This window comes from Apodemus sylvaticus, chromosome 18 (assembly GCF_947179515.1).
Source record: "Apodemus sylvaticus chromosome 18, mApoSyl1.1, whole genome shotgun sequence".
Lineage (NCBI taxonomy): Eukaryota > Metazoa > Chordata > Mammalia > Rodentia > Muridae > Apodemus > Apodemus sylvaticus.
The window spans coordinates 9022149-9091612 of NC_067489.1; the positions used below are offsets into that span (position 1 = coordinate 9022149).

Here is a 69464-nt window from a genome sequence, read left to right on the forward strand (position 1 = left end):
AACTAGGGGTGCCCAGTAATAATATGTTGCATATTACCGAGTGAGGCCTTTGGTCTGTGCTCCTCAAAGGTCTTCACAGATGTTCATTAGCCCAGCACTTGGTTCAGCTCTGCCCTCTATATGACTCATCAGCTGGCCGGGGTTATTCTGCTTGATCGAGGTCCACATAATCGGGCTTTGTCCAGGGGTAGCCATCCCAGGCCTTACATGCTCAGAGTTTATGGGATGGACTGGAAGATGCAGATGCTTAGAGAGCCAAGGGCCTACTGCTCCAGGCTTTAGAAGCCAGAGCCTTACAGCTCTAGATACTGGAGTTGGAGGCTTAGATTACTCTGGGTCTTCGGCAGCCACAACACTTGGCAGCTCCTGGGACCCTAGCTTCCATCGGCTGCAATAGGCCGTGTCTGCTGGTTCTGTGGCTCTGTATGGGTACGGGTGACCGGAACTTCTGTGACTGTAGCTTCAGCTCTCGATCCTAGAGTAAGACCTGATAAGGCTCGCCAGCTCCCTGGACCCCTTCCAGTGACTGGTACCCACGCAATCTTCTGTGCCTCCTCATAGCCTTCTTCAGTCCCGGCGCTTTATCTTTTCTGAACATCCTCCTGCTCTCTGTCGGCCCACCACCCCTGTGTGCTGCTGTGCTTGCCCTGCTCACTCCCTGGAACCCTTCAGAGTCCCCCTGTCGCTGCCACCACTCCGCTGATGCTCTGTCCTTTATTTCTTCACATTACCAGTCTGGCTTGTAAAAATAAAAAAAATGTGTAACATCACTTGAGAGAAGTTTCTACTGAACAAAAGACTCTCTCAACTTACTGAAACAGTGAGCCAGAAGGCTTGTGTATAGAGTCAGAAATGAGGATGTGTGCACCAGTCACAGTCTTTCTGCTCGGCCATTAGAGATGCTCCCCCCACCCCCTGTGTCCAGGGTGAAAATGGCTACTAGAGCTTACCAAGGCTTGCGATGGCAAGTCTGGCGCAAGCTATTGAAATACTCACGCCTTGGGCATTGCCTTCTGCTTTAGCAATAAGCAGCTGTGGTTGCAGGGTCGCTTCCTCAAAGCTGCGGAGGAGTGTTCAAAACAGGACAGCAGCCTGGGACAGTTCAGTCAGATGCTAAAGAAGGGCTGATTGGCTAGGTCATGTGACCGAGGCAGCGTGGTAACAGAGAAAGATCTGTCAGTTTGGGAGTCAAATTGGCCTTTCCCCCAGACTAAAATTCGGTCACTCACACTAACAGTTTTCTGATAGTACTTAACAGGGCTCTGCTCTTCAGTCCCATATTCTTGGGAAAAGTTTGGTCATTTTACCTAACCTTTTGGACTGATTTGAGAGCCCCAGCTACTGTCCTCCCTGGCTCTCCAGCGTTAGTCTTAAAGAAGGTAGTGAGTCTCTAAGATGGACTGAGTCTTCAGGCTCGGTCTACCAGAGCCCTTTGGGATGAAGCAGATGGCTGGTTTCTGAAAGGAGCAAACGCGCACACACACCTGTCCTTCAGGCTGCTTCCTGCCCAGAATCACTGACAGCCATGTGGCTGCGGCGGAGGTCAGTAGTTGAACAGAGGTGGGGTCCTTGTCTCTACATTGTCCAGTATGCATCCTAAAAGTCTTTACTCTGCTCTGTGTAAATGTACAAGATTCCTCTCCCTGTGGTGCACACGCAGGCACTTTAAATCACTCTCAGAACCGACCTCTTTTTCCTTGTGTGTACACACACGCCTGTTCTTTTCAGCGTGCAAGCATTAAACACAGGCATCCATCTGTATTTGTACGCACAGAGGGTCCTCTTTATTTATGTTCAGGTGTGCACACACGACTCATACTCCACGAATACACACGTGTATACAGCCAGACTGAGCATATACACAGGTGTGCACACACATGATCCTTTCCCTATGTGTACATGCAGGTATGGCACACACCACATACTTTTCACCGTTGGCGCGAGTGGCACACACACACACACACACACACACACACAGAGGCAGACACGTGGCCCTCTACTCCCTGCGCATGCACACAGACATGCATACAGTTGGCCCTTGGTGTACACACACACAGAGGCGCGCGCACACACACGTGGCCTCTCTCCAAGCGCACATGGAGGCACGCGCAGCGCTTTTCAGCATCGGCGGTCTCCAGCCGCGTCCCGCCGCACGCGCACGCGCGCACAGGCCCCTCCCCTATCCCAGGGCGGGTAGCACCGGCGAGAGGCGCGGGAGATGAGCGGCGGGAGGAGGAGGAGGAGGAGGGCGCCGAAGGCGCGAAAAGGCGCGCAGGCGCGCTGCGCGGAGCGGGCTCGCCGCCGCCCACGTCACCGCGCCGCGCGCACGTCACGCCGGCCCGACGCTCGGCCCAGGGTGAGCCCGCGTCCCGGCGCCGCTGGCTCAGGGCAGGGACCGCCAGGGCCGGACCTCCGGGCCGGCGCCCCCGCGCCCCCGTCGTCCGCCCCGCGCGCCCCGCCGGCCAGCCAGGTGTGGCGGGGGCACCGGCCGGTCGCGGCGGGAGGGCGCGGGCTGGGCGCGCGGCCCCGTTCCCGCCCCAGCCCGGTTCCCGCGTCCGGTCGCATCCCGCCCGCCGCCCAGCCTCAGCCCGGAGTCGGCCTCGACGCGGCGTGGCGTGGGCGGCGGGCAGGGGTCCTGGCCACCCTCCGGCTCTGTCCGCGCCAGGGCGCGGGGCTGGTGGCCGGGCCTAGTGACAGGTGGGGCGGGCGGGCGGGCGGGAGCCCACCTGTCAGAGTGGTCGGCAGCAGCTCGGGGTCTTGGGCAGCCCGGGGCCCTGCTGCGGCCCGGGCGGAGCCACGCAGGGTCGTGTGCCCAAGTGGGGGGCCTTGTGCCTCGGCGGGGCCTGTGGTCAGGCGGGGCCCGCGTGCCCAGGTGGGTTGAGCCTGCCGGCTGCGCCTCGCTCCACCAAGGGGCCGGGGTCTGGCCCCACAGCCGGTGGGAGCTGCTGGTGCCCGCAGGGAGCATTTCCATTCGGAGAGGTGACTTAAAAATCCCCGTGTGGGACCTGCTTGCCTAGCTCTCCTGCCGGGATTGTGCAAGAAAGGCCCCTGCTGCCTGGAGGCCTGCCTCGTGCTGGTGGGGAGATGTTTCCTTTGAAATGCGATGTGCGTTAAACTTCGTTTTTCATTCTCATTCATTACTCATCCCCTTCCTTCTTTCTTTACCAGATAAGTCCGGTTTCTTCTGTGGAGGGTACACCGCGAAAAAGCCTTGATTTCCTGGATCTGGTAACATGGCAAAAGATGTAAGTATGATTGCTGCGTGCTGCAGACATGTTAGCACAGCTCGTTGCAGCTTTCTCCCTTTATTTGAGAGTGGCCGTACGTGCGTGGCAGTGGTTCGCTGAGACATTTTACAGGCAGGAACTGGGATGGAGGTGAGGGGTGGCGAGTCAGTAGGTGGGTGCCTCCCCTCTGCACAAATGTTCTTTGTCACCTAAAGCTTGACACTTTTTTTTGTGGTTTGATGATGATGTCTTCATTTTTCCTTTATCTAAACTGCTTAAATAAAAAATTTTTTAATACATCTCTGTTATAATGAATGTGTGTGGGGGTGTTGTTTGTTAGTGGGTTTTCACACAGATGAGCTGTCAACATGGAACTTACACTGTACTTGTTTTATGTAGTATGTAAGATCATAATTCAGCTCTGATGGATTGAATCCCAACTACTTGTTTGGCCACATTTTTCTTAGAAAGATGACATTTGGTGATTAACGAAACACTGTGGAAATGCTGGTTGGTTTAGCTTCATATTTACTCTGAAGCTACGGAGCGTTTTGAAGTTTTTTTTTTTTTTTTTTTTTTAAACAGGTATGGACAGTTAGTTAGGCTTTTAGGCTGCACAATACAGTCTGTATTGTTGGTCACATACATACATTTTTGCAATATTACTTTAACTCCCTCCAACACTGTGTCTATGCCAGTGTTTCTCAGTAGTCACTGTTCTATGACTATTAGATGGATGCCTTTTTTGTGCAGCCCTGGAAATGCAGGCCGACAAACTGCATCAGCTAGAGTTGTGCCCAGGTGTAGTGAAACTGAGGTACAGGTGCTGAGGCTTGACCTGACTAGAGGCCCAAGGATTCAGCCATGCTTAATGGCCCACCTGGGTCACCTGGTGCCCGTCTTCTAGTCATCAAGACCGGGACCTGCCTTTGGGAGTCATGTCTCACCCCGAGAGACCTTGTGTAGGTCACCTGAAGTCACAACTATGTATGGTGTTGGCTTGATCTTGTTGTGTTTGTTGTTTATGTTCATGCATGTCCTGCCTCTTCCCCCATGTGCACCCTAATGAGAGACATGCCACTCGGAGCGTGCCCACGAAGGAGCTAGATTTGGTAAATGGTGTGTAAATGGGGTACTGGCTCCCACACATTTGTGAGACCACACGACGTGGTGTGGTTACAGGGAACATTGTGTTTTCAGTGGGTCAGCACACTCCAAGTCCTGTCATCTTAGTTTTGCATTCTACACTCCTGGGGGGGTGGGCAGTGCACTGGCATGGCAAGTGGTCAGGATCTCCTGTCCAGCTGAGAGTGTGAGGCCTGCCAGTTTGGGGTTAGCCACTGTGGTGTGACTAGGCCAGTGCTGTGACTGGGTATCAGTGCTACCCCTTAGGGTCCCCACGAGTGCGCACAGACATAGGCAGAGGTAAAGTGGCTCTTCCTGTTCTCTGGCTGAAGTGGAGACTGCAGATGGTCAAGGGCTGACCCTTCTCAGTGGCCAACTGCGTGTTTAGATAGGGTGTGATATTTGGGTTCAGGAAGGGACTTTGCAACCTGTGCTGAAGGAAAAGAAAGAGGCACCATTGAAGTTTTCTAAGCACTTGATGCTTAAGGTGAAATCTGGCTGTAAAGCGTCCTGTAGACAGGGCTCTGAAGGCCATGATGCTGGTGAGAGAGACAAAAGTTACACTCTAGGTCACAGAAGATAGCTTAGGGGTTTTCTGCCCCTGCTGGTACCTAGGCCGACCAGCAGGTAAGTCGGCCTCACTGTGAACTGCAGGGCTGTGGAGCCAGCCAGGCAGTTGTCAGTGAACAGGATGGGGATGGCAGGAGCTGGCAGAGGAGCCATGGTGGCGGGGTGGTGTGCGCCTGCAGGGCTTCCCTGTGGTTCTGTTGACTGTCCTTGTGGAAGGCATGTGTGCAGGATGAGCCATGATCACCCTGCTGTGGAAGGAGGCGAGAGAGGCCTGGTTTGGGTGGGGTGTTGTCTCCCAAGCTGGGTGCTGAGGTGCTGACTGGGGCTGTGCTGTCTTACTAGGAAGACCATATTCTTCAATTTGTCAGTCATCAGAAAAGTTTATCCCCATAGATGTGCCTAGAGGAGTGTTTTCTTGGCGAATATAAACTCCCTCACGTATTGACAATGAGGATTAACTATCAAGTCCATCCCTTGTCAACCCGACAACAAACCTCACTTTGAATCTTAACATTCCACCCTTGTCCTCAGAGGTTCGTCTCCTAAGGCAAAATACTTTTAGTCCATTGGTACAAGCCTCCAAATCTTAACGTTTCTAACATTGTTCAAAAACCATAAATCCAGGGCTGTTGAGACAGTACACTTGCCAGACCTCAGTACTTGAGTTTGATCCCCGTGACTTACATGGTAGAAGGAGAGAACTGACTCCTGTAAGTTTTCCTCTGATCTCTGTGTATGCTCTATGCATGAGTGTATACTCACACACACATACACACACACACACACACACACATACACACACGTCAGTATAATGGGAAAAAGTTAAGGGTCTGGAGAGATAGCTCAGGGGTTAAGATACAGATTGTTCCTTCAGAGGATGCAATTCCCAGAATCTTCATCAAGTGGCTCCTAATTGTCCTGAGTTCCAGCTCCTGGGGGCTCTGACACCTCTGGCCTCTATGGGTACCTGCACTCATATAGATACATGTGCACATGCGTACACAGATAAAAATAAATCTTTTTTTGTTTTCGTTTTCGAGACAGGGTTTCTCTGTGTAGCTCTGGCTGTCCTGGAACTCATTCTGTAGACCAGGCTGGCCTCGAACTCAGAAATCCCTCTGCCTCAAAAGTGCTGGGATTAAAAACGTACACCACCACCACTCGGCAAAATAAATCTTTTTTAAAACATTTTTTTGAAGGCAGATTCATTCTTTTTCAAGACTCAGTCGCAAAGACTGGACCAATGCAGATCCAAAATTCAGTAGGGCAAACACCTCCTGGCAACTCCCGTGCCTGTTGCCTTGGGCCTGTGAGGGAGCCCTCTGGGCTGTCACAGACTTGAGTAGGTAGCCTTGCCTTCCTAGTGCCACTGCCTGGAGCACTGGAGGCCGCCTCTTGCCAGCTCTGTTGTGTGCTTGCAGCTTTCTTTGGCAAATGTTCCTTGGTCTGGGCCTGAGATTTTCTGTATCTTGAGGTCTCCATTTCAACTGAGGCCTTACCTTCCTGGCTTCATGCAGGGGCTTCAGCCTCTTCACACAGACTCTACCCTGCGCCCCTTTATATTTTGAGTGCCTTTAAAAGCCATCCTGAGGACAGTGCGGAGTATTGTTGCCAGCTTGAGCTAGATGGCCCCTTCCCACAGCTCTAGTGGTCTTGTGTATCTCCTCAGCTGGACTTGGAAAATACTTCCCCACGTGGTTGTTTTCTCTTGATGGCATTCTCAGTTCAAGCTCTTTCTCTCAAATGAGGTTTTACTTAAAGGGTGTGCGCTCTCACGCGAACACATAGGACAACTTTGTGGAGTTGTTTCTCTCCTTGTCTGGTGTGGGTTCTGGGGACTGAAGTCAGGTTGCTAGACTTGCTTTTACCTTCTCAGCCATCTTACCATCTGGAGTTGGCGTTTGTTGTCAGCTGGACCTTTCTGTGAGTGACTCTTGCCCTGAGCATGCTGGTCTTTCTCTTTTCTTTGTTTTTTTGGTTTTTCCAGACAGGGCTTCTCTGTGTAGCCCTGGCTGCCCTGGAACTCACTCTGTAGACCAGACTGGCCTCGAACTCAGACCTTGCCTGCCTTCCAGGTGCTGGGAGTCTTAAAGGCCTGTGGCACCTAGCCTTAAGGATGCTTTTCCTGCCTCGGTGCAGTGCAGTGTGAGGTTTCCCTGTCGTGATAGAGGCTTCGTCTGTATGTTCCTCGTGTGCTGCTTTAGAGCCACCGTGCTCCTTTATCTGAATGTTCCATTTTACCATCCAAGAGCAGAGAGCAGGAACCGTGTCACAGCCTGGATGCTGTGCTGTCTTAATCTCCACCAAATAACTTAGCCCGTTACTTTTAAATTTAGTCTCACTTAGATTTTAAGGGCATGGGCAGAATACGGCCAGATTGCTTGCTGGAAGGTAGCACAAGTGGCCTGTAGCCCCGTTCACTCCAGCAGAACCCTTCTTCCCCCTGAGGCTTTACGAGCCTGGCCTTCAGTGTGCACATTTCCATTGACACGGGTGCTTGGCAGGATGGCTCAGAATCCTTGGAGCCTCCAGGATTCCTTTACACCGCAGGCCTGCAGGTCACGGATCACGCTCTCTGCTGTAGTGCCCCGTGCATCACTGAAGAGCGAGCGACATTAGGGACAGTGAAGGTGTGCTGGAGGTAACTGGTGGCTGGTCACGACATGCACACGGTCAGAAAGCAGAGATGACGGGGTGTCAGCTGGCTGCCTTCTCTGTTCCTCTGTATTCAGTGTGAGGCCCCAGTCCACGGGATGGATGCCGCTGCTGCTCACATTCAGGGCCAGTCCTCCCAGAAAACACTCCACAGAGCCCAGAGGAGCTCACATGGCATTCCAAATCCAGTCAGCCTCACAGGGAAGATGAGCCTGCACAGTTCAAACAGCCCCTGTACTGTGTGTGCTTTTTGTCTTTAGTGGTTATTTGTTTACTTGACAGTTGCTACTGAACAGGTGAGTTAATACAGGAAATAAACTTTACATAGTGCAGACCAGTGGTACCTGCCACAGCTTTACCTGTGGACGGAAAGCTGCTTTTGGACAGCAAGTCCACTTGCTTCAGCTTCCTGTGTGCACTGTCCCTAGAATATCTATTCTGATGTTGAGGATGGATAGAGAACAGAAAGACTTGGACACTGCAGTCTGCTAGGCTTCAAGTACTCCAGGCTCTTCATAGTGAGGGGAGCAGTGTTGGGCTGATAGGGCCAATCTCAGCAGCTCATGCTCAGTGCAGTTTGCTCGCGGGCCTGTTGATGTTAGTATTCTGGGAAGAGGCCGGACTCTCGCTGTGAACATTGCTGGGGATTCTGTGGCTTTCGGGATTGGTTTTCTCACTCAGATGGCTATAAAGCCATTGTGACCCTAAAGATGATTCCTAGGAGCGGTGATTGTGATGTGTGTGTACACTTGTATGTGTGTGTGCATTCCTGTACATAGGTCCTGTCTTTGAGATGTCAGATTTGTTCTAGAAAGATGGTGCCGGGTCCCCATGCGTGTGCTATCAGGTAGTTGGAAAGTACCCGTTTAACTTTCCCCCTTCAGGAACAGATGTTCTAGGGCTTTAAAAGTCACGAAACTTGCTTAACCCAATATGTGATATGATAAATTGCATTTTATACATGAGGAGTTCCAGGTCAGTTAGAGCTACATAGAGGGACTGTCGTCGGAGGCTGTCTGCCTCTGCTAGGTTCTGTCAGTGAGCTACATTGCCAGCCCTCTTTGTGCTTTTTTTGCTTGAGACAGTCTGAGTGAGTTGTCCTTCCTGTACTTGAGTTTACTCTGTATTCTATCTGGCCTTGAGTGACCCTTATGTTTCCCCTTTGAGTACTGGGATCACAGGCATTTGTCACTCTTGATGCCTGGCTGTTCTTCTGTATCATGACCATCGTGATTTTCTGAGGGTGGAGCTGGAGCGATGGCTCTGTGGTTAAGAGCACAGGCTGCTCTTGCAGAGGACGCAGATTTGAGTCTCAGCACCCACAGAGTGGTTCACAACCATCTGTAACTCCAGTTCCAGGGATCTGGCACCCTCTCCTGACCTCCAAGGGCACCGGTCATGCATGTGGTGTGCATATATACAGTTAGCACAACACTCGTATACATAAAAATAATTTTTCTAAGGTTCTCTAAGGCCCAGGTTTATGCTAGTGACTGCATTGATACAGGATGGTTGTGTATTAAATCATTTCAGCTGCTCAGTCCCTAGAAGTCTTATTTATAGACTCTTGTTTGTTTTGCCTTTTAGAAAAAGGGGAGGTTTGAAGCCCTGGACTCAGCTCCCAGTGTAGGGTGTGCATGTTGTGGTGGTGGTAGGGGTGGGGGTGGTTGATTTGTTTTGTTGGTATTGGGTATTGAAACCAGTGCCTTATGTGCACTGAGTATATGCTCGAACTTTAAGCAACTGTCTCTCAGCCCCTGAGATTTAAATTAAGACATCTTAGGCTGTCTTTGTTGCTTTAACCCAACAGTACTATGTGTGGGAGAAGCTGGGGGTTAGTCTTAGCCTCTTCATGTGTCTTGGTGGCTGAGTTTGGGGTCATCTTTGACATCACACCAGTCTCTGGCCTGGTATGCTTTTGGGTCAGTCCAATTATTGAAAAGGATTCTTGCTTTAGAACATCTTCCACTTGTGTGGCCTAGAAGACAGACCTCTCCTCAACATCGATCGCGTAGGTAGCCTGAGTGCTGCTGCTTACAGCTGGATTGACTCCATCTGTGGTACTTGGTGTGATCCTCCACACACAGTCACAGCCTGCATAGGAAGGCAGGTGCAGGACTAGACTCCGGGGTTCTGCGTGGATAGGAAACCGAGGTCAGTGCTGTTAAGTTTGTTTGGCAGGTGCTGCTTTCAGAGTGCTGTGCATGCCTGGTTTAGGAAAGTGGCAGGGACCAAGGCAGCTGTTGTAGTTGGACAAGAAAGTGAAGTTGTGTGCTGTAGGGTAGCCACTTCCTACCCAGTGAAGCTGCCCCTGCCCTGGCTATTCCTGTGGTAGTGCCTTCTGTGCCCTAGCCATCCACTGCTAGACTTCATTTTCCCTTCCCAAAGCTGCCTTGTGACATCAGGACGTGGGACTTAGAAAACCTGGATAGTTAGCTACCTGGTAGCTCTCCCAGGGAGCTGTGCATTTGGGTCTGTTGCGTAATGAGAAGTATCATTTGATTGTCTTCTGGCAAGAGTTAGGTGCCTGTAGCAAATTTGTTGGATTTGAGGCTGCAGCAGATCCTGTGTCCTATCTGCTCTTCTAGGAGGGCCAAATCTAGTAATCACCCTGCGTGTACATAGTCTGTGGACAAGGGCTGAGGCTGAGAGCCCAGAACCCAGCTATACATGCAGCAGCAGAACTGAAGGTCATTCAGGGCTTGGTGAGCCTGTGGGAGGAAGGCGCATCAACACTGTTGTTCCTTAGGTGAGTACTTGCAGGGCTGAGGGGGCCGTGTCCTGTTAAAGAGGCTGACCAGGTCTCCTGGTCTGACCTAGGGTTTGTGCCTGGGAGGAGAAGATGGCAGAGACAAGCTTGTGTGGGTGATGTATGGCTGTTCAGCAACCCCTACTCTGTTTTGGTAGTACTGGGAGTTGAGTCTAGGGCCTCACCATGCTGGTCAGAGCTCTGACCACTGAACTGTAGCCCCAGCCCTCAGTTTTCAGAGGCTTTTCCTTGTAACTGCTCATAACTCCTCCTGTCCCTGATCCTGGCTTCTTTTGCATCTTAGCCTTGTTGAGAATTCATGTGGTCTCGGCTCTTGTCATGCTAGCTATCCCTCTCCTCCAGACTCTAGGAAGTCTGCATCTTATTAGTATTTGAGTTTATCTCCAGCCATGAGCTGGTCTGTACTTAAAGGTTTTAGATTCTCCCTAAGGACATGGGTTCTTGCTGCCCATTTGGGGTGGAGCTGCCCTGGGCGTTTCCTCGGAGCTGTCAGCCTGGACCATGGCTTTCAGACCTGTCCTACTCACTGGACAAGCTCACTAGCTCTCTCTCAGCCCGTCCCCCATCCTGTAACATTTCTGCCTGCTCTCTAGGAAGTGAGCCTCTGCTTCTGTAGACCTGTGGTAACCTATGGACGGCTTGGCTGCTCCCTCATGTATCCATACCGCACCAGATCTTGATGCTGGGACGAGAAATACCTTAATTGCTTCATCCAGTTATTCAGGATTCAAGTGGTACTGGAGAAATCAGAAAGTCCAGTAGTGCACATCTGGGATCATTCCCGAGGTTGCTATGAGATACGGTGATCTTTGTTGTTTGTTTTGTTTTATGTTTTTCATAAAGATTATAAAAATCTTATAAAGATTATGAAATTTTATGTGTATGAATGTTTTGCCTGCCTGTATATATATAAGCTCACCATTGACATGAGTGGTACTTGTGCGGACCAGAAGAGGGGATTGGATGCCCTTCAACTAAAGTTATAGATAGTTGTGATGTACCATGTGGGTGATAGGAACCAAATAAAGGTCCCTTGGGAGAGCAGTGTTTTTTTTTGTTTGTTTGTTTGTTTGTTTGTTTTTTGTTTGATTGTTTTGAGACAGGGTTTCTCTGTGTAGCCCTGGCTGTCCTGGAACTCACTCTGTAGACCAGGCTGGCCTCGAACTCAGAAATTCGCCTGCCTCTGCCTCCTAGAGTGCTGGGATTACAGGTGTGCGCCACCACTGCCCGGCTGAGAGCAGTGTTTTTAAGCTATCTCTCTGGCCCTTCCACAGGCACGGATGCGACCACCCTCAGGTGTGTTCAGATGTGCCCACACGCGGTCTTACCCCAATGCACTCTTTCTTGCTGTTCTACTCAGCATTTTGCCCTTTCACGGGCAGCAAATAGAAACAGGTGGTTGATGGTCTTTAATTTTGTTTTGTTTTTGTCTTGTTATGTAGGCCTTGAGTTCAGAATTCACCTGTATCAGCCTCCTCAATCTGTACCTGCCAAGATTACCAGTGTGTTCTGTCACCACTGGCTCTGTTGGAGTGTGTGTGTGTGTGTGTGTGTGTGTGTTTACCTGTATAGAGGCCAGATGTCTGCTTCTGTCGCTCTTACCTTCTTTTCCAGACAGAATCTCACTATGCAGCCTTGGAACTTGCTATGTAAACTAGGCTAGCCTTGAACTCAGAGATCAAACCTGTCTCTGACTTTTTTTTTTTTTAGGATTTATTTATTTAATGTATGTATGTATGTATGTAAGTAAGTAAGTAAGTACAATGTCTGTCTTCAGACACAGAAGAGGACAATTACAGATGGTTGTGAGACACCATGTAGTTGCTGGGAATTGAGCTCAGGACTCTGGAAGAGCAGTCAGTGCTCTTAACATCTGAGCTGTCTCTCCAGCTCCCCGTCTCTGACTCTTGAGTGCTGGGGTTAAAGGCATGTATGACTGACTGACTGTACCTGGCTTGCCACCTTATGAGATCGTCTTTCTGTCTTTGCCTGTCAGTGCTAAGAATACAGGTATGTACTTTCATGCCTGGCTTTGTGTGGGGTCTGGGAATTCAGACTCAGTCTATGAGGCTTGCATGGCAAATGTTGTGGAAACTTGTGGAAGCGATTTAGTCACCTGAACGTGTCATTGTTTAGCTGTTCACTCTCTTACTGTGGGTGTAATATAAATGACTTTTTTTTCAGTGTCTTAATTAAACACAGGTGTCTGCTTTTTGGATATTTACTTTGGGTGGGCCATGACACAGATGGCCACTCATGCTGTCGTCTAGTTTCTGGTCAGGTATATTCACATTGTTGGGTCTCTGTCAGTTTTCCCCTGGTTTTCTTGGTGACTGCGGTGTGAGCACCGTCCTTTGCTGGAGGTCTTTGGGCTGACCTCTGGTAGGTGCCAAGCCACATGCCCTTTCCATGGAGGAGTCGGAGTACTTAATGTCTGACGTAGAGTAGAGCCCTCTTTCTTCATTCCCTTGTTGAGATCTTTCAGGTTGCCCATGCTGGCCTTGAACCCCTGGCCTCAAATCATTCTATCACTTCTGGCATAGCTAGGATTTAGGTGTGTGCCACTGCCTGGTTTCTGTGGTTTTTTGAATGGTTCTTTTTGTGATTCTGGGGATTGAATGCGTGGGTTTGCATGAGTTGGGCAAGCATTTACATATGTGACCAATTTTCTGCCATTTTCAGTTGTTTCTGCCTTCACCCCTTAGTCCAGATTGCCTATTGTTAGGTCTTCGCAGAGCACACGGCCTCACACTCCCAGACTAGCCTTGGTCACAGTCCTGATAGCAGACCCTTTTGTCCTGGGGTCTTTGCCCTCTCACACACTTTTCAGGTGTCTGCAAGGTCTAGTCTGGGGAGTCTCGACTCTGGGGGCCTCAGTTCCACTTGAGTTTTTGAGGTGGGGATCCCCTCAGTTCCCTCCCTGTTGATCTTGGCATTTGGACCTGATGCTCTTCCGCAGCAGCCTCTGCCCTCACTCTGCTCTTGCAGATCGGCCTTGCTCAGCCCTGCACGACCCTTGCTGTTTTCTACTGGGAGCATGTGTGTGATGACTGTTAGAGGAGCTTGGAATACGCCCCACATGTGGTGCCTTTGTGCTGTGGCTGGGAGACCCCGATGGCTCTGAGGCTGGGCCCAGTGGTTACCCAGAGTCGCAGCATCCCTTCCGTTGGTTTGGAGCTAGGAGGTTGGTTTGTCTGGAGGAGGATTTTGGCTGGTGTGGGGTGCCTGAGCCTCTAGAAAAATTCATTGTTCTGGTGGGGTTCTGTCCTCTGATTAGAGGGAGGATACCTTTAGCTTCAATGGCATTGGATCAGGCAACTTCTCAGAAAGGAGAACAGCACAGACAGACCGATAGACAAACACATGCATAGGTGCAGTGAACTCAGAACTCTTCTTCTGCTAGATATGTTAGTCAGAAGGCGGTTGGTAGCTCAGCTCCATGCACAGGCACAGATGACCTCCAGAGGTGACAGGGCTCCCAGAAGGCTTAGGCCACCCACACACTTTGTATTTTACATCTACTTGTTCCTTGTCTATTCGTTTGTCTTTTGTGTCCCCAAAGATGGCAAGAGGTCTGTGCCTGCCTGTCTCAGCACATTTCCTGAGGAGATAGCTGTGTTTTCATGGTGGTTGTGAGGGGATTTGATCCTTAACTCTTCTTGTAGATTTTGGCTGATGAAACAAGAAAGTGCTGAGATAATACTTTTCCTAGTGGTTTTATGAGGGCTTGTATTTGTGACCTAATGTCTCTGTACTTACGGTGAACATAAGAGGACACAGGACAAGTGGGAGGCTTAGAAAATGCCAGAACAGGGAAGTCCAGAAGAGATGCTTCAGCCCAGGATTCTAGCAGACAGACTCCCCTGGCAGGTCCTTACCACTCCTCCACGGTTGGGACACTGCCTTGTGCCTTTCAACTTCACAGTCAGCATGGTTCCTGCCTAGAGTCAGTGTTCAGGCTTCCAGACTGTGCCCACCCCCACCACACAGGTGTGGAGCAGAGGAGAGAGATGGGTAGTAGAGAAATAGACCAGTTGTGAATGGGAAGCACTCAGGGAAGAGTGCTGCAGGCAGTCCCTGGACTGTGCTGAGGAGAGGCTGGGGGCAGCGCAGCATAGGGCATCGCTTTCAGTCTGCATCTGCTACGCACAGCGCGGGGCTGTGAATGTGGTAGTTGGTGATGACCACTCTGGGCTGTCACGTTTGTGAAAGCTGGCTATTGGCAAGCACCAGCAAGATTTGTTCTCTGGTGCTTGCTGTTGGTGAGTTGACTGTCCATCATTGTTTTCTGGAAGGGGTGGTTGTGGTCACTGTGGTCATTGTGGTCATTGTCATCTACTGCTGTTAATACTAAGATCTGCTTAGAGCGGGATATACTAAAGAAACCAGCCAGTGTCAGCAGAAAAGTAAATGTTCTCTCCCTAGAAGTTGGCTGGGCTCTCCAGCTTAAAGGTATTACAGGAGAGCAAAGTCTAGTGTAATTACCTCAGTGTCCAATGTACTAATAGAAAGTGGCAGAGGGGTGGAGGTGTTGCTGAGGACCTTGTGAGTCATGTTGCCATTGACGGGCTGTGACTTTATAGCCTTGGGTGTACCTGGTGTGACCCTGGAAACACTGTGACCTCGAGTGTGTGGCTGGTGCTCATTGCTGCCCTTGCCACCTTCCTTCACTGTAGCATCTGGCCTCTGCTCAGCGGTCTGCTGTGGCTCTGTTTAGAGGGGAGGGGCGGGACCTGGGGCAGGTCGTCTCTATGTCCTTCCCCCGGAGTCAGGAGTGACAAGCACAGAAGGGTATGGCTCAATAGCAGCCCTGCCTGCTGTCCTGCCGTGTGGCACTGTCACGGTTCCCCGCATCAGTGACTCTCTCCAGAGCAGGCTAAGGATGGGTTTTGCTCTGGGCTCTTGTTGGCCTTACCATGGGTCAGTCCATCTGGTTCATTCTTCTTTGTAATCACCTCCAGGCAGGGCAGGTGCGGCTCAAGTGTGTGTGCATGGGTATGACTGCATTTTGTCACAATCCCAGAGCTGGGGTGTACAGTGTCCTCCCTCCCTGTGTAAACCCAGACTTGTTCAGGTCCTTTCAGAATATGCTCAGTAGACACTTGACTACTGTTACTCACCTGGTGCAGTGTGACAGACATCCTTTGAACCGAGTGGCTGAAGGTAACAGTGTCCATACATCTACCGTCTTGTGCCTCTGGGGGTTAGGATTGAGTGTTGTGACTAGGAACATCTATCTGTGATTGAGCACTGTACAGATTTGAAGCTGTCTGGAGTCTTGCCTACTTCTATGGCAGGAATCTCCCCTGCCCACCACGCATTCTTGTGATCAGGCTGCCTGCTTCCCAGAGAGAACATGCTGACTGCAAAGGTTATACTAGCATTTCAGTTGCCTGTGCTGTAGAATTCAGTTCAGTCAGGCTAGGAGTCTGGGAGACATCTGTCCCAGCCTATTTGAGCTGCCGTAATAAAGATATGGTGGGATCTCCTTGCAAGCCCAAGATCAAAGGCAGATTTGGAGCTCAGCAATGGCTTATGGCTGCCTTTTCTCCAAGGGAGTAATGTTCTTGTGGTTTCTCTGTGCTGTGTCCCCACATGGTGGAAGGGCAGTGGCTCTCTGGGGGCCTCTTGTAGGGCTCCAATCTTATCATAAAGGCTCTGTCCCTAGCTTCATGATCTCCTAAATGTCTTGTCTCTGTTTGAAGACTGCATTCAACATGTGGGTGTGGGAGGCAGACATTTAGACTAGCAGATTCCTCTAGGAGGTTGTCTTCCACTGCACACTGACCTGTCTGGGGTACTGCCTTAGACCCAGCAAGCTTTCTGGTATGGCCAGGTGTCTACAAGAAGGCTGCTGGCCTCTAGTTTCAGCTAGAGAGAGACTGTTGCTGGTCTTCAGAAGTCTATGAAGAGAGCCCCCGGTGGTTTTGTTTTCTGGTTTCCTTTATGGACGGGGGAGCTTGCGTTTCCTTTTTGATGTTGACACCATGTGTTATGAAAGAGTGGCCTCTGCTTGTGGACAACTGGGCAGGCGGTGGGGCCTTCGCTGGCTCTGTGGAGTTAGGTTTTTTTTTTTTTTTTAATTTTTTTTTTTTTCCAAGACAGGGTTTTTCTGTATAGCCCTGGCTGTCCTGGAACTCACTTTGTAGACCAGGCTAGCCTTGAACTCAGAAATCCGCCTGCCTCTGCCTCCCAGAGTGCTGGGATTACAGGTGGGATTACAGGTGTGCGCCACTACTGCCCTGCGTTTTTTTTTTTTTTTTAAAGAATTATTTTATGTATATGAATACAATGTCGCTGTCTTCAGACACACCAGTAGAGGGCATCAGATCCCATTACAGATGGTTGTGAGCCACTATGTGGTTGCTGGGAATTGAACTAAGGACCTCTGGAAGAGCAGTCAGTGCTTTTAACCACTGAGCCATCTCTCCAGCCCCCTTGGGTCAGATTTTATCTACTGACCCTGGCCCCCTACTTGAAAAGGGGCTGAAGATAGAGCTGTGTATTTACTGCCGCCTCTGGAAAGCAGACCTGTTCGAAGCATTGTCATGAAATCATTCCCAAAAGCCAGTGGTTCCCAACTGAGGGCAGTTTTGTGATTTAGAGATACTTTTGCTTGTGGTGCTGGGAGGTAAAACTGGCAGGTAATGAAACGTAGTCAGGGGTGTTGAACTCACTGGAATGAAGGGTAGCCCCTCTGGGAGCTAGCCAGGGGACCCTGTGGGATACAGGTGTGCCTGGCAGCTGTCTGAGCCCAGTGACAGACAGCAGGGCATCATGGGGCAGGTTACTTTACTCTTGTTTGCAGACATGGCTGGATTGGTGGGGGACAGACTTAAGTTTGGCAGTCCTCTGTGACTTTATGACTTTCCTTTATCTTGGTCCATTGCTTCATGATTTCCTTTGAGCTTGATGGCCCCAAATTGAGGCTTGTGGAGAAAGTCTGCCTGTTGACTACATATCTGACCCTGCCCAGGTCCTGCTGGCTGGTCCTGGCCAGTGAGCTCTATAAGGCTGATGTGGAGGGAGCGACCCCGTTGGGATCAGATGGATGGGTAGGCTGGATGGGTAGGCAGACATGAGTCTCTAGTGGGTCTCCCTGCAGTGAAGCCGCATCCACAGCTGGGATGGGATGGTGAGTTCACAGAGACTGAGTGGGACGGGCGCAGCACAGCTGAGGAGCTTCTGGGTAGCTTGTCCGGCCTGCCTTCGTTTACCTCAGGGAGGTGATCTGTATTGTGGTGGATGTCAGACTGGTTTCCGTGAGTGCTAACGTGCTAAATCCCTGTTCTGGGTTGTCATTAAGCTGCTACCTTCCTGGGCAGTACTCCTGTGTGGTGGACTTGAGGTCCATTGAGGTAGACGCTCTAATGGACAAGCAGAGGTGATTCAGTCCACACTGTCCACTTTGGTCTTTTCTAGTAACAGCAAATGCTGCTGCTCCCCCAGGCCCGCCCCAGGGTGCTCAGCCCTGTGCTGCATGGGTGGGCAGCTAGTGGGTAGGAAGGGCACTTGCAAAGATGGAACGTGCTGACTGTGGACTGCAGCTCTCTGTAGAACGTAAAGGCTGTGTGGGGAAGTTGGGCGTATAGTCAGTAGGTGACAGAACAACATAGCTGAGTAATGCCTTCACCTACTTGTCCAGCATGAGGCTGAGTCTATCCTACTTGTTCAGATCCGGCCAGTTGTGACACATGGAGGCAGAGATAGGAGTAATGGTGTGTGGTGACTGTACCAGGAGCCCCACCCCCTCCTAAGCCCCATAGTGCTGAGGGAGCCTGGGAAATGAACACTGCTTTGAGCTATAATTGCTAAAACTGGGACTCAGGGTCACTAGACCTGTTCCAAATCTCCAGGCTGTATCTTCCTGGCTGACCTGGTATTCAGTATACTTTACTCACTGCCCTGGGGGCTTGGTCTTAGCCCCCTAGCAATTTTCCTCCTCCTGGCCTGGCCCACCTGGTGTTAGCCCCAAGCCTGCCTCTGTTTAGCCTGCCTGATGTGGTTGGCTTTGGCATTCAGCTTCAAAGCTTGTTCTTAGCACAGATTCCCCTGCAGTTTCTTGCTGGGCTGTACTAAGCAGTCTTACCCATCTGTTGGCCTTCTCTGCACAGCCTTATCATCCTGGTTTACCCACCTGGCCTCCCACCTGGCCACCCACCTGACCTGTGACCTCAACCTCTCCGTGGCATTTCCCTGGTTTTACTCACTCACTGTAGTCATCTTAGCCTGCCTGCTGTTCTTTCTTTCCTGGCTCTTGTGTTGTGGACCTGCAGACAAGGCCTCATTCTCCTGCCTTTATGGCCGCAGTTCTCACTCATCCTGCTGTACCTTCACGGCCATGAGTGGGTTTTAACCTCCTGATCTTCCTTCTGCCCTGTGCTGGGGGACCCTACCTGCCTGCTGTGTCTCTAATCCAGATTTACTCTACTGGCCTTCCCAACCTAGTCCTCCCGATTTGGCCCCTTGTACCTAGACTGGTTTTTTAAGCATTTGCTTTTTCATTTGGTAGAGCTGGAGTTGGAGCAGGGACCGTGAACATGGCTGGAAGCATCCCCTCTGACACTGCTGACAACGCAGGCCTGTCACTGTGGCTGTGGACAGCTAGATCCCCATCGGCCTGCATTAGGTTCTTCACCTGGCTAACCTCACACAGTTCTACCCACTGGGCTCATGTGGTCACCAAGTCCCATCCCTGCTCGTTCCTCCTTGAGCCCCGTGACTTTACTAGGCCCCGCCTACCGGCCTTATCCACCCAACTTCAGTATCTTAGGTTTTCCTGGTGTTATCTTAATTCCTAGCTTTAAACTTGGGTTTATATGTCTGGATTGATTGATTGATTGATTGATTGATTGATTTGCTGACCTGCCTTTAAGCTCTTACCCTTCCCTGCCTGGCCTTATAGAACCCAGCGTTCTCCTAGCATCCCGCTGCTCACATCTGTCCCTGTGTTGCCCCGTGACTTTGTTCAGCCTTCCAGCCTGGCCATGCCCACACATGGCCCTGTCACAGTGCCCAGAAGCTCGTGACAGCTCAGTTCTGTAGAAGACTAAGGTCCCTCCTGGGAGGCTTTTCTTGGCCACTGTCCTCTCCCTCACTTCTGTCACCAGCATTTTCTTTTATGGAAGAGTATTCAGATGAGAATGTAGGCTCTATGCTGCTTCTCACCTCTGGAAGTGCGTGGTCATGTACAGTTTACCTCGGTTGCTTCTCCATGGGAGAGGCCTAGCCATGATGTCCTTTTGAGGCTTGGTGGGAATAGATGTTTGCACGGTGTCCTGGAGAGGTGAGAGTGACAGTCTGGTAAGATTCCTTCCTGCTGACTTTATCAGATATGTGTTGTCTCTCAAGTATCACCTGGTGACCACTTCCCTCTGCCATCAGAGTCCTGGCTTTTATGACTGGATTTGCAGGTCATACTGTTCCAGCCATGGTGGCCACTGGGAGCAATGGAGCGAGCGTTGGGGCTCCTGCTGCTGCCAAGCGGTGACTGCTCTGCCCATATGCTTCATTTAGGCCCGGTGTGTTTAACAACTTTGGCTGTGTGGCTCTTGAGATGTCGTATTTACTGTTGTTGTTGTTGTTACTCTCTGCAGGGCAGTCTAATTGAAGCCAACGGAGAACTAAAGGTCTTTATAGACCAGAATCTTAGTCCTGGGAAAGGTAAGGGAGCCTGTTCTGGAAATGTAAGTCTGCCGATGATTGTGTGGTATGTCAATGCCTTGCTAACTGTGAGGCCCACTGCAGCACTTTGAGATGTCAGACAATTCAGGAAAGCGTGAAGAGGGAGCTAGGCGTGTGTGTTCTCTGTGCCGATGATGGCTGCTGCACCACAAGAGCCCGCGGTGCTCCCATGTGAGGTGCTCCCATGTCTTCTCAGGCTTAGGCTTATGCTGCCATGACGCGTTCAAAGTGCTGTTTTCTTAGGGAATCTGGTGCAGTAGGAGTGGTGTGTGCTGGATGGAAGACTGAGCGAGGCCCACATTATCACGATGCTTGGTGTCTACAGGAGACAGCTGCCAGGATCCTGACACTTGGCTTCCTTAGATGCCCCCCCCCCCCCCCCCCGGGTGGTGTGTCTGTCTGTGTGTCTGTTGCTTTGCCACTGTGTCCAATCCCTGTAGCGCCACATCTCCATAGTGCTAAGCTGTGTCTTCAAAGCACTGTGGCTGCACAGTGCTGTGGCACTACTAAACTTGTGGAAGAACTTGTGGAAAGGTCTTGTTGTCCCCAGAAATATTTTTGGTCAGGCCCTGTGAACATACAGCCTATGTAGGACCATGGCATGTCGGGCTGAGCTCTGTTGAATTTTAATTGTGTGCATGTGTAAGCTTAGCTAGTTTCTGTGAGGCCCAGGAAAGCGACTCCTGCCTGCAGGGGAGGCTCTGGGGTCTTGGGAACAGTGATTGTCCTGACGTAGCTTCCTGTATTGCCTTTGGTCTATACTCTGAATGTATTGAAGCCCAGGGGTCATCTGTCTCCAGCCCCCAGTGGTCCACTGCTTTGTCCTCTCTGGTTCTCCCGGTGACTTCCTAACCCTCAGAATGGGCATAGAAGTGAGAGGATTTGCCCTCAGTCTTAACACACCCAGATCCAAGGGCTGCATGGTCCCTGCCCCTCTGTGGGACACAGAGGACCTTCAGTCATGAGGAATGTGCAGGCCTGTGTGTCTACCAAGGCTGGTTCCTTTTTGTTTGTTTAGTAGGGATCGGGCAGTGTCTGGTGCAGGTATGGGGGCTTCTTATTTAAATGGTTGGCACCATTCTCCTGTGCTTGCAAGAAATGAACTTGGATGTCACTCGAGGAACAGTGGGACTTCAGAAGTTTCAGGCACAGAGTTTCTCACCCAAGTGATAGAACTGAAGCAGCAGCCTCTTTTCCCTGGGACTGATGCTCCCTCTGCTGTGGTCTGCCAAGCCCGGTCACCCTTCCCACGCTTTTCATGCACGGGTGATAAGACGGCCTTGAGCTAAAGTTGACCTGTAGGCAGGGTTAGGACGTGAGGCGTGTGCGTCTGCATGGCACAGTCAGCTGTTCACTTCCTTTGACTCCTAGCTTGTCAGCCATGACAGACAGGTTCCGCACCTGCATGGGCTTGGGGCAGGTGGTGCTCACTGCATTAGCTGGCATCCGGCACTCTGCCTGGTCCACAGGGTCATGTCACCTCGGGACCAGCTGCTTGAACCCACTGTCATGGATGCTGTACGCTGACGCTATTGTGGAGTTCTCATGTTTGGGAAATGCACAGTGATGGTCCCCTTTCCTTCAGACCTTCTTCCCTTCTTAGTTTCTGGTGACCATCCTAGAGAATAAGCCTAGATGGCTGTCTGTCTGTCAGTCAAGTCAGATATGCAGTCCTCACTCCTGACAGGTGCCCAGGACAGTGAAAATGGAGGCTTCTGAGAGGCCTGGGGACATACTTGTATAAAGATAGTGCCACGAGGTGAGAAGCCCAGGCACTTCCTAGTACGTATGAATTCTTGGTCCTGGGCTGTCCAGACACTGCCCCTCTTTAGCACATGCAGAGCCTTGTGTTCTGTGCTGCTGGAACAGCAGTAAGCTTTCCAGAGGTGCCATGGGAGTGAGGCTAGAAGAGCTGTCTTCACTAGGAAGTTCCTTTGCCTTTGCTTCTCAGCCTGGGCGTGCAGATGCTAGTGCACAACACTAGGAGTGCAGTGCTGTTCACTGTTTTCTTGGTTGGTGAGGTAAAAAGCCTGGAGTATCGTTTATAGCATTATGTTGGAAACACCCTACTCCACCCCTTGTGTCTCTCCTCTGTTCTTTCTTTCCTCTCTTTTCTTTATTCGCGCGCGTGTGTGTGTGTGTGTGTGTGTGTGTGTGTGTGTGTGTGTGTGCAGTCACTAGGCAGGTGTTCTGCACCGTGCCCTGTCCCGGGATCCCTGGAATAGCCAGCACTGCCTGTACAGTAGAGAGCAGTGAGCAGGAGCTGGCCCGGGGGTGAGGGGAAGCTGGGGTGTGTGAAGGCAGGCTTCTCTCACATCCTTCCTGTGGTTCTCTTATCTGGTCCCTATGGTTGGTTCACAGTCTCCTCAAGGCCTTCAGGGCAGGTACATGAGTACACAGAAGTTCTGTGCATGGGTAACCTGGCAGGCAGTGGTGGGCCTATCTCAGAGAGGGACTCTTCCTTGATGGGAAACCAGTGAGATGTTGTTGCTTTGGTGCTCTTAAGCCCAGGGAAGCTGTAATCTGTTGTTTCCTCATCCAGACCAGCCATTCACACCCTGGTCTCCTAGCACTGTAGAATGAAGGCTCAGGGCCACCGATGTCACCTTGCAAAAGGACATTTTTAGTCCCGCTGTTCCTGTCAACGTCCACCAGGGAATTGGAGATGGGAATCTTCATGTGTGCACATGAAGAGGGGTTTTGGTTGTGGGCTGCATGGAGGTGTGGATGCTAATGTTAGGGAGACCTTTATACAGGAAGCCTCTGGCTTGCTTGTAACGCTGTCACCTGGTTAAATGAGACCTACCAGCATTGTGATTGTCTGTTTTACTTAAAGGTGTAAGTCTCTACAGAGGTTGCTACACTGGCGTGCCAGAGAGTAGTGGGCGAGTTGACTCAGCAGACAGATACGTGAGGCTGGCCTTTACAGTCTTTGTGACTCAGAACCCCTTTCCCCAGAGAAGTACAACAAATCCACAGCACTTGCACTGCCGAGCTCAGTCTGAGCAGTAAGGCAGTGTGGCTGTCCTGGCTGCTTCTGACTGACTGCAGCGCAGCGCTTGGTAGACTCTCATGCCGTGTGTTGCGTGCGCTCACTGCTCCTGGTGGTGGCTTGGTCTTGGAGATGCTGGCCCTGGGTTGGTCACCACACTTCCTGTCTGCCAGTGGGTTCCAGCTGCTCGCGTCCTACCAGCCTGTGGTGGTGTTGGGTTTTCAGATTTCTCTGCTACCATGACTATCCTCTTACCTCTGTGACTCTGAATCGCCCACAGGCTTCTGCCGAGGACCTCACTTTACTGTCAGGGACCCTTCCAGAACTCCGTACCCGTGTCACTGCCACTGAAATTCCTAATATGGTGGATGCTTCTCAGTTCTCGGTTTCCTTCCTTTCCCAGGGCACTAGCACAAGCACATCTTCTCTGGCCTAGCAGCTGGGGGAGTGGGCTTCCTGGAGTACCACCAGCGCTTGCCAGGCTCGGCTCAGCGTGTGTGTGTGTGTGTGTGTGTGTGTGTGTGTGTGTGTGTGTGTGTTGGTGTGTGTGTGTTGGTGTTCCTGGAGACTCAGAAGGAAGAAAGCCATGTTCTAGACTTCGACTTCCATGTACCCACCAGCAGCCCAGCATGTAGGTGCACCCATCAGAGCCTTACAAACCGGCGTCATTCTGTGTCCTTAAAGTGGGTGAAATAGTTTTTGGTAGGCTTTGAAGGAGGCACGGGTGGCCAAGAGGAACATGAGGTTTTGTTAGTGACTGGAACCTCAGAGATGTCCCCAAACCTGGTAGGATTCTCTGGAAAAGGTAAGGGCAGGGCTGGAGATGGCTCCACAGTTAGGATCACTGCTATTGCAGAAGTTCCTGTGCTTTTTAGTACCCACACATCAGCTCCCATCCATCCACAACTCCAGGTCCAGGGACTTGGATGCCCTCTTCTGGCCTTCTCAGGCACTGCACACATGTGGTGCACAGGCATGCAGGCAAAACAGGAAGTGAAAAATGGATCAAACCAGTAAAGGTGCTTGTTAGAGTTCTCTCACAGTGCTAATAATAAGCATGCACGCCGTGCCCTTGTGCATGTTAGGAAGACCAAAAACAGAGCTGCCACAGAATCCATCCTCTCCTCTGGTGGGCTCTTCTCAAGGGAGTGATGGTCATTGTTGTGAAGACACCCACCTACTGCAGTCCTGCTCACAAGGTACAGAAACAACTTGTATCTGTCAATGGCTGAGTGGATAAAAAACTGGGGACTTGAATGTTCTAAAAACGTTGAGATTTGCCACTGTGGAGGTGAGCAGGCGGGATGCTACACTAAGACAGTAATCCAGAAGAAGAAAGGTGCTGTGTGCTCCCACTTATATAGCATTGAAGCAGCAATAGAGTGTAGAGAAAGCACGGCCATTTACCTGGGATTGGGCTAGAGAGAGAGCAAATGGGGGTGTGGGCAGAGCGTGTGGTAGGGGCCTGTCGTCACTCAGTATGAGGTGAGTTTTTGTTTTTGTTTAAGATTACTTATTTATTATATGTAAGCGCACTGTTTTCAGATAGCCCAGAAGAGGGCATCTGGTCTCATTGCAGATGGTTGTGAGCCACCATGGGGCTGCTGGGATTTGAACTCAGGACCTCCAGGAGAGTAGTCGGTGCTCTTAATTGCTGACCACCTCGCCAGCCCCACTGTGAGGTTTCTAAGCACCAAACGGTTTTGTGTAGAATTTCTGCTGAGATGTGTTAGCGCTCTTGTCCCTAAAGCAATAGCCAGCATGGCTGAGAGGCAAAGGGTATGTTGACTTGTGTTACTATGGCAACTTTCTAATATTTGAGCGAGTGTCATGGCATCATGTTTTCTTAAGGCACATGTGATTAAATACACAGTAAGCTGGGTAGTAGACACTTACCTGGTGTGTCCAAGGCCTTGGAATATATTCCCAGCATTAACTTTTAAAACTTTTATATGTATGTGTGTTTGGGTGCATATACATATGTGCAACACTTATGTGCCTGTTGCCTTTAGAGGCCAGAAGAGGCTTTGGATCCCCTGGAGTTCTGTGCGCTAGTTGTGAGTCACCCTGAGGGATGGTATCACATCCAGGCCTCTTTAAGGGCGGCAAGTACTGCCAGCCACCCACTGAGCCGCCTGTCTAGCCTCTAGTCGATGTTGTCTTGTTTTGCCCAAGTGTGAGTGTGTGAGTGAGATCGTGCGTGCGCGCACACAAGTGCACACTGATTTGTGCACACTGACTTCCCATGGTGGCTGTCTGTTGCATTCTCCCAGCAGTGTGTGAGTTTGCTTCCCCTGCAGGCCCCTGCGCTTGCTTGCAGGTTTCTTGGCAGTAGCCATTCCGGCAGCTCAGGTGGGAATAGTGGGATCTCCTTGCTCCGTTATTGATTAGTTTATTTGTTCTTTGTTGTTAAGGATTTTTTGGTTTGTTTGTTTGTTTGTTTTGTAGATGAGTAACCGGCAAAGATTTCCTCTAGTTTTGTAAGCCTTCTCTTCCCTGGTGATTGTCTGCTCTAAAGAAGCTTCTAAGTCACATGTAATCCAATCCCAGAGTGATTTCCCACGCGGTCTGAGTCCTTTTTAGAAAGCCCTTGCCTGCCCCTGTAGCTGTCATCCCGTTTTCATCGTGCATGCTCACAGCTTGAGGCTTGCACTGACCTAAGGTGGTTAGTGCACTTTGAGGGACTTTAGTGCAGAGTGATTCTGCTTCAGTCCTTTGCACACCGAGATGCGGCTTTCATAGCGCTTTTGGGGAGCTGCCTTTTCTATAGTGTAGAGTTTGGTGATTTTTTTTTTTTTGTTGAAAAATAAGTGTCCGTGGCCCCTTGGATTTATCTCTTTGTCTTGTGTTATGATCCACTGGTCTGAGCACCCGCCTGTTACTGTGTGGCTGTGCCTTTAGCTTAGGGCTCCTTCGTCCCTGAGGCCGGGCACCACTGCCTAGGGATTCCTTGCAGGGATTCCTTGCAGCAACTGCATTTCTAGCTCTGGACAGAATGCTGTTGGTGTTTTGGTGGGTCTGCGTTGAACTGAACAGTTTTTTGATAATGGGGCCATTTACTTAAAACTATTGTTATCTTTAGAAGGTGTGCTTGCTTGGCATGTGCAAGGCTCCGGGTTTGAGCCCTAGAGCACACCCCAGAAAGAAAACCAAGCAAAAACCAGGAAGTCTCACTTGTGGATTCTTTGGCTAAGGTCGGGTGAGCCAAATTCCAGGTTTTACAATTTCATAATTTGCTGCCTTAAATCTGCAGAGAGATAAGGCTGTGGTTTACAATGGCAAAAATATGAATGCAATATTTGGTATCTTTCTCTGGATTTTAGCAATTCATACAGCTATATTTAAAAGCATTTTTCTCTGAAAGGTCTTTATAATATGTTTTATATTGAGACACTTTTTAAAGTGAGAGTAGCTTCAGGCCATGGTCTGACTTTTCTCTTATAGCTGAAAAATCAACCTTCCCTGGGGATTCCGCGTGTCAGGCTTTGTGAGGAAAACACATTAGGTGATCTACTTTATTTTGCCACATTAAAGCAAAGAATTGGCCATTTCATCTTGTAGACAGCCACTGGGGAGGTTCAGTGGCTAGTTGGTGCCTACTGTAGAGTGGACCCTGGTCCCCAGGCCTAGGACCTTCCTTAGCCAGTGCCCCAGAGAGGGAACTAGAGGAGGGCTCAGGACCAAGTTTAGGGATGGGACATTTGTGACTGAGCCATAGGTCTATAAATCAAAACTAGGGAAGTTGAGTTCTTGATAGACACACTGTCTTCCTGGAACTGCCCCTTCTAACCTCAGCTCAGAGAAGCAGTTTGACTCTTAACCCGTGTCATTGTGTTCCAGGTGTGGTATCTCTTGTAGCTGTGCACCCATCCACAGTGAACACACTTGGAAAGCAGCTTTTGCCAAAAACCTTCGGACAGTCCAATGTCAATATCACACAGCAAGTGGTAAGTGGTAAAAAGCGTGAGCCTCAGGTCTGAGCACAGATGGGCTGGGTGTGGGCCGGCCAGGCTGCTGTGGGCTGTGCTGGGCACCGTGAGGAGGCTCCTCATAGGCGTGACTTTCCTCTCGGTGTGTTCTGAGTCCTGAAAATGCACAGTGCTTTCTGTTGTGCACACAGCGTTTAGCCTCCCCGTCGTCAGTGTGCTGTCTGTGTCAGGGTATCTGAGGCCCCTGAACACACAGCAGAAACCTGGTGGACGAAGGAGGACATCCCAAGGCCTGAGCAGCTGTCCACTCCATGGCTTCAGTTGCCAGCTCTGTGGCCTTTTCTCTATAGCCCCTGTCTCCTAGCTGTGATGGGTTGGAAGAAGGGTGTGGCTGTGTAGCTGTGACCACAGGAAGGATCCAGCACCGAGCCCCTTTCTTCATCGAATAATGTATTAAAGATGAGTTCCTGTAGAGCCTTGCAGCCTCCCTTAGTGTGACTGCAGTGGGCTTACTTGTCTCTGGAGCTTTAGTCAGTGGTGTCTTAGCACAGCTACCTAGTAGTGGACAGATTTTTGTCTTTCATCCAGTGACTTTGTTCTGGGTTTCCCTCCCCCAACCTCTAGATAGATGTTCTGGCTTCTCCTGGGAAGCCTGAAGCTTAGTGACCTCGGGCCTCCCTGCCCACATGCTGACGTTGCCACGGTGTCTTGCACGCACCTGCCTCATGTCTTGTGAGGATGGCCTGAAGACCCTCAAGTAATCATGGGGCCTTAGGACTCTGTAGCTTAACATTTTTAGAATATACTTTATGTTTTGTTCTGATTTTTATATATTAAGTGAACACTCGTGGAGGTCAGAGGACAGCTTGCAGGAATTCCTTTTCCTCCATCTTGTCTGTTCTGGGGAATGGACTTGGTGGTTAGGCTTCGTGGCAGGTGGCTTTATCACAAACCCCTCTGCTGCCTTTCATAGGTGTCCCCAGATGGCTCTTATCTGCTGTGCTTTTGCCCCTGTTGTTGGGGCATCTCTGCAGTGCAGTCGGGCTCTACAGAGAGAGCGGTCATACCATATCACTAGTGTTCCGATCATCCGGGCACCCGCCTCCATTTCATGTGCAGCATTCACATTCACTGCCTCTTGTCAGTGGAGTCTGGGCACTGCAGTTTTTCATTTAAAATTTCTCTGTCCGAGTGTTGTGCCTGCATTGTACATGTGCACTGCGTGTGTGCTGGGTCCCCATGGAGCTCAGAGGAGGGCATCATATCTCCTGGCACTGGAGTTGTAGGTGCCTGGGAGTCCCCATGTAGGTTATTGAAAATTAAACCTAGGTTCTTGGCAAGCATAGCAAGTGCCCGTAACCAGTGAACCATCTTTCAAGTCCTTCATGATGTTTGTTTGTTTGTTTTACTTGAGATGAGGTGTCATGTACCACTGGCTGGCTTGAAAATCATTTTGTATAAATCAAGCTGGTCTTGAATTCCTGGAGGTTGATTTCTTGCCTCCCCCCTCCTCCTGAGCGTCAGGATTAAGGGTATGTGTCATCATACCTTTGAGCCCTGGAGTTTTAAGTGTCATGGCTGTGGTGAGGGCTCTGGGCTCTAAGGACCCTGCAACCCTGTGGGTGAATTGAGAAGAAACTGTTCTTACTGTTTAAACTTTATTGATCTGAAAGTCAGCATCTGTGGGATTGAACTTGGTTGGAGGGTGTGCTGATTACTGTTTGTGCTTGCTCTGTAGTGGGTCAGGGCTTACGTGCTGCCAGCACTTCCTTGGTTTTTTTTTTTATTTGGTGGTTCTAGGAGTAAACCTAGGACCTCACCTGTCCTCAGCCTGGCATGTGCCAAGGACCCTTAAACTGTTTTATATCTCAGAGGTTTGAGGAGATGGCTGGACTGACTGTAACTGACTGTAACTGGAGATGATAGTTAAATATTGTGTGTATGCGGTGTGTGACCTGGGCAGATGCTGGGTCCCTGGCGCTTGCTCACCAGAGACTCTTGGACTAGGCTGTTAGGAGGGTTGGGTGTGTAGTATTGAAGCTTTGACAGATGTCTCTGTTAAGCACAGAGGTGTCTGCCTTGCTGGTTTGCACTCTTTGGGCTCTGCCTGTGGCTTCATGGTAAAGCCTATCTAGCCTTCCTTTTAGCATTTTCTCTTCCCTGAACCTTTCTAAATTTGTAGTTTGCTTTTGTCATTAAATTTTTTATTTGGTGTAACTAGTAGCATCATGCAGTGTACAAGAATGGTCAGCTTTTATCATTTGAAATTAAGGTGCAAAATGAATCCTTAGGAAGGCTTGAGAGGAGACTTGTTTTGGAAGACCTTTTGTTTGGGTATTGGGTGTTGCTTGTTGACAGAATGCTTGTCTAGCATGTGGGATCCTGTGGGTTCCATCCTTAGCAAGGCAAGGACGGATCAGCAGGACGCCTGGACTTGCTTGAAAGCTGGAGAGGGGCTGGGGTGGTGTGAGCCCTCTGAGATCCCGTGCTGGCTTCACCTGGATCTCCCAGTCTGGTTCAGTCCTCAGCATATGCCACTCAGCGGTCATGTGGCTTGCTGGACCTTGCTGGCACTCTGCGTCTAGAAGACAGGTTTGAACCAGTCTCAGTCCCAGCAGTAGTGACCATAGGAAAAGCTCTGCTTGTGACCTGGCCTCTTTTTCTTCATGTGAATCAGGGATTACCCCGAGGAATAGCAACCAGAGAACCTAGAAGTAGCTATGTGGTGTCTGAAGGGCCAGTGTCCCTGGGAACTTCTGCATGCGCCCTACATGTGTCCCTACGTGTGTGCAGATGGTAGGACATGAGCACACCAAGGGTACTATGGCCCTTTTCCCCAGTGTCGGGTACAGATGGAATGGGACCCACTTCCTGCCAGCGTGGCTATGCTCCCCAGGGCTTTGTCTGTAGCCTCTGTATCTGGCCATGCCATCAGGGAGTTGCTACTTTACAACCTAGTTTTCCTCTGTCTCCTTGAGGCCTGGGCACCCGACTCTCCTCGTGCCTTTTCCTCCTTTCCATCCACGTGCTCATGTTTCCTTGGGTGGTTTCTCATTTTCTTTTCTTGCCTCCGTGGCCTCCCAGTGCTGCAGTTGAACTTTGTTTTTGCTGAGCATGTGCACATGAAGGGCGGCATGTGTAGACAGCCATGGGCACACCGGGCTGAGTGTATGCCAACCATGCGGTGCGTGAAGGGGGAGCCTTAAGTGTATGGCGGCTAGGGCGCAGGGGCCAGGTAGGTAGCTCCTGCATGCACCATTCTCCTCCTGTCTGTTGTCAGTCCACAGAGAAGATGCGTGTGCCTGAGGGTTGGGAGCTCACTGTGTAGTGTGTGTCCTGATGGATGTCAGTCTCAGTGAGGAGCGAGGCTGCCTGTTGGCCACCTGGCCCTTCTGGGCACAGCATATCAACAAGTGCTGTGTGGGAGCAAGTGAGTCTTCAGATCAGTCATTTGGCACCTCTGCGTGGTCAGTGGGTAAAGCCGCCCCAGTGCCCTTGTGTACATGCACAGCTGCAGGATGCAGGCTTGCTGGGCGTCTTCTCAGGGGTGGTGGTTTTGGTGCTTCAGAGTAGACTGAGGTCGCCCATGAGCTCCAGAACCTTTTGTGCAGCCTTCATGCTGGTGTGGGATGTGTGGATGTGACTGGCTGACAAGCAGTACTGGAATGTGAAGCTCTTACTGTCTGTGGGGTGGGGAGGGGCTCCCCATTCCCACCTGAGAGAGTCAGCTAAGATGAACTTCACTTCTTGTGTGGCCTAGTGCTCCCAAAGTGTACCCACACCTTCACTGGGCAGAGGAGGAGGATACTGTGGATCCAGGACCTCAGTTCAGTTCCCCCGGGGATATCCCCATAAGAATTTGATCATTGAAGTACTTTGTAGTTTGGGATTTGCCAGAGGTCTTTTTGATTTAGAGTTATGTATGTAGCAATATTTTTGACATTGAGACATTCATCGTCAGAACAGGACAGTTGTCTGTCTCCAGAAGAACAGGTTTGTGTGTTAACTGAGGGAACCAAAACAGTCGCCCTCTTCCCAAAGGACAGCAAAGACATCGCTATAAGAGCGGTCGCCTCGTCGGCTCTCTCTGCTCTCGTGGAACTGGCTACCTGACCAAGAGCCACCACCTGGTCGGGTGAACTGTTGCTGACTGTGTTCCCAACATAGCCGCCTGTCCCTTTCTTGTCCTGATGATCTTTGGATCCTGGGGTCCCTCATAGACAGTAGAAAAAGGTATTCCTGACAGGACAGTCAAGTACCATTTCCTCTTGGACAGAGGGTGGTGCCACTTGGGAGCTGGAAGAGGTACCTGGTCTGTCGCAGGGTTACATTTGTTCTGTAAGCTTTCTTTTTTGGGGGGGTAACTTTCATACTTTAGAGGGGCAGTTTTAACCTTGTCTGGCTCATTAAGAGGAGGAAACAAATCAGAAATGTGTAAATGTCCTGTTATTAATCCTAGCTATCAATAAGTGCCTGCTTGGTGTACTACTCAGTGTTCTTTGCCATGGGAGGCCTTTGTAGCTCCTGCGCTGTGGCCTGCTCTGTCTTCCCAAGCTTGCCCAGCTGGTTGAAACTTTGGTGTTCTTTTAGGTGTATGGGTGTCTGAGCTGATTGGTAGTGACACTGGCTCTCTGTGTCGCTGCCTTGGGGCGTGTGCTTCCTGCCGGTTTCTCACTGCTGCTGACAAGGCCTCAGTGGCTGCAGAAGGAAGCAGTGGTCCTGTAATGGAGACGTGTCTGATTGTTCTGAATTCTCTTTTGACTGTAGGTGATTGGCACGCCTCAGAGACCCGCAGCATCCAACACTATTGTGGTAGGAAGCCCACACACCCCCAACACTCACTTTGTGTCCCAGAACCAGACGTCTGACTCCTCACCTTGGTCTGCTGGGTGAGCACCCCCGCCCTAGGATGGCAGCTGCTGAGAATGTCCCTTTTCCTCTGGCCATGTGTCACATGGTCTGTATTGGGGTACCTGAGCAGAGAAAGTTCAAAGCTCCCATCTTATCTCTGACTGGGCCACAGAGAGAACAATGGCCGCTAATATGACACAAACACTTAGAAAGTTCCAGAAGATCTGATCTCTACTAGATTTCTACCAGGTCCGATATCAGGGCTCCATTCTGTGCATGGTCTGTCCCTCCAGGGCTGTACTGCCACTGAGATGGTAGCAGATGTAGAAGTGATGTGATTCTCTTTAAAGATCACCAGTGTGTCATACTGTGGTTTAAAAACACACTCTTGTGAAAACATGTATCTCTTGCTTCAGTACCCAAAACTCTCCAGAGAAACTTAGTGACTCTGTTCCAGGTGTGATTAGTGAGGGTGACACATTTGGTGTGCCCCTGACCCCAAGCTTGCACCACGGTTTCCATTTGACACGTCTGTCAGTCTAAGCTTTAGCCTTATGTCATGGGAGCTTGCCAAAATTACCCCTGAACATCCCTAAGTTTACACTAAATGTGCCATGCTCTGATGCCAGCAGACGCCTTTAGAACAGTGGCGCCTAGTGTGTGGTCCGGATCAGACCCATGCTGATTTCTGCCCTTCGGATGTCTGTCCATCTTCCCTGACATTTAAAGGCACAGGTGTGTGAACTGGCCTCATACATGTTCTTTTTCTGACCTGAGAAACACTGATACTTGCCAATGTCCTTGATATATTAGGGCAGAGTCCCTGCTGCCTGAGGTGGGGCTGTGGGAAAAATGGGCCTCTGTGGCCTTAGGCCTTTTCTCTGAAAGCCTTTACATCTTTACGTCTGGCTTCCGTGACTAATAGTGTCTGTTTTTCTGATGTTTGAAAGGAAGCGGAACAGGAAAGGCGAGAAGAATGGCAAGGGCCTGCGGCATTTCTCCATGAAGGTGTGCGAGAAGGTGCAGCGGAAAGGGACAACCTCCTACAATGAGGTGGCTGACGAGCTGGTGGCAGAGTTCAGTGCCGCTGACAACCACATCCTACCAAACGAATCCGTAAGTGTCCTGGCAGTGCATGGGGCTTGAGTTGCAGGACCCGTGTGTCCAGGAACATGCCCTTGGGACATGCTTGCGGTACGATCCTCAGGTGTGAGTTTCCAAGCCATTGGATCACCAGGAAGGCTGTTGCTCTGTCTTCTAGGCTTATGACCAGAAGAACATCCGGCGGCGTGTCTACGATGCCTTAAATGTGCTGATGGCCATGAACATCATCTCCAAGGAGAAGAAGGAGATCAAATGGATCGGCCTGCCCACCAACTCAGCTCAGGAATGCCAGAACTTAGAGGTGCACTGCCTAAGCGGGCTTCCGTTGTCCTGGGTCACTGGAGAGGGTAAACCAGGTGGCTGAGTGGATGTGATGAGGGTCCCTGTGCATTTCGTAGTCCCTGTTACAAGACAGGTTCTACTTCTGGCTCTGTGGGGTGAGGTGGGCTGGGATGGGGTGGGGGAGGATCAGAGCTTTGAACACTGGCCTTCATCGGAGTTCAGCTCTGTCTGGTCTGTCAGTTGCACTATGGCTGTGCTCTTGGTGAAAGTGCCTATGGGCCTGGCAGGATGGCTTTGTCGGTGTATGTGCTGATGAGCGCCCCTCCTCACTGCTCCGTCTGCAGGTAGAGAGGCAGCGGAGACTGGAGAGGATCAAACAGAAGCAGTCACAGCTCCAGGAGCTCATCCTGCAGGTACGGCCTTTCTGAGCACCTTCGCCTTCCCCCTAGAAACAAATCTAGTATGTTGGACGCACAGGCCTTGTGCAAAGAGAGGCTTGACTCTGACATCCAAGGGAATTTTAAGCCTGCACCAGGCAGGTCATGGACTCTGTAGATGTTGGTCTTTACAGTTACTGCCCAGGGAAAGCATGGTGGTTGTCTGTGTTCATGTCAAGTGGCCCTGGGAGTTGAACTTATAGTAAGAGACCTGGGGAGTCAGTGAAGATCGTGTGAACAGGACTCATGGCAGAGCAGACTGAGATGTGCGAGGACCTTGCAGAAGGCATAGGTACTGGGCATGGAGGTGCCTGGCCACCAGCCTGAGATGACCGTAGTATCCAAGGTGCCTAGTGATCAGGGCCGATGGAGGAGGAGGCAGGAGCAGTGCTTGGTGGCGTGTTCTTCCCCCCTGTGTCAGGGCCGATGGAGTAGTGGAGGCAGGAGCAGTGCTTGGTGGCGTGTTCTTCCCCCCTGTGTCAGGGCCAGTGGAGGAGGAGGCAGGAGCAGTGCTTGGTGGCGTGTTCTCCCCTGTGTCAGGGCTGATGGAGGAGGAGGCAGGAGCAGTGCTTGGTGGCGTGTTCTCCCCTGTGTCAGGGCTGATGGAGGAGGAGGCAGGAGCAGTACTTGGTGGCGTGTTCTTCCCCCCCTGTGTCAGGGCTGATGGAGTAGTGGAGGCAGGAGCAGTGCTTGGTGGCGTGTTCTCCCCTGTGTCAGGGCTGATGGAGGAGGAGGCAGGAGCAGTGCTTGGTGGCGTGTTCTTCCCCCCTGTGTCAGGGCCAGTGGAGGAGGAGGCAGGAGCAGTGCTTGGTGGCGTGTTCTTCCCCCCTGTGTGCGCAGCCTAAAGGTGGCATGAGAGAGACAGCTCAGGGACCAAGGTCTGGGTCCGGGGTCCTGGCTCCAAAGGGAAGGGGAGCTGGGAAGCTGGTGGCTCAGCACACTCCCCCTCTCCTGCCCTCACTTGCCCACCACGGGCTGGAGACGAGGGCTCCTACTGTGTAGTTAGTTGCCTGTGTCGTTATGAGCACCTCCGCTGTAGGAGGGAGGAGTGGGGTTGCCAGGGTTAGATCAGAGCCTTGTGTCCATGTAGACTCCAAGACTTCATCACTTCAGAACTGCAGAGAGGTCCTTCGTGCGCTAAGGGATTAACTTGGGACTGAGTGTCCTCCAGCAGGTCATTCGTGTGACTGCTTTGCTGTGCTCCTTGTCCCCCATAGGCTGTGAGCACATCGCAGGCTGCTACAGGGCGATCTCATACCCAGGTTCCTATATCTTCTGGAAGGAAGGGATCGTATTACTAGGGGGGCTGTGTTGGTCTTTTTCAGCAAATCGCCTTCAAGAACTTGGTGCAGAGAAATCGCCAAGCCGAGCAGCAGGCCCGCAGGCCGCCTCCCCCCAACTCTGTCATCCACTTGCCCTTCATCATTGTCAACACCAGCAGGAAGACAGTCATTGACTGCAGCATCTCCAATGACAAGTGGGTCCTCAGTGAGCCCTCTAAATGTGGCTCCTCAGGGGAAGAAATAGATACTTTGTTATCAGGGTTTCTGTCTAGGCTGCTTACTAACAGCAGTTCTCTCTGGTGGTCCTAGAACATGTGCCCTGTGCAGGCAGAGAGGCCACGACCATAGCAGGACAGGCCGTAGAACTATGCAGTGGCATGTCTTTCACTCCCTAGTTTGAACTGCTGTAGAGAAATTGAGTTATAGGGTCTGGGATGGGGGGCTTGGGGGAAAGGCGGATGGATTCCTGGGTCCCACCCACAGGGCTTACTGCCTGCTCTTGGAGGCCATATATCTTCACAGTGCCTTTCCCCAACAGATTTGAGTATCTGTTTAACTTTGACAACACGTTTGAAATCCATGATGACATTGAGGTGCTCAAGCGTATGGGCATGGCGTGCGGGCTGGAGTCGGGCAACTGCTCTGCTGAAGACCTCAAGGTGGCGAGGAGTTTGGTACCAAAAGCTCTAGAACCATACGTGACAGGTCAGTTGTGCCCTGTGGCTGGCCATGCTGTGGCCCAGTCTATCCCTAGTGCCTGGGTGTCTGCTGAGGTTGGGCTGAACATCTGTCCCCTTGCTTGTTGGGCTCCATGAGTAGCATGTGTGGCATGATGAAACTGTCATGGGGTAAGATCTCTACTGAGTGGGGATAGGAGGTGACAGGCCTGGTGCCCTTCCAAGGCCATCACTTGGTCCTTAGAACCCAGCAGTCAGGACAGCATGGGGCAGGCCTGTCAGTTTCCTGGTCTTCTACTTTGGGGACTTTGCTGAGTCATCAGGTTACACTGGCCTTGTGATGAGTCATGAAAGGTCCTGTTCAATGGTCAAAAATGCATGATGTCTGCTTGCTTTTTGAAGCTGTCTCAGATTGCATGAGCATCTGTCCTGTCCTGTGTAAGGCATTGCCTGCACCTTGGCCTTCCTGCAGCAGTTGTAGGCCTGGGACCTGGCCTGGGCTCTGCCTTGAGTCTGCGTGAGTCTGAGGTGGAAGGTGGCACACTGCACATTCATGCTCTTAGTCCCCGGTTCACCCTCTGGTGGTGCTGGCCCTCGGAGCAGCACAGGGAAGCTCCCGAGGGGACCAGCCACCCCCGGTTCTCACACAGCAGGGAGAGCAAGCTGGAGGGTGTCCGCAGAGCTCCCCCAGGAGGAGTCTACTCATGCAGGCTTGTTTCTCATATGCTGGATCTCGGGAGTTTTGTTTGCTCTCTGCCTCTGGCAGGCCCGGAGCTCAGAGGTCTGCCTCACAGGTGATGGGTTATAAGGCAGGCTCCGCCACACCTGACTGCTCGGTTTTATTATTACTGTCTGCTTCTGTCTCTTCCCAGAAATGGCTCAGGGATCCATTGGCGGAGTATTCGTCACGACGGCAGGTTCTACATCCAATGGCACAAGGCTTTCTGCCAGGTGACAGCAGCTGGGGGTGGGGCAGTCAGTAGGGTTTCAGATCGGGTGGACTGAGCGTGGCCCAGAGACCTATCTGCCCAGGCAAGGGCACACACAGTGCGTGTCCCCCATAAAATGATCCCCAGTTAAGCAATTCATGGTTTTCACGTTTGAAAATGCGTTACATAGTAAGGTGGGGGCAGACCTGCCTGTGTTCCACTGTCGTCAGCAGGGAGAGTGACAAGGGTTTGGTTTGGTTTGGTTTTTTGAGACAGGATTTCTCTCTGTAGCCCAGACAGTCCTGGAGCTTGCTTTGTAGACCAGGCTGGCCTCACACTCTGCCTCGCTAGTGCTGGAATTAACGGTGTACAGCACGTGACTGGTTTCATTTTGTTTTTAATGCCTCTTTAATCATTTTCTTAAAATGTATCTCATGATACAGTATGTATACAGTTTTATTTTCTGCTTCTATACACTTCACATTTTTAAAGAAATCTTTTATTTAATGTAACTATTTGTGTGTGATGTATGTGGGCAAGTATGGAGGTCAGAAGAGGCGCGTGCGTGCGTGCGTGCGTGCGTGCGTGCGTGCGTGCATGCAGTTCTCTCCCACCTTTACATGATTCCAAGGAGCAAACTTCAGTCTCTAGGCTTGTGTGGAAAGTGCTTTTGGCCAAGTTTGTACAACTTGTTAGACATGTGATGTGCATGTGGGTGTGCACATGCTGTCTGTGTGTGCGTGGAGTTGAGAGGACGACCTCACTCTGAGTGTGGATCTTTGAGTGGGACTCAGGTCAGGTCATCAGGGCAGCCTAGCAAGTCTTCTTACTTAGCCTGTTTTTATTTTTTAATTAAAACAACCTCACTCCACAGCCAGGCCAGGTCTTCCCATTCCTTTGCCTCAGTCTCCTTTACAGTTTGTTTGTTTGTTTGTTTGTTTGTTTGTTTATTGGATTTGTTTTGTTTTGAGACAGGGTTTCTCTGTGTAGCCCTGGCTGTCCTGGAACTCACTCTGTAGACCAGGCTGGCCTGGAACTCAGAAATCCGCCTGCCTCTGCCACTCAGAGTGCTGGGATTACAGGTGTGTGCCACCACTGCCCGGCTTACAGTTTAGTTTTAAAAGTGTTTTGTTCAATATTCACACACTCATGTAATGTATTGTGACCAAATCCACTCTCATTCCCTCCTTCAACTCCCTGTTCTCACTGTCACTGCTGCTGCCTCCTCCTCCTCCCTCCTCCTCCCTTCTCCTCCCTCCTCCTCTGCTCTCGCTCCCTCTCTGTAAGCCTGTGCAGAGTTGTCTGTGTATGCAGTCAGTGTTGTGTTGTCTATGTGTGCAGGGCATCCGTTGGTCTTGGGTGGCCTCTTTGGGCCTGCGTTCCTGAACAAAGCTGACTTCTCTTCCAGTTGCTTTTAGTTGCCCATAGCTCCTCAACTTGGCTGGTTTTCTGTTTTGCTTTGTTGTTGTTGTGTGGTGGTGGTGGTGGTGGTGGTGGTGGTGGTGGTGGTGGTGGTGGTGGTGGTGGTGGTGGTGTTTGGTGGTGTTTGGTGGTGTTTGGTGGTGGTGGTGGTGGTGGTGGTGTTTGGTGGTGGTGGTGGTGGTGGTGTTTGGTGGTGGTGGTGGTGTTTGGTGGTGGTGGTGGTGTTTGGTGGTGGTGGTAGTGGTGTGTGTGTGTGTGTGTGTGTGTGTGTGTGAGTGAGTGAAACAGTGTTTCTCACTGATTGGCTAAACTGGTTGAGCAGGTTTCCTCTGGCTTTCTGGTTCTAGATAATGGGAAGATACTGCCAACTGTAGCTTTTAAAAATACGTATTTAAATTTGTGCAGTGTAGTGTATTAGTGTTTTGTCTACATGTATGTTTGCATACCACGTGTGTATCAGGTACCTGTGGAAGCCATAGGAGGGTGTTAGGTCGTTGAAACTGGAGTTACAGACTTGTGAGCTGTCATGTCAGTCCTGGGAATTGAACTGTGGTCCTCTGCCAGACAGCCACTGCTCTGAACCTCTGCTCTATTCACCTCTCGCCGTCCCTCCGGCATCAGCAAGCCTGACTTAGATGTGGGTGCTAATGATCTAAGTTCAGATCCCCGTGAGAACAGGGCACTGTAATGACTATGCCCTCTCCTATGCCCTGTGCTTTGTATTTTATTGCATCTTTTTACTTTCTGTGTTATTGGAGGACCTTTATTTACTATTTAAAAACAAAAGCATATCAGTTACCATTTGGCCTATTTCAGAAGATGAGTATCATAGACCTAAGCTGGTCTTTACAATGAGTATGAACGATGAAATAATTGTATTGGCATGTTGATAGATACAGTCTAGTTAAGGTTACTTATTTGTAAGAAAAAAATTTAAATTTTAGAATTAAGTTAATAACTGTAGATGTTGCTGGACCATTTGAGGCTATCGTGTAAATGAACACCGAGGCTCTGATGTGAACACCACGGGGTTGGTGGTGACCGAGTGATCCGTGTGCCCTTGAGGGGCAGACAGCTTGTGAACTTCCCAGCTTTCTCAGAGATCAGCTTTTCTCTTGTTCTGAAGTCTGAGCTGAGTGTGAGTGTGCTTATGGGGTTTGGGGTTGTTTTTTAAAGTAGAGTATTTTTTAAATATTTTCTCCTTGTTTTTAAAGTGTGTGTGTGTGTTTATGCTCGTACACGCACATATTGGGCATATGTAGAGGCCAAAAGACATCTTGTGAAGTTGTTTCTTTCACTTTTGTGTGGGTTCTGAGCATCACAGACGTAGGTTTCCAGGCTTGTGAGGCAAGTGCTTTTGCCCATTGAGCCCCTTGGGTGACCACCACGGTTGGCTCTGTTTATGGAATAAACTTTTCTGGCTGCCCACGTCTCACAGTGAGAAAACGTTGACTCTTATGAGGAGTGATAGCATTGGTGTTGTGTTTAACACACATGTAGCTATGGTTACAGGAACAGCCAAAGAGCAGCTGTAGCCTCGACTGTTCTTGTGTAGTTGCCCCATCTGCGAGCCCAGTACTTGGTAGTGCTATCGCACAGTGCTGATAAGTTCTAGTAAAAACATTAGGCTGAGTAGTTGTGGCTTTACATTAATTGTCAGGTCCTGAATGCTAGGAGGGTGCCAGCAGCCCAGCCTGTGCTAAAGACTTAATGATGCCACCTAGTAGTTCCCGGTCCTGACCCGTGTTGCTATAGAGTGTGTACATGACAGAGACTAGGGATGTGGCGTGTGCAAGTGTGTGTGCTGATTCATAGTGCCCTAGTGCACATGTCCGTGTATGCTGTTTCCCTTTGTATCTCAGGGATCTTTTGTGAGTTCTGGTGACCAGACACTATGCTGTACCAGGTTTTTAAAGAATTGGTCTCAGAGTGAAGCTCATTACAGGTTATGGTTTTAATATTGCAGATGGTGAACTTTTCCCTTTTTATGCTGTAATTTAAAAAAAAAAAAAAAAGAAAACCAAACTACCCCTTAGGGTCCTGTCCTGGTTCTTGGGCTGGACAGAGCAGGCTTCCCCACTGACTGGCCTATCTTTGCAGTGATTTGAGCAATGGTGCAGATGGGATGCTGGCCACGAGCTCCAATGGGTCTCAGTACAGCGGCTCCAGGGTCGAGACCCCAGTGTCCTACGTTGGGGAGGATGATGACGACGATGATGACTTTAATGAGAACGACGAGGAAGATTGATTACTCAACCTGTAGACCCCTCTTCCTCGAATCAGCTTCAGGAAAACGTGTAGAGAAAAGAAAGTGGGCTTTCTGTTCTTCTTGGCCTACTCCTGAGAAGATACCCACGAGTTTGGGAGTTAGATATGCAGCTCCAAGGATGGAGTGTGCCGCAGTGTGAGCCTAGCTGCGCATGTGTGTGAAGCCAGCGTGCTGATGCAGAGCCTGCATCTACCTGTTAGGATTTTATGGCTTCTCTCTCTTCTTTCTTTCTTTTTTCTTTCCTTTCTTTCTTTCCTTTCTTTGAGTTTGAAGCTTATTTGCCCCTCAACAGTTGTTGCTGGGTTTGCTGAGGAAACTGTACTGCGCCCACACCAGTGACAATGCTAAGTGCTGCCCCGCCTCCTGTGTCCAGCACCCAGGTGGTGGACACAGGCTTTAGGATGAATTCTTCCATTGGTTAAATCATGCAGTGTCCAAAGAACCAAACCAATAGCAAAGCTCTGCCTGTTAGACTTTAAGCGCCATACGTCTTATTATGACTATTTTTCCTTAAATTATATTGACTGCCAGAATTCCATCAAGTCTGTACACCTTTTCTCTATTGCAGCAACAAATTGCAAAGTAGATTTTCTTGTTTTGTTTTTGTTTGGAAGAAGTTCACTGCCACGCTGGTGCAGCTATGGAAATCGTCTAGAAAGTTTGCTTATGGTAAATTTGCCTGATTTCTTACAGGCTACGTTTGGAAACTTTTTATTATATAGTTGTTTACATACTTATAAGTCTATCATTTAAAGACGTGTACTGAAACAAATGTTGTATTTGTTTCATAAGCATCTTCCTGTAATCTATTATAAAGTTGAAATTAAACATAGAGAATGTTTTAACAGTTTTTTAACTCAAAATTTGTCAATCATTTTTAATAGTTCTTTTTTTATAAAAAGAAAAAGGAATCTAAGGACAGGCAATAGTCTCTTAAAAATGTATTCACAAGACCCCGTTAACTGCACAGTCACCCTTAGCTGCCTGTTCCAAAATGACGGTCTTTTTATTGAAACACAAATAAACTTTTCTGTAATATTTTATGGAATATAAAGAGACTTTAATTGTTTGACTTGTTTAACTAAGCACTGTTAGTTTTTATTAATAAAACGCGCATGGGCATTTTAAACAAGCTCTGTGTTTCTGTAACTCAGGACTGTACTCCAATTACTCTGGATTGCCCTAAGTGGAAAGGTGGATGCTGGCCCAGGATCAGAGTCCTCGTACGTCTGATAGTCCCTGCACTGCTGGTCATGACTGGGCGGGATGTGGGAAAGGAGGGTGAAGTGGGGAGGATCATAAGTGCCCAAGAACAGAAACCGGTTCTTTGACTTTTTCTCTCTGTCCTGAAAGTTGAGATACACTTTGTAGGTTTAGCTTTCAGGGGAGCTAGAACACTGAGCATTCTGGAAAAATTAGGACTGGATAGACCAGTAGTTAGTCTCTTTGCTCCTTGACAGCTATACTGGTAGAATCTGCCAGACATAACTACTTAGGGACTGTTTGAGATAACTTGTGACACTGGAGCTGCGCCATGGCTTCCATGGCACTAGATTTCCAGGGGTGTGAGGCTCGGCATTTTTTTTTCTACCCCTTCCCTCCATTCTTCTCTTCCCCATTGGGAATCCAGAGGCTGAAAACTCAGACATTAAAAGATGGCTTTCTGTTTGGGAAGGTTACTGGACATGCCCAAGGAAAGGCCCAGAACAGACTTGAAAGGCCCTGTAGGTGCCATTTCAGGCTGATCCACCCAAACGCAGCTAGCATGCAACTATCAGAACAGGAGCAGCAACAAACCTTGGGAAATCGGAGTCACCGTTCTGGCCACTGTGAGCAGATGGACAGGAAGAGAACAAAAAGTGTTCCATTTACAGGAAGAGGTAAACCAGCAGACGCTCCTGAGGGTGATTACATACATCGTGCACCAACACTGTCACTGTCACCTCGGAGATGCTCAGAGAACCGAGGGAAGGCGAGTGCCAGGAAAGTGGTTCACAGACCACGGCGGCGGCGGCAGTAAAGAGGGGGCTTCAGTCGGAAGTCCAGGGCAGCAGTGGACAGAATACACAGATGGTGTCAGACTAACTGCCAGCTATGACAACACAGTTCCCAAGTCTGAGGGACAGGAGACAAAGATCTAAGAGATGTGACCCCAAACGGGTGTGGAAAGAGCAGCTGAAGACTCAGCACGCTCAGGAGAGGCCACCTGACTACGCATCCACACAACAGATTCCGAGTAAAAGAGAGTATGTCCTCGGCACGTTTTCACCAGGCCTCTGAAAGACATGAAACGTCACGTGTGTGCACTTAGCATCCAGAGTCCTCTGTGGGGCCACGAAGCAATAAGCCCAAACCTTCAGAACACCGGAAAGAGTGAAGGGAGCACATGCACCCAGAGTCCTGCTGAGGAAGCTTGAAAACAGATGGGTAGCTCTTCACAGTTGGTGGCTTCTGATGGTGTGGGTAGTGTGGCAGGGGAGAGAGAATGAAGCTTTCTAAACTAGCTACCAGGAATTTGACCATGCTCCAGTGAGTATATGGGCAGCACAAATTGGACTTGGTGTGGTTTATGGGAAGCATGTGTGCTCAGGATGTATCACATGGAATTCCCAAATAAGAATACTATGTTGGGGTGGGGGGTGAGATGCCTCAGACTGCCATGTACTTGCTGCGTGAGCTTGGCGACCTGAGTCCAGTCCCTGGGATCCATGTGGAGAACTGACAGGAATAAACACAAATAAACTTTTCTGTAATATTTTATGGAATATAAAGAGACTTTAATTGTTTAATTGTCCTCTGGCCACGTGTGTTCTCCCCCATTATATCTACATGTCTAATAATAAGTTTTAAAGACTTTAAGAACTGATTTTCAATTTCATATATATACTAGGCTAGGCAGCAGAGTTATAATTCGGACTCTCCTTAAGAGAGAGTCCTTGGGTCATGTCTATAATCCCAGCACTTGGGAGGCAGAAGCAGGCAGATTTCTGAGTTCGAGGCCAGACTGGTCTACATAGTGAATTCCAAGACAACCATGGCTATACAGAGAAAGCCTATCTTGGAAAAACCAAAATTTTTTTAAAGGAGAGAAATGAAATTATCCCCACATCAAAGAGGGGATTCGCCCCCCTGTATCTGGTCTGGTACTCAGTGCTCACGGACAGTCCATCAGGTTAAGGCTGAGCAATAGCCAGAACTAAAATGAAGGACACAGACTAAACACAAGTCTCTAGTATTCCAGCCTTGCTGGCTCCAGTTTGTTTCCTTCATATTTTAAAAGGAGCAGCTCCTGTGCACCTCGTGCGGTAACTCACACCCTGCACCCGATCACCCAATCTGACCATCTCTGAGAAGGAAAACTCTGTGTACAAAATTCAGCACTTTCTGGTAGTCAGCAAATGAGGAATATAAAAACAACCTAACAGGGTCATAAATGAACAGCCACCGAGCGCGAGGCCCTGGGCCGAGAACAGGGTGGCAGGGCACTGATATCTAGTCCACCGAGTGCTAGAAACTCTAGCCAGGAAGTTAGGGAAGAAGAATGAAAAACATCCATGTTTGATAAGTAAAATGATCTCCACTTGCAGATAGGATCTCACATATTAGAAATCCAAAGGGATCCACTAAAATACTTTCAGGAAAAATAAGGGAGCGGGGCACAGCATGCATTGATTACTTCTGTGTAGCTATTAGGGTTCTTGAGAGGAAACAGACCCGTAGAATGAGCATAAAGGACCGACGGGGCAGTCAGTCCCAGCAGAGGCTGCCTAGTTCACAAGGCTGGGGCCCTTCTGGTCCTGGAGGACATATGCATGTGGAAGAAGCTGGATTGATGGAGTGTCACGTCAGCCACACAAAGAGCTAAGGGGGCAGAAAGATGGCTCAGCGGAGAGGAGCACTGACTGCTCTTGCAGAGGACCCAGGTTTGATTCCCAGCACCCACATGGTAACTGCAGTTCCAGGGGACCTCATACCTAATGACTTCCACACAGTACCCAGACACACATGCAAGCAAAACACACATAAAGTAAAATAATAAACAGCAATTAGGGCTAAGATGGATCTAAGAACCATGAAACAAGAAAACAAGGGAAGACCTTATTAGAATTTCATAGTCATTTTTTTAATGACACCAAAGACATGAAATGAAAAAATAACGTAAGTTTTGTGTGTGTGTGTATGTGTGTTACTTATTGTGCATTGAAAGTCACTAGCAACAGAAAGACACTAGCCCATGTGGATTCATGACTTCTCTCATCACTGTGCTAAAACGGAGTAACTTGAAGAAGAAAGAGCCAGGTTTTGCCCGCAGCTTGTGAGAGAACCAGTTCGTCATAGCGGTGCGAGCATGGCCGCGAGCAAGCATGCGGCAGCTGGCCGCCACCCCGCCTTCCATCTGGTCACAGCAGAGATGGCTGCTCGTGCCCAGCTTGCCTCCTCTGACACTGGCCTGGCCACTGGGCCATGGGATGCTCTCTCTCACACTTAAGGGGAATCGTCTGTTCAACCTTTCTGGAAACATCGTTATAGATACCCCGACGTGTATCTGTAGTGATTTCTAAGTTTAGTCATGAAGGAAGTGAGGTCAGTCATCGTGCCATAGAATGAGAGAGACACCTTACAAACTGATTGACAACTAATATGTAGCACGGAGAGAACTTAAAGCCAAACAACAGCAGGCAGCGTGCTTGGAGAGAAGAGGGTAAGGCTGAGATTGGACGCCTCTCCATGAAGGTTGGCAGTGGTTTGAGAGCAAAAGCGTAAGGATCAAGGAATGGACACTAGAACCACAAAGAGATGCCACAGCACTGCCCAGACCACTCGTGAGAGCAGAAGATATAGAATCTGGCAAGCCACCATGGCTTGGATCTGTAATGGGTCCTCCTAGTTCGCCTGGGTTCGTGGTTGTATTTTTTTCAGATAGGATCTCCCATGTGCCAGGTTGGCCTTGAACTTGTTACATCACTGAAGATGAGCACGGACATCTGTTCTTTCTGCCTTTGACTCCCAAGTGCAGGATTATAGGCATGCATCACCGCACCTAGTTTATGTGTGCTGGGGTTCTAACCCAGGGCTTTTGTAAGTGCAGTAGATGCTTCCAACTGAGCCCTGACCCTAGCCCAAGGGCCTTACAGGCTAGTTCTTAGTTTGGCTCTTTGGTAAGTTGTGGAATTTTAAGTGGGAAATCTTTAAGCCAATTGGGGGACCTGCCCTTAAGACGGATCCTAGAATCTTGACTTGTATGTGGGTGTTTTGTTTCTGCTTCCTGACCACGATGTAAGCCAAATTCCGTTCACCATGCCCTACCGCCATATTGTGGCCCTAACAGACACCTGTTAGGCAATGGGTGAGCTCGGTCAGAGTCCACAGTTGTGACTCAAAGTGAACATTTATTCTTTACTGAATGGCTTATCTCAGGCATGTGCTATAGCACTATACAGCTGACTAACACATGCTTGTTAGGATATGAGTAGTCAAATTTCTCCCGGTAGGGATGGGAGATGGAGTCACCTCAGTGGGAAACAGGAGGGCTACTCCTGAAAGAATTAAAAACACAAATTTGGTGCGTGTGTGCAAAGCTGTGAAGACAGGTCTTGAAGACAGAGAGTTGTACGCTCATGATCTAAGCATCATTGGTCACCAATAAAACAAAGGTGAAACAACCCAAGTGCCCACTGATTACATGAAGAACAGTGTAGTCTACATACACAGTAAGACTTGAAGTCGTGGGCTGGAGAGATGGCTCAGTGGTTAAGGGCACTGACTGCTCTACCAGAGGTCCTGAGTTCAATTCCCAGCAACCACATGGTGGCTCACAGCCATCTGTAGTGGGATCTGATGCCCTCTTCTGGTGGGTCTGAAGACAGCGACAGTGTACTCACATATATAAAGATTTGAAGTCTTGACTGAAAAGGGAATTCTGACACAGGATGCGACTCGAGTCTCAGCATCAGTCAGTCAGAAGACAACACTGTGTGGTTCCACTCATCTGAGGCACCCAAAGTCGGATTCGCAGAAACAGAAGGTGCCTGGTGAACACGGTGTCTGTGGGGAGATGGGGACGAGTGTCAGCTGTAAGCGAGCAGATGTCCCCCAGCTGCCTTAAAAAGTCAAGCTGGCAAATTCTGTGTTAGGTGGGAAGGAGAGTCTGCCAGGCATGAAAGATGTGCCGGACAGTTGTGTGTCTTCTTGACAAGTTAGAGTCATCTGAGAGGAGGGGACCCCAATTGAGATTCTCCCTAAGATTCTCTAGGCAAGCTTGTAGGGTATTTTTTTTTAATTGATGTGGGAGGGCCCTGCCCACATGTGGGTGTGGTCCTCGGCTAGTGGGCCTAGGTTCTGTAACAAAGTAGGCTAAGAAAGCCATGAGGAACAAGCCAGTAAGCAGCACCGCTCCGTGGCCTCTGCATCAGCTCCTGCCTCCAGTTCTCCTGGATGAGTTCCTGCCCTGGCTTCCTTTGGTGATGGACTACAATGTGAAAGTCTGAGCCAAACAAACCCTTTTCATCCCAAGTTGCTTTTTGTCATGGTGTTTCATCGCAGCAATAGACACCCTAAAGACAAGTCAGTATCAAGAGTGGGGTTTTGTTGTGACAGACATGACGGTGGTGTTTTGGGGAGGATTATGGAAGAACTTTGGGTAGAAAAGCCATTGAGTGTGGAGAGCTCAGCGAGCTGTTCTCTGGGAGCTTGGAGACTGTGGAGAGCAGTGCCGGTGATGGAGGCCAGGTTCGTGAAGCTTCAGAGGAAGGAAAAACTCCGCCAGGACTTTGGTTACGAATCTGTGGTTCTGGGCAGCTGGGACTGAAGAATTAGCATGATTAACAAGACGCTAGAACCAATAAAGTAAGACCTGTTTTTCCTGGCACAATAGATGCTGGTCAGCTGGAGCTGAGAGAATAGTGGTGACTGAGGAGAGTCGGGGGTGGGTGTGTATATATGCTTTTAATACCAGCACTTGGGAGGCAGAGGCAGGCAGATCCTGCTCTACAGAGTGAGTTCCAGGACAACCAGGGCTACACAGAGAAACCCCATCTTGAAAAACAGAAAGGGAGAGGAGGGAGGGAGGGAGGGAGAGAGAGAGAGAGAGAGAGAGAGAGAGAGAGAGAGAGAGAGAGAGAGAATATGAATGAATCTGGGAATTACTTCAGAGTTCACACATAGAAGCTGTGTTCCAAAGATGACCATCATTGCTGCCTCTGCTGCAGCTGAACTCGGTAGTGTAAGAGTTACCCAGGTGATACTGATTTGAAAGGCATGAAAGGATCAGGAGAAGCAGCTGAGGCTTACACTGTGAGAAGCTAGGATGGGCTATTGGAGAAGGTGTAGCTTCCATAGATAGTAGTTGCAACCCCAGAATCGAAGGGGTCATGCAGAGAAGTTGAGGCTTGGCACCATGAAGAGAGCCCGTGAGAGGCTATTGGTGAAAGTGCAGCCCAGAAGACCCCAGCATTCTGGAGACGTTAGAACTGTGAGACAACCACCAAAAACAGTAGTGGAAGTGGAGTGGGGTCAGAGCCTAGGAGACAAGCTGTGTGAGCTGCAGAGGGCAGAGCGGAAGTGACCCCAGCCCTGTAGAGGAGCCCAGACTCTGTGACTGTGAGCGGATCCGACTTTGGACACTGTTATTCCCACTATTGGAGTTTGGTTTTGCTTTGCTTTGGTTGCAGCTGTGCCCTGATTCTTCCCTCTTGAAGTAAGTAATTATTTAACTTAATTTTGATTTTCTCAAGCGCCTGAGAAGAGATTTTTGAGCTTGTAAAAGAGATTTGGGATCTTCAAAAAGACAGGATATTTTAAAGGGACTGAACTTTTTTTTTATTATTAGATATTTTTATTTACATTTCAAATGTTATCACCTTTCCCCCTCTGAAAACCCCCTATCCCCTCCCGATGCCCCCCCCCCCCCCCCCCCCCCCCCCGGGACTGAATTTTTAAAGTGTTTGAGTTTATAAAGACTTGTGTTTTTTAATGTGAGATCTTGGGAACAATGAGAAAAGAAAGGTTGTGGCTTGCCCATCAGGCTGACAAGAGGCCAGCTGTGCTGGCTAATCTACATGACACAAGCTAGGGTCACAGGACAGGAAGGAGCCTTGGTTGAGGAAATGCCTCCAGAAGATTGAGCTATAGGCAAGCCTCTAGGGTATTTTCTTAATTAATGATTGCTATGGGAGGACCCAGCCCATTGTTGGTGGAGTCGTCCCTGGGCTCTCTATACAGAAGCAGGCTGAGCAAGCCCTGAGACTCGGCACCCTCCATGGCTTCAGCATCAGCTCCTGCCTCCAAGGTCCTGTCCTGTGTGAGTTCCTGTCCTGACTTCCTTCAGAGATGGACAGTGACATGGAAGTGTAAACCTAATAAACCCTTCCCTCCCCCAATTTGGTTAGTGTTTCATCATAGCAAAAATAACCCAGTGATAGAGGGTTAGATGTTGTATTTGGCTTGGTCAAATCAATGGGTTGTTTGCTAGTGGTAGTGAAAATGACCCTTTCCCCCAATTCTTGTGTTACTTTAAAATATTCAACAGGGTGTGGAACATGAAAAGAGTGCACAGGGCAGTCAGTAGATCCATGTGTGGGTCTTATGCCCCAGGAAGCTCTGTACCTGGTTACTGTGTGTGTGTGTATGTGTGTGTGCACGCACGTGCGCGTGCATGTCTGTCCTCCTGAGCTGTGTTCTGTCTCTGCTGGGAAAAGACAAATGCAGACTCTTTTGTTCTGTGACTGCATGGGAAGGAGGAAATTTAAGGAAAGGACCTGAGACCTTGGAGGCTGAGAGACAGAGGTGGCAGCAGGGTCAATCTGTGGGAAAAGTGGCAGGCTGTGTGGGTCCCTCTGATCACCCTGTACTCCATCTCCGAGATGCCTGACCCCAGTGGCTAAGGTGCCAAAGATCCTTATATAATGATTAAAATCACAGAAAGGTTTTAAACAAAGGAGTGTTCAGTTCTTAGTAGAAGTTTCCCCTGGGGTCAAGAAAGACATGGCTTTTTTTCATACAGAATAAGAAGTTTAATATAGTTTGTTTTGATGGCCTAGGAACTGTGCTCTCAGAACCACGAACTGGAGATGTGTCATGCCAGGGTGACTGGTGTTACACTGATGTAGACCTATAGTTCATACTGAAGTGCAGGACAGACAAAAGATCACAGGACAGAAATGTGGACAGATGGGTTGTCCCATAGTGGTAGCTAGACTCCGGGTTCCTGTGTTGACCCCACAGCTACGATAGGATTGCAGACGTGTGAGGTTTAGTAGAAAGCTGGTGATGCTCTGGGATAGCTGGGCAGGAGCACTTCCTGACGGGCAGTGGTGTCAGCTCTGAACCATGTTTGAAGTGGCCATGCACGCTGGCCAACAGAGGCTGTGCAGTCAGGAAGAGTGATCCATCCATGTTCCCCCATCTGAGGGGTGGACACCAGTCCCACTTCTCACTTCTGTATTGTGAGTTTGAACTCCACCTTCCCTTCATAGGGGTCATGGGGATTGTCGAAGGTCACGTGGTCTGCCAGGATCTTGCACACGATGAGGACTTGCGTGTCCTTGGGGACATTGAGGAGTTTTGCTGCCACCAGAGGGTTGCTGTAGTGGGGCTGGGGTGGAGCACAGGGGTGAGATGCCTGACAAAACCCCGACGTCGAGAAAAACAAGGCTAACTGAAGAAGGGAGGAGCTGGGCATAAAGGACTCCTCTGTGGGTCTATCCTGGGGTCAGTCTGTCTGGCCCAAGGGAGCCCTTGGGTCACAGGGTGGTTGGCTTCAGCCCACAGAGTGGCTAGGGGCACTGACTCGGGGCTCCGGAGGGCTAGCAGCATGGAGACAGGACCCACTTTGGAGGGATTCTCAGACACTAGAGGATGCAGGAGACCCTGCATGCTGAGGGAATCCGGCTGACTGATATCCATGGCTTTTGGGGGATGATTTTTAGGTGGATACAAGAAGCGTTCAGGACAGGCTAAGTCATGCCTTTCTTTAGTTCAGTTTCTTTCTTTGTTTCTCGTTTGTTTTTTCCCCAAGATAGACTCTCATGAAACCCCGATTGGCCCTGAACTTGCTACATAGCCAAGATGACCATGAGCGCCGGGCAGTGGTGGCACACTCCTGTAATCCCAGCACTCTGGGAGGCAGAGGCAGGCGGATTTCTGAGTTCGAGGCCAGCCTGGTCTACAGAGTGAGTTCCAGGACAGCCAGGGGTATACAGAGAAACCCTGTCTTGAAAAACCAAATCCAAAAGAAACCAACCCCCCCTCAAAAAAAAACCAACAAAAAAAAAGATGACCATGAGCATTGATGACCCTCCAGCCTCCACCAGCCAAGTGGATCACAGGTGGGCACACTGAACTTTGCTCTGCCTTTTTTTTTTTTTTTTTTTTTTTTTTTGAGACAGGTTTCTCTGTGTAGCCCTGGCTGCCCTGGACCAGGCTGGCCTCAAACTCAGAAATCCACCTGCCTCTGCCTCCCAAGTGCTTACAGGCATATGCCACCACTGCCGGCATGCCTTTCTTTTTTCTTTTTAATAGAAAACGGCCTTCCTGTTGGTAAGTGTGAGATAATTCAGCAAGCGCCCTGGGCACTGAAACGGACCTACCTGCGCTTTCCTGCCGTAGTAGGGGAAGTAGTGGAGGCTGAAGGTGCCATTGGGAGGGTAGTACTCGACCTGCAGGGGCTCGATGTCCTTCCGGGGCTTGTGGGGCTCATCCTGGGGAGAAGAGGCCACAGCTGAGTCTGATAGGCACTGGGGCCCATGTTCAGTTGTGTACAAGTCCACATGTGAGTTGTGTGTGTACTGTGTGGCACATGCTGGTACCGACACCAGTGATCACACAACACGTGTTTGCATGCTAGTGCAATAGGGTTAGCCTCGCATCCAGTCAGCTTCCATAGTCAGGGCTGAGAGCCTAGCAGGAACATAATTCCTCAAAATGCAAGCCTCAAGTACTCACCTGTCCTATCTTAGAGTCCTGGCTGAGCGGTGCAGCTGGGGACCCGTGTGTGCGTGTTAGCACCTGAGAGGGAAGCTCAGACAAGACTGAGACCTTGTCTGCCAAAGGCAGGTTCAGAGTCTCCAAGGTTTCTGGATTAAGTGTAAGCACATGTTCCTACGCAGACCTGCCCAATGAGGAACTTACTCTCAACAAGGAATAATGACCACTCAAATCTCAGGTTAGCTTGTGTGTGGCAAAATAATAATAATAATAATAATAATAATAATAACAACAGTATTAATAGTAAAGTGAAGCCCATGCCTGAAGCCCTCGGGACAGAGCTCTGGGGGACGGATGTCCCTGGATCAGCCGTGGACATGCCTTTGATGTTTCAGCTCAGCACTGAAAGCAAGCCTCGGAAACATTCAGTGAGGGCGAGGCTTAGTATTTGATATTGTACTTAGACATTTTGCAAGAGGTTTCTCTGAGATCCATGCTACCTACGTAGACATGCCAAACCCCATTAAACAACAATGCCGTTGGCGATCTGGAATATTTTTTGTAAATATGAAATGTAGACAATGTAGAAGCTGGACCACCCACACTAATGCCAGGCTTCCTGTGGCTGTAGCATCGTCCCTCTGTGTCGTCACTCCTGGCAACGGCTGAGGAGGTGTCAGTGGGCATGTTCCCAGGATTAGCTTGGATCCCATCTCCTGCCCTGCCCCGCCCGGTCCCTTGCCCCTCCCAGCTGTGCTCACCTGGAAGGCGCAGTCTACTCGGGGAGCCGTGTTGTTGCTGGGTAGGAACTTGACAATCTAGAAGAAAGGGTGCCATGTGCTCCTGAGGTGCAGGTGGACACTTCTCATGCTTCTGAGCCATTACCCCATGGTACCACAGTATAGGAGGCCAGCTGGCAGTGACAGAGCTGGGGTAGAGGGCCCTAGTCATGTCACCTCACCCGTGCCTGCCTTGGTGCCTTCCTGGCTGCAGAACAGGTCTACCTGCTCTCAGTGGGGTCCCCGCATTCTCACATCCCTTCCTAGACTTCTTGAGCCGCAGTTGTGTCTTTTGGGCTCTGCAAGGAGCTGCCTGTGGCAGATGTGTCAAGTGGGACATGGACCTGCGGAGCCCTGATCACAGCCCGCTTGCCAGGCAGCTGTGAGGAGACTTCCGAGTCGCAGGGCTTCATGGTGGGTTCAGTGCGTGCGTGTGTGTGTGTGTGTGTGTGTGTGTGTGTCTCGTGTGCGAGTGACTTTCTAAGGCCCTGTAAAGTGGAAGTAGGCAGGGAGGCCAGTTGGGCTTTCATCTGCCACTTGGTCTCTTCAACAGTGACCCTGAGCTGGGCGGTGGTGGCACACGCCTGTAATCCCAGCACTCTGGGAGGCAGAGGCAGGCGAATTTCTGAGTTTGAGGCCAGCCTGGTCTACAGAGTGAGTTCCAGGACAGCCAGAGCTACACAGAGAAACCCTGTCTCGAAAAAACCAAATCCAAAAAAAAAAAAAAAACCAACAGTGACCCTGAGCCCCTGTCGTCTGAGTGCCACGCAGCTCCACTGCTTACTATGTCTGTGTTCTTAGGACATTGTCAGGACTTCCTGATGCTTGGTTTCTGATACCACCAGGACCTCAGTGGTTCCTATAGGACTGACCCTGGAAGACTCCTGTTTCTGCTGCAGAAGGACATCATGTAAAATGCCTCCAGCTGCTCCGGTCTGAATCGACCACTCAAGGTCCCCGCTGGCTAAGGTCTCTCATTAGCTCTGCGCCTTATTTGCATAATATTTAAAGCTACAGGGATGACAAGATACTGCTGTCTGGGTAGAAAATTCTAGATTTGTATTTAAGAGCGGGACATGATGAGTGTGTGTGGAGTCAGGGTGGGTAGGTGCAGGGCCCAGCCCCCATGGTTGAGTGTGAGGAGGGGTCTCCAGTCTGGACCCTTGTAACTCACCCTGTTCATTTTAATGATGAAGCAGGGCTTTCCCTCCTCGAAGCCAAAGTTGGGGTCCACTAGGCCTGAGCAATTCTGTAGCATGTCTGCGGTGAACTTGCAGGAGAACTTGGTGTGGTTCGGAGCCTCAAAGCTCTCCTGGAAGAAGTACTTTTCCGATGTACAGTTGATGCTGTCCTGCTGGGACGCTGGGGTGTAGCCTGTAGAACACACGCCCTCTCAGCAGCCAGCCCCTCGCCCGCTGTCCATGGAGGAGGTCCCGAGTCCCCAGCAATTCTCTTAGGAGGCTGCGCCACATTTGTGGTCACTCACCTGCTAAGAAGCTGTGGAGGGTATGTGTGAGGCCAGCCCAGGAGCTGTTCTCAGAGACGTTGTAGGAAATCTGCAGCCCTCTTTCCCCGTACACGTCGGGTCTCAAGGTTACCCCTGCATGGAAAGAGTGCCTCCTTGATCAGTTTCGCCAAGTGCTCACTTACACCAAGGAGCCCTTGACTCTGGGGTTGCTTAGACTCACGCAAACACCACAGGCAGCTGCACCTGAGGTGGAGTCCTTGCCCTCCTAGGTGGGAGTATAAACACACCCTCTGTAGCTGGAGAAGCTTGGCAAGAACACTCTAAAGAAGGGCCCAAGGCCTCTGAGGACACGGGCCTGGGGCCCCTGACCTCTGCAGAATTCAGCCCAGTGGCATGGAGGCCTTTCCTGTGCCTGAGACTCTGGGTGCCCAGGCCCTGCAATAGTGGTGCTTGCTCTACATCGGGTGAGGGTCATGAGCAAGAATGGTGTAGTGGATGCTAACCTCTGGGGAGGGTTCCTAGCCTGCAGAATGGTGTAGTGGATGCTAACCTCTGGGGAGGGTTCCTAGCCTGCAGAATGGTGTAGTGGATGCTAACCTCTGGGGAGGGGTTCCTAGCCTGCAGAATGGTGTAGTGGATGCTAACCTCTGGGGAGGGGTTCCTAGCCTGCAGAATGGTGTAGTGGATGCTAACCTCTGGGAAGGGGTTCCTAGCCTGCAGAATGGTGTAGTGGATGCTAACCTCTGGGGAGGGGTTCCTAGCCTGCAGAATGGTGTAGTGGATGCTAAACTCTGGGGAGGGTTTCCTAGCCTGCAGGTGGGTCTCTAGGGAAAAGGCATCTGAACACACATCACACTTTTCACTTGGGAAACACATGTTGTGGCTCACATCTTTAATCCCAGCACTTGGGAGGCAGAGGCAGGTAGATCTTGGTTTGAGGCCAGCCTGATTTATAGAGTTTTGGGATACCCAGGGCTACATAGAGAGATTCTGCCTCAAAGGGAAAAATAAAAGGTTTTTCGTTTGGGGGCTGGGGAAATAGCTTAATGTTTAAGAGCACTGGCTGCTCTTCCAGAGGACCCTGGTTAGATTCCCAGCATCCACATGTCAACTCACAACCATCTGTAACTCAAGTTCCAGGGCATCTGATGTCCTCTCCTGGCCTCTGCAGGGACCAGGCACACATGTGGTGCACAGACAGACATGCAGGCGAAACACCCATGCACATAAAACGAAGAAACAAAAATGTAAAAGCAATTTTTTTCACTTGTGTGGCAAGAGGGCTTGGCAGGTAAAATGAGCTTGCCCCCTAAACCCGACAGTCTGAGCACAGTGCCTAGGACCACACAGTGGGAGGAGACACCCAGCCCTCAAGGGTCTTCTTCTCACTGTCCACACCTACAGACATACATGCGCACACACAGACGAACACTGTAAATAAATACTTTTAAAAACACTTCACTGATTGTTTAAATGCAAAAGCATTTGATGTGTAAAGAGTTATGTGTAAAAAGTGAGGAGAGATGTCAGCGAGTCACTGCAGTCCGCTGTACATCCATGGGTGGGGGTGAGGGTGGCGGTTGGGGGAGAGGGAGGGGGAGGGGGCCTGTCTCAGTTCTCCTAACAGACAGGATGTGAGGCTTGTGAGCTCACAGTTCACTCTGGCACACGAGTGGCAGGAGCCACCCTGGCCCTCCGGCTTCCCCTGGTGCTGGTGTTCACTCCCCTGAGTTCTCTTCACATCACACATTCTCTCCACAAACACCACGTGGCCCTTGGCGCGGAGCAAGCTGTGACCCGCCCATTCTGGACCTTCCTGTTGCTGGCCTGGTGTTTCTAGCCAGGGCTTTGCTGGTTTTATGGGTACTGTGAAAAGAGCAGCTGCACAGTGTGGGGCCTAAAGGGAGAGGACCTGTTTCCACGTTTCTCAGCCTCAGGTGCCTGAGCCTCAGCTCCTCTCGTTTCCATCCCAGGGACTAATGAGCTGGGGGGGGGAGGGCGTTTCCACCCTAGAACCTTCCCCTGAGAGCACCAGGCCTACTCCCTGCCAGAAACCTCTGTACCCTCCCAGATACTCGCCTGTGTGTAAAAGCATATAACATGAAGGCAAAGGCGTCTAGCCTCTGTGACCCTCCCCCGGAAGCCTCTCCTATTACACAAAACTAAAGCCGAAGTCAGACTTTGCAATTTGGGGTCATCATTCCTCTCAGGGATCTGTGGGGACCCCTGTGCCTGCTGTCTGCTGCCCCGAGAGCATTGCCGACCTCCCGGTGCTTACCTGGTGACTTTAACTGGTCCTGGTAGTCTGGGGTGTAGGGGTCAATGGTCTGCATCAGCACGTAGATGCACAAGGCGAAGAGCCCGGTCATGACCACGTAGAAACCCGCGTAGTACAGGCTGATCCACACTGGGAAGAGAGGTTTGGAGGGGCCACCTGAGCCCTGGCAATGCACACGGCGCGGAGCCACCGCTCTCTCCATCTCCAGCCCCGCGCACAGGTGGTGCCATGCAGGGCTCTCATGGTGCTGTGCCATCAGCACCTCTACCGAGTTCCAGAACTTTCTTACCCAAGCAGAATCCCTGGGCTCTTTGGCAGCCCCTTACCCTCATTCCCTAGCCCTGGAACTCACTGTTCCACTCCAGAACTACAGGGCACGTGCGTGGCCTTCCGTGGCTCCTGCCACTGCCTTTGCATGTTAGTGACAACTTGTGTCCTTGGAGCACTGATTGCCATAGCTATAGCCAGCGAGGCTGGATCCCAGAGTCTATCCGTCCGCACCCTGGGGTTCCTACTGTTCCTCCTATTACAGGGAGGCAAAGGCAGCTACTGACTAAGGAGACCCCCAGTCATGATCTGCTTGGGTAGGGCCGTGGCTAAGGATGTATCAGGTTGTGCTCTGAAGACTAGCAGGAGCTTGCCCCGGGTCCTACAGAGAAGAGGGACACTGGGCATGCTGGGCAGGTGCAGCTCCTGCAGCTCCCAACACTGTTGGCTTCAGACAGCAACAGAGGAGCCATGGTTAGCAGCAAGTGTTCCAACCTGGTTGTGAGCCGGGCTCCATGGGCTCCGGACTGAAGACTTCCCAGGTGACATTCCTTTCAAGTCTGATCAGCACTCCTCTGGGGCACAGCCTTGGGCTTGGAATACTGTGAAGTGCCCACCATCATGTTTTGATGATTGTTATCCATGCTAAGAAACATTCTAAGAAATATGCTGGCAGAAAAAGCCTTCTGTGCTGTCCTTTGGCTTCCTGGGGAGATCTCTAAGAACATGGCGCTCCTTCCCAATGCATGACGTGGTGTGGCTTTCTCTCAGCAAGTCATTCCCCCCAAGTTACTAACGAGCAGGCCTAAGTCGGTGGGGATGAGAGGCAGTGGGGAGGTCGCAGGCTAGGGGCCAACTGTGGGACTGACAAGGCCTCCCTGGAGGCCCAGTGCAGCACTGGCTTGTCTCAGAACCGTGGTTCCGTGGAGACCCTAGACTCTTCTTGGGTTTGGCTGTTATAGCGTCCGATTGCCTGGCCCTGGGCTCATAGACCCACTTAGCTTTGTGGTCTACAGGGGTGAATACTCACGCATGTTCAGAAGGCGACATTTCCCACCTGTGGCTCTGGGCCAGCTCATCTACCCTCCTGGGACCTGAGCTCAGATCCTCACAGGAACCTTGGCTTTGTATCCTCCCTCCCAGGCCCCACTTTGCCACCATCAAAATTGATTCCTCATGTGAGCAATGCCGTAGGAACCCTGCAGCCGAGAGTCACTGTTGGCAAGAGTTCCATGTTATACAGAGAAAGGGTGTGGCCTAGGTGACAGGGTGTGCCCCAAATCCCTGAGACTTATGCTGTTCTCAGTCTATGGTCTCTGCCCCCTACTTCCTCTGTACGTGCCTCTTCCCCTAAGAGTAATTTGACTTCTGTCATTTCACTGTCAGTATGCTTTATTTCTGAGACTGTCATTGCCAGACACGAGTACATGCCTTCTAATTGGGCTGTGAAACCATTCCCGGAAGTTCTGAGTTACAGTCATCAAGGAGGCTTGGCAGTTACATGGCCTTCCATACAAGGTTCCCAAGAGGATAGTTGGCAACCCCCCCCCATGCCCATCATCTGCCTCAGGGCCCCCTCTGCTGTCCTCCTTCAGGTGACCCACTTCCTGGGATGGTCCGGGTACCAGCCCTGCTTCTGTGTTTCCCACTGGTGTATTGTGTCTTCCCTGTTTCTTCTCCACCAAGGAACTGATTGTATTTTCCAAAGTCACCAGGGACCCAGGGGTGCTCTCTGCCCTAGGCGGTCTCAGGGGCTTGAGGAGAGTGTACCAAATCTTCTTCTGCACAAACAGTGTATGTTTTCCATGTAGCAGTATGTCTGAGCTAAGCTGAAGCTACCTGAATCGTTCCTGAGATGAGTCACCAGGTCCTACCCTCTGTGAGCCTCTCATCTCCGTTCCCAAGCCCCCTGAGATGGGTCTGCGAGGGTCAGCCAAAATGGCCTTTAACTTGTGCACAGACCTGGAGGACCTGGGACTGTAGACCCCTATGGCTGCCCTGGGACCTGCCTTCTGAGGAGTAAGCTGGCACACACCTTGTGCTTGGATTCTCCAGTGGGGTCACCCTGCAAAACCCTCACTGAGCTGCTCTGTGCTGTGACTCCCGCACTGTGGGTCCTGGCGAACTTGAAAGATAATTTACTCTCTGGTTTCAGGAGTACTTCACATGTGTGGAAGGCTTACTCGAACAGGTGCACGGCCTCCTGTGAGTGAGGACTTTTCGGCTCCTACGTGGCCCCAGGTCACCACAGGGTAGGCATAAGAAAGGAACTCTGTGGATATACCTGCTTAGCCTACCTGCTCCATACTTAAGAACCATAGTTACACAGGGCTATTTTCAGATACAGCTTGGAAATCAGGGAAATCTCCAAACATGCATGGCATGTTAGGGTCATGGCAAGTCTCACCATAGGATAAGATCACTGAAATAAATCCCTGCCTCCCAAATGACCCGAACAAGAAACTACCATCACTTTGTATAACTTAAAAAAGTATTTCAGAAGCAGCTTTAAGATGCCATTTCCAAATTATGGCTGAAGTTGGGGCCAGTCTCAGACCTGTGTGGCACTTGTTCTGGAATCTCAGCCTCCAGGCTGCCTGGGGACCCTGGCTTCCTCCTGAGAGGTGAGGCGTGGCCTGTAGAGTGTTTTCAGGTATACCAGCAGGGCCTGGGTCCTACTGGCTGCTAGCCCCCTGCCTCACCCCATGCCCCCTTCACATGGCCCACACCTACCCCACCGGGCTGGGGTGCGGCCCAGCATCTGCCCAGTGTCCGGGTTCCAGCAGTAGTGCCGGAATTCGGCCATGCGTTGGCTGCATGACTTCTTCTCCTGCAGGGCGGCCATGTCCTCTCCTGCTGGCCTCGACTGGGCCCAGGAAGCGTCCTCTGAGGCTTATAGTCTCCTCTGTGTGAGGCCAAAGGTATCAGAGCCAGCTATCAATTCCCCACTATCGCCTCTACAAACATAAGGGAGGGTTGGGGCTTTCTTGCTATCTGCCCTCCACTGTCCCAGAAGTCAGTTGGTCCTTGGGATGCCCTTGGCTGACAACTTAATCTACCCTGATGGCAGCTGAAGGGAAATGTTTCTGATATGAACAGCCTTCTGGGTTGTGCCTCACCTTCCCTTCAGGAGGGAAAACACACATTGGCAGGTTCTAGGTCAAATGCCACAGAACTGAGACTTGCCACCTCTCCACTCAGGTTCCTGGGACCTTGAACTGCTTCCTCTAGACTCCCTTCCCCCTCAAGATGGTGGAGAAGGTGCTTGATGTGTGCCTACAACTACCTGGCATGGCCCCACAGCCCTGTCCTCAACATCGTCCTGTGGATGGCGGTGGTGGGCAGAGTCACAGAGGGATCGGCTAGAAACACCAGTGAAGGACAGGGGTGAACATGGGCAGAGGTGCTGTCAGGGAGGGAGCCTGTCTTCTAGTCTCTGCCGTGAGGATAATGCTTTCCATGCTGGCCATGGGACTGGGGTGCCTTTAGGATTCCTTATGTCTGCAGAGTGGCTCCCACTCACGGGATCAGAACACGGAGGTGTTCTGTCTCAGCTTCTCACTGATGAGGGTCTGATGCTGGAGCTACAGGGAGGAGCCCCTGTGTTGCTCATATCCTGGTGGGCTGTGCTGACAGTTGGAGGCACAGGGTCCAACTCAGGGTATAAGTGGATAACACAGGGCCACAAATCCTGGGCCCTGCCCCCACCTGCCCCCTATACGTGTCCCCCTGCCACTGCCCTGTCCTCCAGATGGGAAGAGCTCCACGCATTCTCTGAATGTGTGAGCACCTTGAGCTGAGAGCAGCATCTCCTGGCCAGGCGGCTCTCCTGGAAGGGGAGGAGACACCACGGAGGAGGCATGTTCTCTGCGCCTTTTCAAATGTACCTAAGATGAAGCCTGCCCCTCGTGAACCACCAGTAGCTCATTGATTGTCACTTCTACATAGGCTCTCCATGGGACCAAAGTGGCTTCTTTCAGAAGAAGAAACCCAAATAACCATGTAGCCTTTATTCTGCACTCCCCACCCAATAGGACTTAGTTGTCTGCACACAGGTGCTCTAAAATTCAAACAGACTTACATTATTTTAGCCTGGATGCTTGTAACTTCTCAGGGAACCAGTCCTGCACATCCTCTTAGGATGTTAGGATTTTAAAAGGAAGTGAATGATAGTGGGTGAGATCTAGCTGTTCTCAGCCAGTGGGTCTGGGGCCTGTATGTAGGGACCCAATGGTGTTTGTTAATCTGAAGCTCATATGTATATGTATGTGTATGTGTATGTGTATGTGTATGTTTGCATGCCAATGTGTGTATACACACACACACACATATATATGTGTGTGTATATATATATATATACACACACACACACATATATATATATATATGAGAGATTGAGAGAGACCATTTTAGATGAACCTGGATCTAGATATTCAGGGCCTGGAAATTGTCCGCAGGCCCGGAGTCAGCTGTATGGGCACTGAAATCGCCTGGGTGGCTAGAGCTAGCATGTGCGTGCATACCCAAGGCTGGCGACTGGCAGACAGGAGCATGAAGGCATCTGAGAGTCAGCCGCCATTGTCCTGGACGTTAGTGAGCCTGGACGTTCTCTCCCACATGTGAACGGAATGCTGAGTTAGTATTGAGCTTTTAAAGCTCCATTTTCCTAACTCCACCCCCGAGTTTCTGGAAGCGTGAGCACGGCCTGGACCACACAGGGATTGTCACCGTGAGCTGACCATGAATCTGTGGGAGGAGGGCTGAGGCCTTGGTAGAGGGCCGTTTCCCTACAGTGTGCTCTGAGAACACAGAACTGCGTGTCCCACCAAACAGACCCAGAGGAACGAACTCTAGACTTTTACCCTGCCTGGAAGTTGTAAAACTCCCCTGTCCTCCACACATGGTTTTAGAGGCCTGAATAAAATTTCACAATGATTTTATAGTGTTGAAAGAGGGAGATGAAGGCATGCCTTGGTGGTTAAGAGCTCTTGCTGCTCTTACAAGGACCTGGGTTCGGTTCCCAGCACCCACATGGCAGCTCACAACCATCTGTAACTTTAGTTCCCAGGGCTCCAATTCTCTCTCCCAACCTTCATGGGCACATGTAGTGTGCACTTACATACATGTATATGAGTAGTGCACTTATATACATGTATATAAGTAGTGCACTTACATGCAGGCAAAACACTCATACACATAAGAGAAAATTAAATCTTTTTAAAATGCTGAAAGGAAAGAATCCCACCCCTAGAAAAATATTTAGGGGTAAAGGGGAAGTCTAGACATCGTCAAATGAAGGAGAAGCTAGAGAAGGCACAGCCAGCAGAGCCGTCCTGAGAGGACGCCCAGGGGCTCAGTAGCCACGCCGCTGGGGCTGGGAGGCAGTCGGGACGGCTCTGGTCACGCAGGCCGGGAGCAGGGATCCTGAGAACAACTCAAGCTGTGCTCTGCCCTGAGCCGTAAGCAGTGGGACATTTGCTCTCCAGATTCCTCATTCAGCCCAGCTATGGTTCTGTACGAGGCTGCGTTCTCATCCTTGGCAGTATGAGAGAACAGGAAGATTTTAGGGCAGGTCTGGACTCTTCTCAAATGGAAGGTTGGAAGAACTTCTTTGAGGCCAACTTCCAATGTCAGCTTCAGACCCATGGGAAACAAATGGAGAGTGGGACAAAGATCATGGATGACTGTGAAGCCCTGTTTCCATACAACGCACACAATGTCAATAGACAGTCTAAGAAATACACTGTCACCCAAGCAGTCAGCCATGCAGGCTGCTGGGAAGGGAAGGTCATACGAGGAGTGACCTCTAATAACCCCATGGAGTTATTTCTCTGGACTTTGACCAGGAGAGGAAAGACCCAAGAAACCACCTGCCACCCACTCCTTCCATTAAACGGTAACAGGGACCACAGAGCAGAGACAGGATATTAAAAAGATATCTTAAAGCAGATCTTCCACATGACCCTGTTATACCACTCCTGGCTATGCACCCAGAGGACTCGGAACATCCCAGAGATACCTGCACAGCAGTGTTTATTGTGGCTGTATTCACACTAGCTGAGTTACAGGTGCAACCTTAGTGCTCGACAAGAGAAGGACGGTTAGTGGATATACACAATGAATTTCTGTCAGCCACAAAGTGTGTCGTTTGTAAGAAAAGATGTAAGTGGACATAACCAAATGAATTTATACAGTCTCAAGTGCGCAGCGCGCGCGCGCGCACACACACACACACACACACACACACACACAATCCTAGACAGCATTCCAATTCCATCCAAAAAGAGAATCTGGTGTGAGGCCCTGGGTCCAGCCATGGTGGGATTTGGAACAAGGTGTGCTAAAGGCTTTGCCACCTGGAGATCACATATGCAACAAAACACAGGCATATTAGGCTTTGTTGGTGCTATGTTGATATTTTCCATTACTACAATAAGCTTGCAGATCATTTGTTTACAAAGTTTATAGTTTCCATGAATATTTTGTTTTTTTTTTGTTTTTTTTTTTAAGACAGGGTTTCTCTATGGCCTGGCTATCCTAGAACTCACTCTGTAGACCAGGCTGGCCTTGAACTCACGGAGAACTATCTGCTTGCCTCTGCCTCCCATGTTCGGGGAACATGAGGTGTTTGTCACTATGCCTGGCTCAGTTCTGTGATTTATAAGAACTGCTTTGTTACAGGTTCCCCTCATGCTCACCCCCACATCTGAAGTGAACGTCTGCTTTGGGGGGGAGGGGACCGCTGCCCTGCATTGTGCTCCCAGAATGAGCCGATTATACTTGTAAATTTAGATACAACCAGTCAGCCCTCTGCTAGCAAGTTCCAAACCCCCAAGAGAGATAGTGTGGTTATGGTATTGTTAGAGAAAGAGGCAATGTGGCATTTGCAGAGACTAGTGTTCTTTTGAAATCATCCTCCCCAATATATTTTTTAAAAAATGAGCATTGGTTCTTTTTCTTAATTATCGTTTTATTTATTTATTTATTTATTTGAGAAACAACTGCTCTTGTTTTATTTGATTTTATTTCCATGAGTACACTGTAGCTGTCTTCAGACACACCAGAAGAGGGTATCGGATCCCATTACAGATGGTTGTGAGCCACCATGTGGTTGCTGGGAATTGAACTCAGGACCTCTGGAAGAGCAGTCAGTGCTCTTAACTGCTGAGCCATCTCTTCAGCCCCAATTATTGTTTTATTTATTTACATTCCAAATGTCGTCCCCCATCCAGTCCCCCCTCCCCTTTGCCTTTGAGAGGGGCTCTCCCTCAACCTCCCACCCCCTCACCTACCTCTACCTCTCACATGGTGGCTCACGACCATCTGTAATGGGGTGTGATGCTCTCTTCTGGGGTGTCTGAAGAGAGCAATGGCAGATACACAAAATAAAAGGGAAAAAATTGAGGTAGGTTGGTGACCCCATCCCTCCACTGGGGCCCCTGTCTGTCTACTGGAGGCGGTCTCTTCAGGTTCCCTCTCCCCACTGTTGGGCATTTTGGCCAAGGTCACCCCCATTGAGTCCTGGGAGCCTCTCACATCCCAGGTCTCTGGGGCTTTCTAGCGGTTCCCCTTACCCCCACCCTCCCTAATATTGTTAAATTTATACTTATATTTTTTAATTTATATTTTTATTCATTTATTGGGGGAGTGGTCACACATGTGCCGTGGCATGCGTGTGGCAGTCAGAGGGCAACTTGGGAGAGTGGGCTCTCTCCTTCCACCACGTGGGTCCCAGGGATCAGGCTCAGGCTGTCAGGCTTGACCACAAGCGCCTCTTCTCACTGAGCCCTCTCACCAGCCCAAATTATTGTAAACTCTGCTTTTTTTTATTTAAAAAATTTTTTAAATTTAATACTTATTATTAGTGTGAGTGTACAAATGTGTGTTTAGTGTGTGTGTGAGAGAGAGAGAGAGAGAGAGAGAGAGAGAGAGAGAACAGGTTTGTAGAGATAGTTCCCTCTTCTTCTTCTTTTTTTTTTTTTTTTTTGGTTTTTGAGACAGGGTTTCTCTGTGTGGCCCTGGCTGTCCTGGAACTCACTCTATAGACCAGGCTGGCCTCGAACTCAGAAACCCGCCTGTCGCTGCCTCCCAAGTGCTGGGATTACAGGTGTGCGCCACCACCGCCTGACTGGTTCCCTCCTTCTGTCTTTATGTTTTAGCAAATGGTGCTGAAGCAGGTTGGCTTAGTCAGGGTTTCTATTCCTGCACAATCATCATGACCAAGAAGCAAGTTGGGGAGGAAAGGGTTTATTGAGCTTACACTTCCACACTGCTGTTCATGACCAAAGAAAGTCAGGACTGGAATTCAAGTAGGTCAGGAAGTAGGAGCTGATGCAGAGGCCATGGAGGGATGTTCCTTACTGACTTGCTTCCCCTGGCTTGCTCAGCTTGCTTTCTTATAGAACTCAAGACTTCCATGCCCACCCACAGGGCCCTCCCCCCTTGATCACTAATCAAATGCCCCACAGCTGGATCTCATGGAGGCACTTCCTTAACTGAAGCTCCTCTCTCTGTGATGACTCCAGCCTGTGTCAAGTTGATACACACAACCAGCCAGCACACAGTTGGATCTTCATTTGAAAAAAATGCCTCGGGCTGGAGAGATGGCTCAGTGGTTAAGAGCACTGACTGTTCTTCCAAAGGCCCTGAGTTCAAATCCCAGCAACCATATGGTGGCTCACAACCATCTGTAATGGGATCCGATGCCCTCTTCTGGTGTGTCTGAAGACTTACATATAATAATACATAAATCTTTAAAAAAAAAAAAAGAAAAGAAAGAAAAATGCTTCAGCTAAGTCTCAAACCTTTTCCAAAAATGACCAGGGTAGATTGTGAGCTTGAAGGCAAAAGTGGAAGTTAAAGTTTTTAGGGAAAGACGTGGAGGAGCCCTCAGGTTTAACACACAACGCAGTAAAACACCACCACTGCCGCTGCCGCCGCCGCCGCCGCCGCCACCACCACCACCGCCGCCACCAAAAACTTAAGCCAGGGAAGTAGGTCAAAATGAAAAGACACGCTGTCACATGGAGAAGACATTGGAAAAACACCATTCGACAAAGGGCCAGGCTCGAGACCAGCAAGAAAAGGATTCTTCAGATTCAATGGCAAAAACCAAGTAGTCTCCCAGTTACAATATAGTACAAAGATACTGGATACCCCAAAGTGGAGGCACAGCTGCTACACCGGCCGATAGGAAAGCGCCCTCTGTGTGGGTCACTCTTGGGCAAAGGCAAATTAAAGTAATAAAGAATAAAGACACAATTACATGTTCAGGAAAGTAGGTGGAGCGGGAGCTCACCATGTTAAATAAGGCAGAATCAGAAAGACAAATGCCACAGGCTTCCTAACATATATTCCTATAACATGAAATAGGGGCAAAAACATTCCCAGGGATGGGGAAGCAGAAGAAGGAATGCTGGGAGGGAAAACCATGGGAAGAGGAGGGGGGCCAAGAGAGTAATGGGGAGGGCCGGGGGGTGGTGGTGCACGGCTGTGATCCCAGCACTCTGGGAGGCAGAGGCAGGTGGATTTCTGAGTTTGAGGCCAGCCTGGTCTACAGAGTGAGTTCCAGGAGAGCCAGGGCTACACAGAGAAACCCTGTCTCGAAAACACCAAATCCAAAAAAACAAAAAAAAGGGGGGGAGGGGCAGGGAGTGCACGCAGAGAACATTACACACGTATAAAATGTCATGGTGAAGTGCATCGTCTTGTACGATCATTATATGTTAATGAAAAAGATTGCCAGGGTAGAATGGCCCAACAGGCTTCCCGTCCTGGCAGGGATGTCGGTGTCTGGCTCCAAGGGCTGCCGGTGAGACTGGGAGATGGACAAGCTGGAAATCAGTTTGTCAGTTTCTTAGAGCAAACACACAGCTACCCAGAATTACACTCTTGGACATTTATCCAGGAGAAGTAGAAATTTACACGCACACGCACACATGCACATTATGTGTAACAATGTAAACCTGGGTGACTGGTTAGAACACAGAGCATCTACACAGAACATGGAACAACAGTTGGCCACAAGAAGGAAAGACCTGTGGGCACCTGCCTTCCATTTCTAGAGGATTCTCCAAGAGAGAAAAGCTTTCCCAAAAGTAGTCCCCAAAAAGGCCCAGGCTCACACAGTACCCTTTCAGTGATGCAGTACAACCTCAGAGAGCAGGCCTGAGGATCCCTAGGGCAGAGGGTGTGGAAAGGCTTTGTCTACAAAGGGCGGTGCCTTGGATACCCGGAGTCCACTGCTGAGATGCTGTGCTGAGATTTGGGGAGTTATGACTGTTGAGGGATCCCTCTCCCTACTTTCCCCCTTCCTCTCTCCTCCCTCACCCCCACAGCTGTATGTGCTCTGCCACTATCTCAAGAGTTTAGCTGAGCAAGCACCCTCAGAGAGTATACCCTCCCCATCTGAACAGTCTGGCCCGGGAACCGAACTCATCCTACTTTGGTGGCAAATTCTCCTCATCCCCTTCCACAGGTCCCTTGAAGGAAGCCTGGAAGTCTTCAGCCCTAACCCCCTCCTGGTCCTGCTCCACAGCTTCCATGTAAGTCACCTGGGGACCTGTCAGAGACAGAGGCCTGAGTCCCCCGGGCCTCTGAGGCAGGTGGAATACGGACGGATTCCAGTGCTCTGGGTGGCTCTCCTGGCAAGGTACCCCATGGTACCTGATTGGAGCAAGTGTCAGCTCCAAGGTCACCAGCTACTTAAGTGGCAGGGCTGGGACTAGCACAGGTCACCCGAGGAGAATGAGATGGTGTTTACCTCAAATATTTGCTTGCCAATCTTCCTGTCACAAGCCCTTTGCTAGGAGGGGGGGCAGGGGTAGGGGTTGTCATTCACCAGAAGGTTCTCCCTTCACTTCCTTGGTCACAACAGAAGACCCTGTCCCCACCTGAAGCACCCCCTGCCCTCCGGAGAAGGGGGGTGGGCTGAACACTCCTTAGCATCCTGGCTGGGGTTTTCCAGGTTTTCCTTTATTCTTAGCACATCCCTTTATCCTCCCTGTAAGTGCTCACTCCTGTGACTCCTCCTCAGACCGCCAGCAGCACCTACAGACATGACAGAGGTGGTCCCCAGGAGAGGGTGACATGCCCACAGATTCTGCCATTCCCAGATGTGTCCTGAATGTGACCAGTGTCTGAGCTGGGTCCCGAGTATGCCCAGATGAGTCCCTGCTGTTTCAAGTCTGTCTTCTGTGTGCCTGGATCCCCCCCCTCCCATGCCTAGATGCCTCCTGGGCTCGTGTCTCATGTGTCTTCTGGCTCGACAGGGGATTCGACGTGACAGTCTGTGGGTCTCCTGCACCCTGTCCTTGTCCTCTGTCTTTGGCAAGTCTGCAAGGAGAAGACTTGTTTCCCCAGGAAGTTCCTGGGGTCTCATCTATAGACTGGGAAACTGGTCACTGTGGGTTTTCATCTCTAGATTCTGTCATCAGGAGGCTTCTTCCTTCCTTCCTTCCTTCCTTCCTTCCTTCCTTCCTTCCTTCCTTCCTTCCTCCCTCCCTCCCTCCCTCCCTTCCTCCCTCCCTCCCTCCCTCCCTTCCTCCCTCCCTCTCTTCCTTCCTTCCTTTCTTAAATATTTATTTTAAGAATATGAGTACACTGTAGCTATCTTCAGACACACCAGAAGAAAGGTGTCAGATCCTATTACAGATGGCCATGAGCCACCATGTGGTTGCTGGGAATTGAACTCAGGACCTCTGGAAGAGCAGTCAGTGCTCTTATCCACTGAGCCATCTCTCCACCCAAATGCCACTTTCTTAAGGATAAAAATTAAAAAGTGCGTTGAGGTGTGATGGAGAGATGGCTCAGTGATTAAGAGCACTGACTGCTCTTCCGGAGGTCCTGAGTTCAATTCTCAGCAACCACATGGTGGCTCACAACTATCTGTAATGGGATCCAATGCCCTCCTTCTTCTGGTGTGTCTGAAGACAGTGACAACATACTCACATACATAAACCTTTTAAAAAATAAGTCGTGTAGAAAACAACCCAGAAGCCACACACAAATGGAGGTTTCTCCTGGGACTGACTGACTACCTTCTACCCCAGACTCACATCCCATCAGGACACAGACAAGTCCTGCCCACTTGCTAAGGCCAGGGAAGGATAGAACTGTTCCCTACGGCCTTCCAGGAGCCTTTGGCGTGCCCTTCCCTTGGGAACATGAAGGCAGCACCGGGGGAAACAACTGAGCTGAACTCTAATCCGATTTGGAGCAGCTTAGGGGATTATCTTTTTCTGGCACCTGTTGGTCACCCCTAAGGTGTCCTCAGTGACCCCAGGGCTGGGATTTAGCCAGATACTTGTCAGCCCTGCTCTCCCTGGGCCTCTTAGTGGGTTCCCTAGCCACGGCCGCATGCCTCCCTTGTCCTACAAGGGCAGGGACAGGCCATAGGCCAAGGGCACAGGGTCAAGCCTGCTTGGACTGCTGGAGCCTTGAGCGTGGCTTTAGCTTATGGGTCTTAACACTTGAAGTGGGCACAGGGCATCAGCAGGATGGATTTCGGGTCCTTGGAGACCGTGGTGGCCAACTCTGCCTTCATTGCTGCCCGAGGCAGCTTTGACGGAAGCAGCACACCATCTTCCCGGGACAAGAAGTATCTGGCCAAGCTCCGCTTGCCCCCACTGTCCAAGTGCGAGGGTCTCCGTGACAACCTCAGCCTGGAGTTTGAGAACCTGTGCTCAGAGCAGCCCATTGGCAAGAGGCTCTTCCAACAGTTCCTAAAGACAGACGAAAGGCATGCTCCAGCTCTGGAGCTCTGGAAGGACATTGAGGACTACGACACTGCCGACGACGACCTGCGGCCACAGAAGGCGCAGGCCATCCTGGCTGAGTACCTGGACCCACAGGGCACACTCTTCTGCAACTTTCTGGACCAGGGCATGGTGGCAAAAGTGAAGGAAGGGCCAACCGGGAGCCAGGATGGCCTCTTCCAGCCTCTGCTCCAGGCCACAATGGAGCACTTGAGCCAGGCGCCCTTCCAGGAGTACCTGGAAAGCCTGTATTTCCTGCGGTTTCTTCAGTGGAAGTGGTTGGAAGCCCAGCCCATAGGTGAAGACTGGTTCTTGGACTTCAGGGTCCTGGGGAAGGGGGGCTTCGGGGAAGTGTCTGCCTGTCAAATGAAGGCTACAGGCAAGATGTATGCTTGCAAGAAACTCAACAAGAAACGGCTGAAGAAGAGGAAGGGGTACCAGGTAGGCGCCCAGCAAGCAGGTGGATGCCCTTAGGCTAGAGGGATGGTAGACTGTATATCACACTCCTGTGGAGGTTGGCACAGCCTCAGCTACTGTGCATGTATGTGCCATTTGGGCTCCCCTGGCTCAGGTAGCCACTGGCAGGGCTGCAGTCCATCTGTACCATGCTCAGGAGCAGTTCAGAGCGGGAGCTGCGGTGGAGTGTGTGTCTGATGAGCTCTGGAAGGTCTGGCTCCTGCTGTGATTCCTTACAGGAGCCAGTGCGGCAGTCCTCTGTCAGCAGGTACTGCTCACAAGAGGCAGAGCATCTGTGATGCTGCGGTGCAGGACCACTTCTGCCCCCGACA

The 69464-nt window shown here is 50.4% G+C and overlaps 3 protein-coding genes across 6 annotated transcripts in view; 2 read left to right on the top strand and 1 right to left on the bottom strand.

Annotated features, from left to right (window-relative positions):
• The first annotated feature begins 2362 nt into the window (after window positions 1-2362).
• Window positions 2363-40195, top strand: Tfdp1 (transcription factor Dp-1). 4 transcript variants are annotated; one of them, XM_052161888.1, is made up of 12 exons: window positions 2363-2470; window positions 3169-3245; window positions 19944-20010; window positions 26864-26970; window positions 31720-31841; window positions 32754-32919; window positions 33065-33208; window positions 33534-33602; window positions 34952-35103; window positions 35448-35614; window positions 36459-36537; window positions 40038-40195. In XM_052161888.1, the coding sequence occupies exons 2-12, from the start codon at window positions 3234-3236 to the stop codon at window positions 40183-40185; spliced, it is 1233 nt and encodes a 410-aa protein (XP_052017848.1). In that variant the 5' UTR covers window positions 2363-2470; window positions 3169-3233; the 3' UTR covers window positions 40186-40195. The 4 variants fall into 4 exon arrangements, with proteins under 4 accessions (XP_052017848.1, XP_052017849.1, XP_052017850.1 ...); XM_052161889.1 differs by lacking the exon at window positions 36459-36537; XM_052161890.1 differs by lacking the exons at window positions 2363-2470; window positions 3169-3245; window positions 19944-20010; window positions 26864-26970 and adding an exon at window positions 32436-32538 and having other exon boundaries at window positions 31752-31841.
• Window positions 40196-49412: 9217 nt separating this feature from the next.
• Window positions 49413-58766, bottom strand: Atp4b (ATPase H+/K+ transporting subunit beta). Its single transcript, XM_052162236.1, has 7 exons — window positions 58655-58766; window positions 55655-55783; window positions 53395-53508; window positions 53083-53282; window positions 51891-51947; window positions 50793-50903; window positions 49413-49798 (listed from the first exon to the last, which is right to left on the bottom strand). Exons 1-7 carry the CDS (start codon window positions 58764-58766, stop codon window positions 49637-49639), a joined length of 885 nt encoding a protein of 294 aa, XP_052018196.1. The 3' UTR covers window positions 49413-49636.
• Window positions 58767-68268: 9502 nt separating this feature from the next.
• Grk1 (G protein-coupled receptor kinase 1) overlaps window positions 68269-69464 on the top strand; it is a 16082-nt gene continuing 14886 nt past the window's right edge. Inside the window, exon 1 of the mRNA XM_052162646.1 lies at window positions 68269-69117. Within this exon, the coding sequence (XP_052018606.1) occupies window positions 68419-69117 (699 nt within the window). The 5' untranslated portion in view covers window positions 68269-68418. The remainder of the gene's footprint in view (window positions 69118-69464) is intronic.

Bases quoted from the DNA above. Each gene is read 5' to 3' on its own strand.
- Tfdp1 (XM_052161888.1), top strand. The intron at 32,920-33,064 runs GTAAGTGTCCTG...TCTGTCTTCTAG, and splicing joins ACATCCTACCAAACGAATCC to GCTTATGACCAGAAGAACAT. The intron at 36,538-40,037 runs GTGACAGCAGCT...CTATCTTTGCAG, and splicing joins GGCACAAGGCTTTCTGCCAG to TGATTTGAGCAATGGTGCAG.
- Atp4b (XM_052162236.1), bottom strand. From the start codon at position 58,766: ATGGCCGCCCTGCAGGAGAAGAAGTCATGCAGCCAACGCATGGCCGAA. The intron at 53,283-53,394 runs GTGAGTGACCAC...TGTGTTCTACAG, and splicing joins CCTCCACAGCTTCTTAGCAG to GCTACACCCCAGCGTCCCAG. The intron at 51,948-53,082 runs GTGAGTTACAAG...CCTTTCTTCTAG, and splicing joins TCATCATTAAAATGAACAGG to ATTGTCAAGTTCCTACCCAG.